Source organism: Leucopleurus acutus (genome assembly GCF_964270905.1).
Source record: "Leucopleurus acutus genome assembly, chromosome: 1".
Classification (NCBI taxonomy): Eukaryota; Metazoa; Chordata; class Mammalia; order Artiodactyla; family Delphinidae; genus Leucopleurus; species Leucopleurus acutus.
This window is the reverse complement of record NC_139142.1, coordinates 73,782,934-73,850,350: the sequence shown is the minus strand read 5'-3', so window position 1 is coordinate 73,850,350 and position 67,417 is coordinate 73,782,934. Positions and strand designations below refer to the sequence as shown.

The 67,417-nt window shown below is 56.1% G+C and overlaps 4 protein-coding genes across 5 annotated transcripts in view; 1 reads left to right on the top strand and 3 right to left on the bottom strand.

The window, feature by feature from the left end:
- The window catches only part of EFS (embryonal Fyn-associated substrate), a gene marked incomplete at both ends in the record, with an annotated part of 8,834 nt that extends 4,932 nt beyond the window's left edge, over positions 1-3,902 (bottom strand). Inside the window, 4 exon segments of the mRNA XM_082850174.1 lie at positions 3,658-3,719; positions 3,722-3,769; positions 3,772-3,856; positions 3,858-3,902. Coding sequence (XP_082706300.1) covers positions 3,658-3,719; positions 3,722-3,769; positions 3,772-3,856; positions 3,858-3,902 — 240 coding nt within the window.
- Positions 3,903-14,759: 10,857 nt separating this feature from the next.
- On the top strand, positions 14,760-19,381 carry CMTM5 (CKLF like MARVEL transmembrane domain containing 5; the record flags this gene model as incomplete). Its single annotated transcript, XM_082850160.1, has 6 exons — positions 14,760-14,885; positions 15,865-16,017; positions 16,449-16,541; positions 16,744-16,828; positions 18,190-18,246; positions 19,341-19,381. 6 exons carry the CDS (start codon positions 14,760-14,762, stop codon positions 19,379-19,381), a joined length of 555 nt encoding a protein of 184 aa, XP_082706286.1.
- Positions 19,382-19,447: 66 nt separating this feature from the next.
- On the bottom strand, positions 19,448-44,139 carry LOC309970377 (myosin-6; the record flags this gene model as incomplete). 2 transcript variants are annotated; one of them, XM_082852751.1, is made up of 37 exons in its annotated part: positions 19,448-19,471; positions 19,832-19,966; positions 20,088-20,183; positions 21,337-21,612; positions 21,825-21,950; positions 23,279-23,482; positions 23,722-24,030; positions 24,940-25,064; positions 25,201-25,366; positions 25,540-25,723; positions 26,269-26,465; positions 26,826-26,944; positions 27,036-27,162; positions 27,514-27,903; positions 30,041-30,131; positions 30,358-30,503; positions 30,789-30,965; positions 31,115-31,357; positions 31,480-31,735; positions 33,014-33,150; positions 33,435-33,558; positions 33,704-33,821; positions 33,912-33,999; positions 34,290-34,360; positions 35,049-35,358; positions 36,573-36,743; positions 37,022-37,290; positions 39,261-39,399; positions 39,484-39,587; positions 40,017-40,115; positions 40,378-40,441; positions 41,389-41,481; positions 41,751-41,862; positions 42,147-42,174; positions 42,272-42,428; positions 42,673-42,816; positions 43,939-44,139. In XM_082852751.1, 37 exons carry the CDS (start codon positions 44,137-44,139, stop codon positions 19,448-19,450), a joined length of 5,820 nt encoding a protein of 1,939 aa, XP_082708877.1. The 2 variants fall into 2 exon arrangements, with proteins under 2 accessions (XP_082708877.1, XP_082708878.1); XM_082852752.1 differs by having other exon boundaries at positions 19,448-19,468.
- A 5,626-nt stretch (positions 44,140-49,765) lies between these two features.
- Positions 49,766-67,417, bottom strand: part of MYH7 (myosin heavy chain 7) — a gene marked incomplete at both ends in the record, with an annotated part of 21,058 nt that continues 3,406 nt past the window's right edge. Inside the window, 29 exons of the mRNA XM_082850148.1 lie at positions 49,766-49,831; positions 50,179-50,313; positions 50,435-50,530; positions 51,425-51,700; positions 51,913-52,038; positions 53,364-53,567; positions 53,807-54,115; positions 54,683-54,807; positions 54,944-55,109; positions 55,283-55,466; positions 56,011-56,207; positions 56,988-57,106; positions 57,265-57,391; positions 57,623-58,012; positions 58,713-58,803; positions 60,149-60,294; positions 61,114-61,290; positions 61,440-61,682; positions 62,311-62,566; positions 62,814-62,950; positions 63,233-63,356; positions 63,502-63,619; positions 64,253-64,340; positions 64,675-64,742; positions 65,013-65,322; positions 65,913-66,083; positions 66,362-66,511; positions 66,620-66,738; positions 66,845-66,983. Coding sequence (XP_082706274.1) covers positions 49,766-49,831; positions 50,179-50,313; positions 50,435-50,530; positions 51,425-51,700; positions 51,913-52,038; positions 53,364-53,567; positions 53,807-54,115; positions 54,683-54,807; positions 54,944-55,109; positions 55,283-55,466; positions 56,011-56,207; positions 56,988-57,106; positions 57,265-57,391; positions 57,623-58,012; positions 58,713-58,803; positions 60,149-60,294; positions 61,114-61,290; positions 61,440-61,682; positions 62,311-62,566; positions 62,814-62,950; positions 63,233-63,356; positions 63,502-63,619; positions 64,253-64,340; positions 64,675-64,742; positions 65,013-65,322; positions 65,913-66,083; positions 66,362-66,511; positions 66,620-66,738; positions 66,845-66,983 — 4,857 coding nt within the window. The remainder of the gene's footprint in view (positions 49,832-50,178; positions 50,314-50,434; positions 50,531-51,424; positions 51,701-51,912; positions 52,039-53,363; positions 53,568-53,806; positions 54,116-54,682; positions 54,808-54,943; positions 55,110-55,282; positions 55,467-56,010; positions 56,208-56,987; positions 57,107-57,264; positions 57,392-57,622; positions 58,013-58,712; positions 58,804-60,148; positions 60,295-61,113; positions 61,291-61,439; positions 61,683-62,310; positions 62,567-62,813; positions 62,951-63,232; positions 63,357-63,501; positions 63,620-64,252; positions 64,341-64,674; positions 64,743-65,012; positions 65,323-65,912; positions 66,084-66,361; positions 66,512-66,619; positions 66,739-66,844; positions 66,984-67,417) is intronic.

Genomic DNA, 67,417 nt, shown 5'->3' with positions numbered 1-67,417 from the left:
AACTCCAGGCTGTGGGATTCCAGAGCCTCTCACTCACTCCTCTGCTGCCTCTTCACAACCATAAGCATAAGGATCTACTTTTTGGGAGTTCCCTGGTGGCCTAGTGGTTAGGATTCCAGGCTTTCACTGCCGTGGCCCAGGTTCAATCCCTGGTCACAGAACTGAGATCCCACAAGCCATGCAGCGCACCCCTCCCCAAAAAAAGGATCCACTTTTTTCTTCTTATATAAGTAACAGTAGTTAAGTCAAGAGGGCCCATGACATATATCCGGACAAAACTATAATTCAGAAAGAAACACACACCCCTAAGTTCACAGCAGCACTATTCACGACAGCCAAGACATGGAAACAACATAAATATCCGTTGACAGATGAATGGATAAAGAAGATGTGGTACATATATACAATGGAATATTACTCACCCATAAAAAAGAATGAAATAATGCCATTTACACCAACATGGATGCAACTAGAGATTATCATACTAAGTGAAGTAAGTCAGAAAGAGAAAGACAAACACCATATGATATCACTTATATGTGGAATCTAAAGTATGGTACAAATGAACCTATCTATGAAACAGAAACAGATTCATGGACATAGAGAACATACCGGTGGTTGCCAAGCGGGAGGGGACTGGGGGAGGGATGGAGTGGGAGGTTGGGGTTAGCAGATGTGAGCTATTATATATAGAAGGGATAAACAACAGGGTCCTACGGTATAGCACAGAGAATTATATTCAATATCCTATGATAAACCATAGTGGAAAAGAATATAAAAAAGGATGTACATATATATGTATAACTGAATCACTTTGCCGTACAGCAGTAACACAACATTGTAAATCAACTATGCTTCAATTAAAAAAAAAAAAAGGGACTTCCCTGGTGGCGCAGTAGTTAAGAATCCACCTGCCAATGCAGGGGACACGGGTGTGAGCCCTGGTCCATGAAGATCCCACATGACGTGGAGCAACTAAGCCCGTGGGCCACAACTACTGCGTGCTGCAACTACTGAAGCCCATACGCCTAGAGCCCACGCTCCGCAACAAGAGAAGCCACTGTAATAAGAAGCCCGCTTACCACAACCAAAAGTAGTCCCCGCTCGCCACAACTAGAGAAAGCCTGTGCGCAGCAACGAAGACCCAAGACGGCCAAAAATAAAACAGAATTAAATAGGGCTTCCCTGGTGGCACAGTGGTTGAGAGTCCGCCTGCCGATGCAGGGGACACGGGTTTGTGCCCCGGTCCGGGAAGATCCCACATGCCGCGGAGCGGCTGGGCCCGTGAGCCATGGCCACTGAGCCTGCGCGTCCAGAGCCTGTGTTCCGCAACGGGAGAGGCCACAACAGTGAGAGGACCGCGTACCGCAAAAAAACAAAACAAAACAGAATTAAATAATAAAAATTAAAAAATAAAATAAAAAGATAACAACAATAAAAAGACTTAAAAAACAAAACAAGAAGAGGACCCATGGCTCAAACATGACTCAAGTTCATAGGAAGTCTTCATGATGCCCAAGTTCCCTTTGCTAGTGTCTCTTCACTGGGCTCTGGTTCCACCAAGTTATTTGGTAGAATCAAGCTTAAGCCACTCACAATGTCAAAATATATTCCGCTTCAGCTATGTTTCCTAAGTGACCCGAGCCTGCTGGCAGGATCCCAGGCAGTGGTAGAAAGCAGGTAGTTAGGCATTACTGAACAGGTAATCCACGTGGGCTGACTAACTCAGTGAAACATCTCAAGCTCAAGATCTCTGGCAGGCTGCATTTGGCCACCAGGCCCTGGGGGAAGGGTGTCTGGCTCAGCCAGCATGAGTGCATGTTCCTCGTGGCCGGTGTTTCCCTCAGGTGGAGAGGTTGTCCAGCCCTTTATGGCTGGGTGATTTTAACAATAAGCTGACTTCTCTTGCCTGATTCCAAATGATCAAACCCTCTTCTGATTATATTTTGGCTTCTAAAGGATGTTGTCCCACAAAAAGCCAATACGCTAGCCAGATGACACAAATTCCTGGTTAGCCTGGCCTTTTTCTTTCTAACTGTAAATTAGAAATTGGCGTTTTGGATCTAGCCAGGGGGTTAAAAAGCACGGTTTCTGAGGCAGACCGACCTGAGTTTGAGTCCTGGCTCTGCCCCTTTCGAGCTGGGTGACTTTGGGCAGTTTGTTTAACCTCTCCAAGCTTCAGTTTCCTCCTTTATAGAATTCCATATCCACAGCTGAATATCCACTTTCAGATAATAACAGTACCAGCCTCACAGGGTTGTTGTGAGGACTGGGTGAGATAATGCATCAGAGAACCAGGACAAACCCAGACAAAGCTCAGGGCCAGCTTAGGGCCAGTAAACACTCAGTAAATATTAGCTGTTGTTAGGATCCTGTGAGTTTCATAAGCATAAATACCAACACCCCTCGCTCCCCCAGGCAAAAGAAAGATCTACCTCCTGGGACTACAAAGTTGACCAGCTGACCAGCTGGCTCCTGAGAAGGCATCTTTATGTCACAGTACCCCACTATGTTCAGGACCTCCCCCTCTTCTGGCTCCGAACTAGGGTCTGCTCACCATCATACAGATTGAGGAGCTAAGAGGAGTTTGGTCTGAGAAGGAATGAAAATCTAACTCATCCTCGGGGGGGTGTGGGAGGATGTCAGAAGCCATGCTTCTCTTCCCAGCCTCACAATCCTCCTTCGCAGGATGCCCATTCAGAGGGGGCCAGAAAGCAGGTGGCAGCCTCGCTTTCCCTGGGAATCCTAAGGCCTAGGGAAGGGTGGAAAGGGGACAGAGTTGCTTGGATTCAGACTACAAGCAGTAGAGGACAGAAAGCAGGGGCGGGGCTGTGAAGAGTTCCTCCCTGTGTCAGGTTTGAATTCTGTCCAATGGGACCAAACCTCTGGGCCTTGCAATTGCGGGAACCCAGGCCAGAGTCCCTGATAGACTGATTGATGATGGGTGTGGCCACCCCAGCTCTACCCCCTCCTCAGGGGCCCAGCTGACTTGTGAGGGAGTGGCTGTCTTAAAGGGGGGTGGCCGTGGGCTACACGCTCACTGGGAGGCCTCCTCCCACTGGCCCATCATGCCAGCTGTCTCCTCCCTTTGTCCCCAGTCCTAGGAAAGTGGCCAGAGGCTGGCTGACATCACCTCCCCTCCTCCCTCTATTTTCTCTTGCTCCCTGCCCGATCTCCCTCTTTTACGTTATTTCCCACCTTTCTGCCATCCCTCCTCTAGAGAAGGGCCCCCTGGGGCCCTTTGCCCTCTCCTATTTCCCTGAAGCCACCTCCGTTCTTTCAGCCCCCTCCCAACCTTTTACTAGCCTCCCAATCACAAGCCCCTGCCAACCTCCAGTGGCCATCTGTTCCCGCCCATAAAGGAGCAGATAGGACTCAGGCTTGCCCCCTCCCCTCCTTCCAGGAGCAGCCTCTGGAAAGAAAAAGGGGAGAATGGGGAGCGGGAGGAGAGAAGGGGGAGGCCAGATCCAGTAGGAGCTAGGGATGAGGAGTGAGAGGGGGAAAGGGAAACAAAAGTGCCAGAAGGGGGACACAGTCTCCCAAAGAAGCAAGGGACCAAGGAGCGAGACAAAGAGAAGGCAGAAATAAAAGTGACAGCAGTGCAGGACAGGCTGTGGACGTCTCTGCCCGGCAGCCTCCTCTCTCTGGTGGACTCACCGACGTGGCTATGGCCATGGCCTTGGCCTTCCGCGCGGCCAGCTCCAGGCCAGGCTCGGTTTCGCTGACTTCAGCAGCGGCTGCCCCGCACCATGGAGGCGGCCCCCTGCTGCGGCGCCTGAGTCGTGGCCTCCGCAGAGGTTGGAGGAGGAGAAAGAAAACCCACGAAACTCCCCAAATGGGAGGCAGCTTGGCCGGGCAGGAGGAGGAGCGGGGCGGGCCGGGGCGTCGCTGCGGGACCTCATCCAAGGGCGCGCGCTCTGCCCCGTCCCCGCGGCCTCCCGGGGGCTGCCGGGTGGACCAGGCCCCCGGAGCTGCCTGTCCTAGGCCGAGGGGGCACCCCGGATCCGCACGGACCCAAAGCTCCCTTCCAGTGCCAGGGCGGGCGAGGAGGCGGGAGCTGGGGCTGCGCTCGACGCCTCTCCGGGCCGCTCAGGACGGCCCCGAGGGCAGGGAGAAGCCGCCGGGGCGGTCGGGCTGGACGAGCGAGTTTAGGGGCCAAGCCTCCCCACCCGGCTGCCGCGCCCGAGAGCGGTGCTCCCGAGGCTGAGGGGCGTCGGGGGCTCTGCGGCAGCCCCGCTGCGAGGGAGGGGTGGGGGGGCAGTGAAAACTGAGACGTTCGTCCCTCTTCAAACTCGCCCGACTTGGCGAACCGAGGCCAGGCTGGCGCCGAATGTCTCGGAGAGCGCGGCGGCTGGGCTGGGCGGCCCGAGTGGTTGCCTTCTGCCCAGACTCTCGCAGCCCCGGCGAGGAAGCGGGTTCCCAAACACGCACACTAGCTCGCAGCGCGCCTGGGGGTCTGGGGGCGCCGCGACGACGCCTCGCTACCCGCACGCGGTCCCGGCTCGAAGGGGCGGGACGGCGTTCCCCACACGCCCCCCTCCAGCCCTCGACGCCGGCGCTCCCGCTCCCACCCTCGGCCCCCGGCCCTCGGCGCTGGCCCCGCCGCCCCGCTTACACGCACCCTTGGCGGGCCCTCTCCGCGCGCCCCAGGGCTCGGGGCAGCCCGGGTGTCTCTGGCAACCGAGAGAAAGGCCACAAAGCAAAAGAAGGAGCAAAGAGAAGGCGAAGGAGGAGCAGAGGCCAGGGTCCTGCGGACTCGCCTGGAGGTGGGGCTGGGGGGGGGGGGACACTGAGAGCGCTGGGAAGGCTCCGGGGGTCGCGCGCGGCCTTCAGGCTCACCCCCCGCTCGCGGCTCCTCTCCCCTCCCCTTCCCGGGCTCCCGGCGCCCTTTCTGTGCAGCTCCTTTCTCCTCCCCTCGGGCCCTCTCCGCTCCGGCGCGGGGCTCAGTCCCGGGGATTAAGAGAAAGGAGGGAGGGGAAAAGGGAGGGGAAGGGAAGGGGCGGAGGAGAAAGAAGGACGATCCCTCCAAAGGCGGGTGTTGAGTTTCAGCTCAGGACCCTCGGGCCAAATTGCACGCCCCCTCCCGGCTCCTCTTCCCCGTCGGCTGCAGCCCGGCGTCGCGGCGAACCTTCAGGTGGTCTGGTTTGCTCCCTCCCGGGAGCTTTCCTCTCCCCGTCACGCCCCCGATCTCCCCCGCCGGCCCCGCGCCTCTCTGCATCCCTTTTATTAGCCCCACATCTGTCTTTCCCTTGGGAGGGAGCACGCTCCTTCCGCCTTTCTGGGGTCCTCCGCGGAGCCTGTCTACTCCCTTGGCAGGGCCTCCGCAGGGGTCTGAGGCTGGACACGGATTCTAGCCCTGGAGAGAAAACGTGATGCCTGAGCATCTGGTCCCGGAGCCGCGGGCGGGCCGGTTGTGCCGCCTCTTAACGCTTCTCTGCCAGTCTAGACCTGTCCCCTGCCCTCACTCTGGCTCGCTCCTGAGGAGCAAAAGTGGGGACTTCGGGCACAAAAGGGCAGGACTCGTTCAGAGGAGCTGGGATTGCCCCCAAGCTTCGGCTGGAAGGACGCGGCTCGTGTCCCCCGCACCTCTCCTGCCCTGTTACTGCTCCTTCGCGTGCGCTGCCTCCCTCCAGTTGCCCGCCCCCTCCCCGCCCACCCCGCGTTCTTCCTTTGGGAAAGAACACATCGAGGCCTCTCGGAGGCTCCAGAGAAGCCTGCCTTCTTCCGTTTTTGAGGTTCCTGGAATTTAAAAAGTTAGATGCCAAACTGGATTGAAAAACTGTAGCATGTTTTCAATATTTACATTTAACACATTAACACTTCAAACACATAGACAATGGCTCTATGTATGTATAGCGTCATTTGGAGATAACATCAGAAGTCTAATTTAAGGCCCTTTGTGAACCTGAGGCCGGGGATACAGAGAGGCTCCCCCTCCCCTCCCATCCCCCTCCACCTTCGCATTCCACAGGCCCACTCTTCCAGGCATTTGCCAGCAGGGGAGGGGGAAGCACCTGACCCAGCTCCTTCCTCTCCCTGTTGCTTGGGCACCTGTGAACAAACTCAGACTCCTTTAGGATGGGAGAGGAACTTTAACATTTCCAGATGCATCTCAAGGGAGAGCTCCCCCATTCCAGTTCCAGCCTGGTCCAACTTCTCCCAGACCCCAGCCCTGGGGGGGGGGCCTGGCTGCCTGGAACACAGATATTCAGCTTCTGGGGAGTGACTTGGTATATGATCTCTGCCCAGGGGACTGCCAAGGCAAATTGGGGCTCAAGATGGAGGTGGGCAGGAAACCCTGTTCCAAAGATGAGTGCCCTGATTGGCACAGGGGAAACAGATGGAGGCCGGAAAAGACTAAGTAGGAAGGAAGTGCTGGGACCCGGCAAAATGGTGGTTTGGGAGGAGGGCAGTGAGGCTCACTGCCCTCATTGTAGCTGAGCGCCTAGCTAGTGCCTGGAGCTAGGTGAGGGGGTTAGAGTGCACACCTGCAGGAACACAAGTCTGTGCTTCTGGAGTGCCCAGGCAGGAAATGGAGCCGGTCAGACTCGGGAGTGAATCCTGGTTTGTCAGCTCTGTGACCTTGGTCAAGTTCTGGAACATCTCTGAAGTTCAGCTCCTCATCTGGAACAGTTGCTTTGGTGAGGAGTAAATATACGTAAAGTGTGTAGCACAATGGCCTTTCCTCTTCACCTTGGCTCCCCACAACTCCCCCTGCACCCCCAGCTTGTACCTTCATGAAAGTTCAAAGTGCTTCTTTCTTGAGAGCAGGAGGAGCCTTCTTCCTGTCCTTATGCCTCATCTCTTATGCCTCATCTCCTTATGCCTCATCTCCTTCGCAAACTGAGGTTTCAGTTGATTCTAACTTGGTCAGGGAGAGTTCTGGGCTCCAGGTTAGGTTGGAGAAAACCCAGGCTGGGTGGTAGGCTGAGACCCTGGGTGGGCGGCAGCCTCAGGCAGGGGGGCCCTCAGCTTCGGGGCTTGCGTTTGCCACTACTCAGGGGGTAGAAAGGCAAGAACCCCTCCATCAGGCTTTCTGGGTCCCAGTCTTCTCTCCCACTCTTGTCCTTTCCCAGCAGGGCCAATCGGCTGATCTCCTCCTCATCCCACCCCGTGACCTGTTCTACTCAGGACTTCTCGGGTGCTCATGGATTCTTCCAGTTCTCCTCTCTTTGGACCCCACCGCATCCAGATTGGCTGCATTCTAATCCTGGCTCCAACACTAGCCAACTCCAACCTTGGCAAGCTATGTGACCTCTGGGAGCCTCTGGTTCCTTGTCTGTCAAATGGGTTAATAATGGAACTGAGGATTAAGAGAATCCTGAGAACTGGAATTCCCTGGTGGCGCAGTGGTTGGGAATCAGCCTGCCAGTGCAGGGGACACGGATTCGAGCCCTGGTTGGGGAAGATCCCACATGCTGCGGAGCAACTAAGCCCGTGCGCCACAACTACTGAAGCCCATGCGCTTAGAGCCCGTGCTCCGCAAGAGAAGCCACCGCAATGCGAAGCCTGCACACAGCAACAAAGAGTAGAAGCCCACGTGCAGCAGCGAAGACCCAATGCAGCCAAAATAAATAAATAAATAAATTTATTTTTTTTAAAAAGATTCATTCATTAAAACAAAAAAAAAAGAAGTCTGAGAACAGTGCCTGGTCCATGATGTGTAAATGTTGGCTCAAAGCAACTGTTACTATTGTTATCTGATGTCAGTTCTGTGGGGCAGCAGAATGTCAAGGACACGGAACTTGCCTTCGAGAAACCCACATCATGTAGATCATGCTTGAATACAGTTGATACCTTCCCACTGAATTTGGCATAAAATCCAAATGCTCCGGACTTCCCTGGTGGCGCAGTGGTTAAGAATCTGCCTGCCAGTGGGTTCGAGCCCTGGTCCAGGAAGATCTCACATGCCGCAGAGCAACTAAGCCCGTGTGCCACAACTACTGAACCTGCACTCTAGAGTCCGCGAGCCACAACTGCTGAGCCCATGCGCCACAATTACTGAAGCCCGTGCGCCTGGAGCCTGTGCTCCGCAACAAGAGAAGCCACTGCAATGAGAAGCCCATGCACCTCAACAAAAAGTAGCCCCTGCTCGCTGCAACCAGAGAAAGCCCGCACGCAGCAACGAAGACCCAACGCAGCCAAAAATAAAAAATATATATAAATTAAAAAACAAAAAACAAATGTTCCACCACAGGCTTTAAGATCCTATGTGAGCTGGTCCCTGCCCACCTCTTCACCTCATTTCATCCCACCCTTTCCCTTAGCCTTTGTTTTCTACCCACACTGTCCGTTCTGTTTCTGAAACATGTCAAGCTCTTTCACCTCTAGGACTCTGCATGTCCTGTTCCCTTTGCCTGGACCACTCTTTCCCAGACCCTTTCCATCATCTTGTCAAATTCCACATCTTCAGAAAGGCCTTCCCTGGCTTTTTTTTTTTTTTTTTTTAAGATTTTTTTTGATGTGGACCACTTTTAAAGTCTTTATTGAATTTGTTACAATATTGCTTTTGTTTTATGTTTTGGTTTTTTGGCTGCGAGGCATGTGGGATCTTAGCTCTGACCAGGGATCACCTGCACCTCCTGCATTGGAAGGCGAAGTCTTAACTGCTGGACCACCAGGGAAGTTGCCTTCCCTGGCTTTTTAAAGTTAAGTTGCCCCTCCCTCCACCCACCCCCCACCTCCCAGTAATTCTCTATTTCTTAACACTGTTTCATTTTCTTCATAGCACTTATTATTATCAGAGATTATCTTGTTTCTTTATTTACCATCTGTCTCCTTCTAAAACGTAAGCTTCTTGAGGCAGGGACCTTATCTGGCTTGTCCTCCTCTGCATTCCTAGCATTTAGAATGGTGCCTGGCATATAATAAGTGCTCAATAAATATTTGGCAAATGGGCGAATGAACAGGGCAGCCATGACTGTAGGACAGAGTTGAGTAAGCCAAAGGCCCACCATGGGGGAGGCACCAGGCCTGGGCTGGGGGAGGGTGTTGCTAGGCTTTTTGTCCTGTTCACTCTGATTCTCTGCGTGTCTCCCAGGCCAGACTGGGTTCTCTTTGAAGGCAGGCACCTTGTAAGTAAAGATGATACTACAAATAATTAGCAACCGGTACCATCATGGCATCCCTATCAGGACACGGGAGCCTGTTCTGGAGGCCTTCGTCTGGGCCAGGCGGTCTCCCTTTAGTTGCAGGATCACAGGGAGGTTGTAGTGTGGACGTGCTCCAGTCCTGAGGACAGTATCTATTTACCAGCCGGGACAGAAGTAATATTTCAGCATTTTAACCACCAGTGCCCCTGCCTCACCTCAGGTGAGTGCAGATGAGCTTCAGTAGGCCCTGCGGAGCGCTGGTTTCAGCACTGTTGCAGGGGCTGCTAGGCTGGTTGGCACTTTCGTGGCCACCCAGGTTACACCCAGCCCACCGCCCAAGCTGCAGCAAACATGCATATTTCTACAAGAGAAGAGAGGCCCCTGGGCGAAGAGCTGATCAGAGGCAGGGGAAGGGTGAGAACTCGGGTGACTTTCTGAGGAAGGGCAGGACAGCCATCGTAGCCTTTTGCAAGCTTTCTTGGCCGAGGTGGGGTGCTTCCTGTCCCATCCTCCCTGCTCTTTCCTGCTAGGGGCTGATCTCTTCCCAGAGGCTCGGGGGTGGGACTCTCAGCTGGTCCCCCGTGGCTGCCAGGTCAGGCCCAGGCAGGTGAGGACACATGGGGAAGCACCCGTGATACTGGGCACTGGGTGAACTTTCCTCTGCTTCTGCCTCTACATTCTCCCCATTGCCACCCCCATCTCTCCACACCCCTAGTGATTCCCTGGAAGCTGAAATGACTCAGGGATTCTTAGTCATCCCAACAGGAGAACCCTCTGGAAAATGTTTCTCATGGCAGGGAGTCATCCTGAGGAGACCCACAGCTGCTCCTGAGATAAGGGTGGAGACTGAGCAAATGGGAAGAGGTGAGTGGGGACATGTGGCTCAGAGCGCACGTTCTGCGTCAGGCCTGGTCAGGCAGGGGAGACTGCCCTTCAGGGGTTTCGTTAGAGGAGGTCCTGGTACAGAGGCAGGGGACACCCCAAAGGCCTCTCCTGGAGGGAATGTCCCACGTAACCCACATGGGTCCTTTGCGGCATCAACAAGTGAAACAAGTAGCTTGGATCACTTCCAGCTCTTTCAAGCACGCTGTCCTGGATAGGGGCCAAGACCAAGAGGTCCGGGCCCGTGTCAGCCTCTGAGGTTCTGATTGGTCTGGGAGAGACCCAAGGGATCCAGCTCTTCTGGAAGGCCCCCTCAAAGCCTTTTCTGCGGTTGGGGGTTGCTCGGGAACACCAAAAGCCACCCTGGGGTCCACGTGCCAGACCTAAGGCTGGACTCTGCACTAAGGTCGGTGATCAGGAGGACATCTGAGAAGAAAGGGAAGAGAAGAGACAAGACCATGGGTGGGAGCAGCAGGGATCGTAGAAACGAGGCCTCTTGGAGAGAGACCAGGATGGTGTTCCCTAATTTGGGGTAACAAGCGAACCAGGGAAATTCCAATAATGCCTGTTCTCAAAGGCATAGAATAGCAGGATACTATTGCTTTGACCCATGCCTGGAAAAGTATAAAGAACAAAGTTTACCCAATAGGTTATCGGGCTTACAATGATGTTAATCACAACTTCCGTGAGTCTAGCATTTAAATCAGCTTTTGAAAACACTTGCAAGTTTGGGGTTTTCAGTTTTTGTTTTTGTTTTTTTTTTGCAGTACGCGGGCCTCTCACTGTTGTGGCCTCTCCCGTTGCGGAGCACAGGCTCAGCGGCTGTGGCTCACAGGCCCAGCCGCTCCGCGGCATGTGGGATCTTCCTGGACCAGGGCACGAACCCATGTACCCTGCATCGGCAGGTGGACTCTCAACCACTGCGCCACCAGGGAAGCCCTTGTTTTGTTTTTTAATCTCAGGTCACACACTCCAAAAGGTAGTGGAAAAAAATTTGAATAAACAAAACAGGTTTGCTGCAGATAAAACCAGGACTCCTAAACTGCTCCAGTCAACCTGCTTCCACAAAGCCCTGCTGTCAGCCAGCGCGGCACCCAGGCTGGGGGAGCAGCATCCAGCATGTCCCAAGTGAGTGCGCAGGGGCCTGGCTGGGACGTGCTGAGCAGGGCAGGAGCAGAGATGTGGCTAGGGTGGAGGAAGCTCTCAGGTTTGGGGCTGGGGACCAGATGCGGCATGAATCCAGGAGCTCAGGGAACAGCTGGGGGAGGGGGCACCCGGACTAAGTGGAAGCAGTTTTCTCACTGGCCTTTTCCTACAGGTGGTTGCATTTTTGGCAATGGTCTTGGGAACCCACACCCTCCATTTGCGGCCCCAGAAGGGCTGTACCCACTGGCCCAGCTGCTGCCCCAGCAAAGGACAGAACCCCACTGAGGAGTGGCTGAAGTGCAACACTGTGCTCATGCCTCCCCCAGAGACCACCAGCCTTGCCCACCACCCGGAATCCTGCAAGGCCAGTGAAGACGGACCCCTCAACAGCCGGTCCATCGCCCCCTGGAGATACGAATGAGTTTGCTGGCCCCTGTCCCCTCCCGAACACCTGCTCATGTGCTGGTCAGCGTGTGTGCGAGGGACCAGGGGGGTTCCAGACAATTCCAGCCTACCTGCCCCCTTTTACCTCAGGGAGGTTATCAAGTTTGGGTGTTAGACAAGGCCTAGCTCTGACTCTTCTTGGGTGACCTTGGGCCAATCATTCAAGTGTTCAAAGCTTAGTTTTTTTCATCTGTAAAATGAAATAATAGTCCATAGGCTAATGGCGCAGATCATAGGAAATAAGATATGAAAAATCTGTACTTAGTACAGAAAATGTTGGTTTCTTCCTTTCTTCTTCTTCCTCTACTTCTTCCCCGCCTCCTCTTGCTTCTTCTCCTTCTTCTTCCCCTACAATGGCTGTCTTTTTCTAACTAAAATATCAGAGAATAATGTACAATACAGGCACGAAGAAGCCCGATACCAAATGCTACTGCCCTGAGCCAAGAATGGGTTATAATTATACTCTCCCTCAGCTCTGGGGGGCGCAGCTGGGTGGTTGGAGCCCCAGCCTGGTTATCTCTGATCACGAGCAGTCTTATTCTTTTGCTGTGTGCCACACACATAATCCTGTATTTGTGTCATGATGTAAAATAAAATATGAGGAAGCCCTGAAATTGGGACAATTAATAAAAATATTAAAAATTAGTGCCTTAGGGATCCCAAACATATTTCTCTTGCAGTCTTGAGTCCTCACGGGGTGTCTGTGTTCCCACTCTCTGTAAGTCTAGTTCTGGCTTAGCCTCGGCTTTGAGGATGGATGGAGTAGGTCAGTGGGTAAGGAAGGGTCAGCTTTGATTGAGACTAGATCCAGGGTGGAGACTGTAGGTCACTTTGCTTTGAAGTGGTCTCAGAAGGCTGGCTGGGTTCTGGGCAAAATCTAAAGAGGTGGGAGCCCCTTTGGGGAGGCTGGGTACCAGATGGCTGACTCGGCTGGGATCTAGACCCCTGGTTGGGAGGCCGTGAACCCCCGATAACCACTCTGCTGTCCTTCCCCAAAAGCGTGTTCTTTGCAACTCTTGTCCCACAAGCTGTTCCTCAGAAAAAAAAAAATGATGACGTCAAGTAAGTGGGGGAAAAACTGCTGCAGGCCCCACTCCTTGGAGGTTCCCAGTGTGCCCAGCACCTTCATGGCAAGAAGTCCACAGAGAAGAAATCATTAAACTCAGTGCTTCCCAGACTCATTTGGCCACAGACCCCTCCTGCTGCAGCGTGTTTATTGGGGAATGCCACTCCGGGAAATGCCGCACTAGCTGAGCCCCAGTTTGCGAAGTCCTGTCTGTTTGGAGGACGGTTTTACAACCTAGGGGCTGTTTCCCTCTGGGCTTCTGGGGTCCCGGACCTTTGGAGCACCTACTTTTCATGCCTTTTAGGGACATGAAATCCTTTTAGAATAAGTCACTAAGCCTTACCACACACTCTTATGTGTGTTTATAATACAGGCACAGCCTGCGTCTGGAGGACGGGCAGGATATGGCAGATGGTGGCTTCCTCTGGGGAGGGGGACGGGGAGACAGACTGTCAGCCTTCACTTGATATTTTCTTATACTTGGATATAAGAGCAGTTTTTACTTTAAAATTTTAAAAAAACTCTAAAAAATAATAACAATTACAAAAAGGAACCTCAGGCTAGAGCCCAGTGTATGTATCAGACGGAACCAGGGCTGGTCTGGTGGAGGCTCTGGTGGAGCTGCTCACCTGCCCCGCCTCCCTTAGGGCTCTGGGACCACTTGGAAAGTCACTCTTCTATGCCCGGCCCTCACTGACAGTTGGGGGAAATAAATCCCAGGGAAGAGGGGGTGACTTGTTCAAAGCCACCTGACACGCGGGTACCAGAGCTCGAATAAGAAGCCAAGCCCCCGACAGTCCTGGCATTTCCACCCTGGGCCCTCGCTGCTCCTGGCCGGTCCCCTGTTTGCCAGCCAGCCTTACCCCCAGGACCTGACGCTTGCTGCCCCTGCAGGTTGGACAGAGACTTAAACTGGCTGTAAGTGGCCTGTAAGACGGGAATAAAGACACAGACCTACTAGAGCATGGACTTGAGAATATGGGGAGGGGGAAGGGTAAGCTGTGACAAAGTGAGAGAGTGGCATGGACATATATACACTACCAAACGTAAAATAGCTAGCAGTGGGAAGCAGCCGCATAGCACAGGGAGATCAGCTCGGTGCTTTGTGACCACCTAGAGGGGTGGGTTAGGGAGGGTGGGAGGGAGATGCAAGAGGGAAGAAATGTGGGATACATATGTATATGTATAGCTGATTCACTTTGTTATAAGGCAGAAACTAACACACCATTGTAAAGCAATTATACTCCAATAAAGATGTTAAAAGATAGATAAATAAATAAATAAAGTGGCCTAATTTGTCTTTGGCATCCCTGGTGCCTGAGCATCTTGTGGTCCCCAGCCTGGTCCCTCTTCCTCCCTACTGTCAGCCCTCACCTACTGCCTTCTCCCTCTGCCGTCCAGAGTTTCCGCTGTGGCCCCCCATCCCTCCCCTTCCCTGGCTCCCTGGCTCAGCCCTAAACACTGGGGGGGGGGGGGGGGGGCGGGTCAGGCCGCCCTCCTGGCATGCTGGAGAGACAGAGGCCCATTGAGGTACTGCAGCAGGCACACAGCGCCCCCTTGTCCCCCAACAATCTGCCTTTGTCCTCAGTTCTGGCTGCTACTGCTTGGTTCTGGGGGGTGTTGCCTGGGCTGGGCTCCAGCTCCCACCCTCCCTAAAAGGAAAAGGGAGAAAGGATGGTGAGGAAGAGGGTTAAGGTTAGGGAAGAGGGCCACAAACTTCCTCAGGCTTGGGTCCTTGGGGGCTCCTAGGCCGGCCCATTTCTCAGCTCACCTCCCAGCTCATCCTGGTTTCTCCGCGGACCTCCTCCTCCCCCGGCTTCTCCCCTCTGCGGGAGGCGGGGTTGGGCTCCAAGTAAGGGGAGGGTTGACCACGCCCCCCTTGCCCCCGCCTCCCCTCCCGTGTGCTGCCTGGGGGGCAGTGCACGCACCAGCCGAGCACTCTGGGCAGCTGGGTGCAGGCCCTTCTGGGCAGCCGCCTTCCCCGGGGTCCCACAGCAGCCCTGCCCGCTTCACGTTCAGGTTTCTCGCAGTGCCTTCCTGCTCCTCTCTCTGCTTCCCCATCCTGTCAGTTTTCCATTTTCCTTCCTGGCTGGTGGCAGTGGGGGCTGTGCCCGGTGGGCCCCGTGGAGATGCTCAGTGCTTGGAATCGCCGGGACCGACCCCCTGAAGAGGGGGCAGCTGCGGGGCTCCAGGGCTTCACCGTGGACAAGACGTTCCTCTCGTCCCTCAAAGGCATCCTGCTGGAAACTGAGCTGGTAACAGCTGCCTCCCTGACCTGCAGCCTCCATCTCCCAGCCCGGGGCCCCCCACCAGGGCTCAGCCCTCAGCAGCCTCCCTCCCCAGGCTCTCAGGACACCCCTCCGGCCCCAGCTGCCCCACCCCCCCACCCAGCCCCTCATCTCCCATATGGAGGCAGTCACAGCAGGTTTCAGTTGCTGCAGGAAGGATTGAAGTTAAACAGAGGACAGCTCTCTGGGACATTGAGGGGGTGTGAGGCACAGGGATGGGACAGCGGTAACACCAGCTGGTCTTTCCCCGGGCTTTAAGATGGCCACATCTTGGCAGATCCGAGAAGTTCAACTACCAAAAAGGGCAGACTTCCTGCAGCCCCGCTTTATCTGCTGCCTGCTCCCCATGAATATCTGTCCTCAGGAAAGGAGCTTCCCTTAGTCACTTAGCAAGACCTACTAGTAAACTTAAGTCTTCTGCATATACGCCATCCTACATCGCCAGAGCTGAGGGGACCCCAGAGTCCACCCTGGAGCATCTGCCTTCTAAACCTTGCCTCTTGGCATGGAACCAGAGGCTCTGGTCCTTGTCAGAAGAGTTTTAGGCATCCAGGAGTGGGAGAAGCATTATGGGGCATGGGGTGCCTCCTGGGGGCACAGGCTGGTGTGGGTGCCACTCCAGGGGCTGGCGTTCCCATTGTACTTGGGGCTAAAGGGGGACACACAATCTTGTGGATTTCACAGAATGGCGGCCCCTGGAGCCGTGCAGCTTGGCCAAACTGCTGGGGCTGCTGGGATCCCGAGGCAGGGGGAGCATGGGTGGGCAGAGGTGGGGGGCCAGAGTCGGGCCTCAATAGGCAAAGGCCCTGGATGTGGCTCCAGGGATGGCGAGATCTCCAAGGACAGGTGGTGGGGCCGGCTGGGGGAGCTCCGGGGAGGGAGAGGGCAAAGGCCTGGCTGTGCCTGTGTCCCCTTCCTGGCAAGCTTCCCACCCTCGGTCCCGCAGGCCCTGACCTTCATCATCTTCATCTGTTTCACGGCCTCCATCTCCGCCTACATGGCTGCTGCGCTACTGGAGTTCTTCATCACGCTAGCCTTCCTCTTCCTCTACGCCACCCAGTACTACCAGCGCTTCGATCGGCTGAACTGGCCCTGTCTGGTGAGGGACCCTGCCTCCCCCACCCCGTTTTGGTCCCTTTCTTCTCTGCACGTTGAATTTTCCTTTCCTCTCCCAGCCTCTCTCCTTTTCCTGGTTTAACAAGGAGTCCGGCTCCCATACCCAACACTCAAACACTCCTTTGACCCACATCCCTCAGATCTGCTCCCTTGTCCAGGTCCCGCCCCAGCCCAGGCCCCTGGCTTCTGGTCCTGGTCCTGGTTGCTCTGCATTTATCTTCATCCCTCCCCTGGGGAGCTGTGTGAACACTCTCTCTCTCTCTTTGTCTCTCAAGCACTTTATGTTGTGTCCAAGGGTGTCTCCATGTAGGGATTCACAGTGCCTGAGGGTCAAGCTGCTGACTAGCCTGGAAAACCTCGGGGCGATGCCCCCTGCCCTCTGCTTCCCTTTGACCCTGTCCCCCCAACCCCCAGGACTTCCTCCGCTGTGTCAGCGCCAGCATCATCTTCCTGGTGGTCTCCTTTGCAGCTGTGACCTCCCGGGATGGAGCTGCCATTGCTGCTTTTGTGAGTCCAGCCCCACAGAGCTCTCTGGCTCCCCAAGGACCTTTGGCTGGTGGTTGCACACTTTGTGTGCCTCTCTCCACCCCAAGCTCAACCCAGTGCCCAGGGCCTGCCTCACACCTTGCCCCATATCACCCACCTCCCTCTCCCCAGTATCAACGGCCCGATGACCTTTGTTGTGCCATCCCTGCTCCTACGCCCACAGGTTTTTGGCATCATCCTGGTTTCTGTCTTTGCCTACGATGCCTTCAAGATCTACCGGACTGAGTTGGCGTCCAGGGCCACCCAGGGTGAGTGCCTGTGCTCTGGGGAGAGGAGATGTCCCCTCCACCCCCTGCCCCAGCTACCCCACCCTGCCATGCCCTACCCCACCTGGCTCCATCTTCACAGGGGACCAGTAGTGATACTGGGGCTACCTGGCTCCTGAGCCCAGCCAGAAAAGGGGAACAGCAGAGCCCAGACACGTCTCCTTTGGATTCACTAGCTCCCCAGCCTACTGTCCACCACCCCAGCCTACAGCGATGGAGCCAGGCCTGAGAAGTCACCGGGGATTTGTCTGTGGGGCCTGGTGTTCTAAGATCTGACTTCTGATGACGCTCGGCCAGGGAGGGGGTGTTATGGACGAAAGGGAGGGTATAGGAGGAAGCTGGTCATTCCCAAATTAAAAGACTTGAATCCTACTGGTGAATCTTTTTCTTCCCCCCAAATTAGGCAGACTAGGAATGCCAAAGAGTATTCATGGGAATGTTGCCTGGAGCAGGTCATGGTCCCTTCTCTGGGACCAGGTGTGAACAATGAGGAAGGGGGGGGCTTAGACCTCCTTCAACATAAAGCTTCCATGCCACACCTCTTGTGTGCAAGGCCACCTTGCGGTGTGCCTGGTGGCCGGGCACCCAGGCTTCTGTGTCTCAGAAGGCGCAAGCCTTCCGTCTGTGAATGAGCGCCCACTTGCCAAGCTTTTCACACACCGGTCTTAGTGGGTTTGAGGTGAGGTGCTTGCCTGGGGCGTGTGTAGAGCTCCCCCTAGTGGTGAGGGGAGGACTTGGCCCGCAAGCTGCCAGGGAGAGGTCAGCGTCAGATGAGGGCAGAGATTCCCACATTGCTGGAGCTGCATGAGCCCCCAGATAACAGCTGGTTCAATGCCCTCAATTCACATACGAGAGGACACGCCTAATTAGGGGAAGTGACCTCTTTGTCTGTGACAGAGTTAGGGCTGGAGCCCAGCTCTCCTAACACCTGAACAGGTGTTCTGGATATGGTACTGAGCCCCTGTAACTCATAAAAAATGGCCCAGCCTCATTTCCAGCTCCCTCCACCAGCAGGTCCACCTTCCCAGCTTGCCAGTGCCTCAGCAGGACATTTCCTGAGCATCCCATGTGCAGACCCGGTGCTGGGTCCCAGGGATTCAGAGATGCCCAGCAGGCCCATCCTTGAACGCTCACAGATGGGGAAGAAGACCAGCTAGCGAAGGGCAGTCATGGCTCAGGGGAACTTTGGAGTCAGCCCTGCCTGGCCCGTGACAGCTCAATGTGGCCGGGACATCCTTGCCCAGCCCCGCAGAGCCCAGCGTGGCCTAGCTCGTCCAAGCTGACTTGCTAGCCCCGCTCCAGTGCTTCTGTGTCCCTGCCCTGAAATGCCTTCCTTCTTCTAGGGTGCTCCTTCCAGATGCAGGCCCCAGCACCCAAGCCCTGCCTGAACCTGAACTCTGGTAGAGTTGCTCTGCTCCCCTCGGTGCTAACCACCAGCCACTCTGGGTCTGGCTTTTCCTGTCTCTGGGTTCCTGTTCTCCTGACCTCATGTCCTGGCTCCTCACCGGAACTGGTAGCCTCTCCAGGGCTAGAACCGACTGGCTTTTGTGTTTCTCTGGTCTCTGCTCACAGTTCTCAGGACTTTACCGACAGGCCATTCTCAACACTGGTGACCAACCTTGGGCAGGGGCGGTCAAGGCCTCAGAAGAGGGAGAGGGAGGGCTTAGCCAGGGGAGTCCAGGAGATGGTGGGGGGCAATGAAGGGATAAGAAGGTGGTCAGGAGGACCTGGCCATAGTAAATTCCAGCAGGGGGCAGGGATTTGCTAGGAGCAGAGTGGGGTAAGGACCCGCCTTGTCCCCTGAGCAGCCGTGTGACACGGGCCAGCCTGTCCCTGGAGGGAGCTCAAAGGGAGGGAGCAGAAGTGTGCTCTGTGGTGTGCACCTGCGCGTGCCCTGCTCGTCTGTGTCTGTGTGAGAGGTCAAGATGAGACAAGCGGGACCTAGGTTTGGTCCACACTTTGGTTCAGTTTGGTGTCAGCTGGCTGCAGAGTCTCAGGATGCCCTCACGATGGGGTGTGGCCCACAGACCCGGGCCCCAGCTGACTGTACCGGGGGGTTAAGGGGAGCGGGACTCCCTGTGGGTTACTTCCAAGGGGCTGACCAGAAAGGGACCTGCATCACCCTCTTTATCCACATCTCCATCCCCAGCCAGCTCTGAGCCTCTCCTGGCATCGGTGGGGAATTCATTTTGGAGGAAACAGGTGTCCCAGGACAACTTTAACTCCTGTGGCGTCAGGGGTGGTGTAGGTGGAGGGTGGCTTCAGCTTCCGCAGTGCAATTCTGTCTCCTAGTGTCTGGAATTGGCTCACCCTCTGGTGCCTTTGTTTTCTCCCTCTCGTCCCTTGTCTGGTTGGCTGAGCAGTAGGGGGACTCACGGCTCTGCCACCTCAGGGAAGCCGCCTCACCTCCACGGGCCTCGGTTCCTCTTCGGTAGATGTGGGGTGTCTTGGCTCCCCCAGCTCTGACACAGGGGCAGGGTCCCCCCTCCCCCAGGAGTCCAGGACGGCTCCTGGATGGTCGGCGGGGAAGGATAGGGGCTCAGGCAGAGTCTGGCACTCATGTTTATTGCAGGTCAGCAAGAGCGAGGCTCAGAGGCAGTGTCACTCCTCATCGTGCATTTTTTGCTGAGAAAGAATAAAAGGTGTGAGGGGGCAGCTGGCGGGAGGGAGGAAGGGTGTGGGGAGGAATCTCTAGGGCTTTGAGGGGCCTAAGGGAGATGCCCTTAGTGGGGAGAGGTTCAGGCCTCAGGGATCTTGGGGTCCCATTTAGGGGTCCCTGTGGTTCGGGGGGGTGGGACTGGGCTTTCTAAGGAGGTTCCAGTCTGTGGGGGGCTTCTCTGAGCAGGAGGGGGGATGCTCAGGTGTGAGTGCTGTGGGACCCTCAGGGCTATCCAAATACAGGGGGAGGAGTGCCCACTAAAAGGGCACTGACATTGGGGCTGCGCTGCTAGAGGGGTGAGTAGTGGGGTCTGAGGAGGGACCCACCTTGGCGCCGATGTCGCGGCTCTTGGCCCGCAGCTTGTTGACCTGGGACTCGGCGATGTCCGCCCGCTCCTCTGCCTCATCCAGCTCGTGCTGCACCTTGCGGAACTTGGACAGGTTGGTGTTGGCCTGTTCCTCCTGCGGGGGTTCGGGGGGGCGGGGGGATGAGGCGAGAGGAGCCAGGGATTATTAGACTCCCAGCCTGGGGGCCGGCTCCTTGCCCCCTCCTCCAGGCCTGGGCCCCATCAGGGTCACTCACCGCCTCCTCGGCCTGGCGCTTGTAGGCCTTGACCTTCAGCTGCAGCTTGTCCACCAGGTCCTGCAGTCGCAGCAGGTTCTTCTTGTCCTCCTCTGTCTGGGGGCATATGCACGGGAGAAGCCAGTTTTTTTTTGTGGGGGCAAGAGCGATTATCTCTCCCTCCCTCACCACCCCATCTTCTCCTCACGCCTTAGCTGCTCTTCCCTCCAACAGGCCAGGTCAAAGAGGTGGTGGGGAAACTTCATCTCTGACACTACTTATAGGTCAAAGGGCACGGCAAGGTCCTCAGTCCAGGATCTAAAAAGCAAGGAGGGCTGTGGCCCTAAGGTGAGAAATGGGAGGAGGGGCTCGGAACCACACGGGATTTCTTCATCTGATAATATGGAGACATCAGGGCTGTTCCAGCTCTCATCTGGAGCACCAGAGGTGCTCTTGGCCAGTGGTTCTGGAGTGACCAGAGAGGACTAATGAGGAAAGCAGAAAGAAGGGATTATCAAAATCCAGATCATTCTAATCTATCATAACCCAATATACATTGTACTGGGTCAGGTATCGGGCACCAGGATCAGTGGCTCCAATGTCGCGTGATCATTCCTGATCATTGCACGTGCTAGGATGCTATTGCCACTTATGCCCACAATACACCCGAAGTTCTACATCTGTATCTCTTTCCTGTGTCTCTCATATCCAGCTGTCAAACGGACCAATACCCCCTTTCTCTGTCTCTCCTGCCCAGGCACACTGTGAAAATAACAGGTCAAAGGCATAAGCTCTGAGCTATACAGATGGAGGGCTTAGAACATTTTGGGATTTCTTTCTCTAAGGCCTTCTGTTTGTGGTCCCAGAAGTTCCATGGAAGATCTGAGCCTTTTCCCATCCCTGACTTTTATCACTAAAATGCCACACAATGCCCCTGCCTCTGAGACTGGTGGAAAGATTGCTTGGACTGTTCTGAAGCCTTCATGGTAGCGCTTCAGGTTATTAAAAAACTGGGGAAATGCTGGTTCAAAGAGCTTTCAAGAAGTAGAAGTAGATTTTCCCTTCGCTAGAAAAATTCATGGACTCAAGCCAAACTATCTGCAGAGATTGTGAAAGAAAATTAATCTCAAGACAGCTTCTCAAGGAGCAGGTGGCAAGAGGGCTGGGTGGCTCTGTGTGGGGCCTGTGTGGGTCAGGAGGGGGGGGCGAGGGATGCGCTTTCACGTCCACTCCTAAGGGCCTGGCCCCAGAGCAGCCGCTGCGCCCGCACCTGGTAGGTGAGCTCCTTGATGCGACGCTCACTCTTCCTCATGCCCTTGATCGACTCTGCGTTGCGCTTCTGCTCGGCTTCCAGCTCATTCTCCAGCTCCCGCACCCGGGCCTCCAGCTTCTGCAGCTGCTTCTTGCCGCCCTTGAGGGCGATCTGCTCGGCCTCGTCCAGCCGGTGCTGCAGGTCCTTGATGGTCTGCTCCATGTTCTTCTTCATGCGTTCCAGGTGCGCACTGGTGTCCTGCTCCTTCTTCAGCTCCTCCGCCATCATGGCGGCCTGTGCACGGCAGAGAGCGTAAAAGAACAGGACCCCGGGGCCTCTTCTTTCCCATTAAGGATCACCTCTTTCCCATCCTGCCGTTTGCTCCCTGAGGCCCTCAAACCCACAGAGTGGCAGAGTCACTGCTGTTACAGCACAGTGGCCTGGCCTGGATCCACAGGCCTGGTTCGAGTCTTTTGGGGAGGGCAAGAAGGGGAGCGGTCACTCACGTCCGTGATGGCCTTCTTGGCCTTCTCCTCGGCGTTCCTGCACTCCTGCACTGCCTCCTCCACTTCGCCCTGAAGCTGGGACAGGTCTGCCTCCATCTTCTTCTTCTGGTTGATGAGGCTGGTGTTCTAGATAAAGGCAAAGAAAACTATTGAATGTATGCTTTGCTGCCTGATTCTATACTTTTTTTTTTTTTTTGCGGTACGTGGGCCCCTCACTGTTGTGGCCTCTCCCGTTGCGGAGTATAGGCTCCGGATGCGCAGGCTCAGTGGCCATGGCTCACGGGCCCAGCCGCTCCGCGGCATGTGGGATCTTCCCGGACCGGGGCACGAACCTGCGTCCCCTGCATTGGCAGGCAGACTCTCAACCACTTCACCACCTGGGAAGCCCCCTGATTCTACACTTCTATCCAGAGAAAATTAGAACTGGTCATTTTTAAAAAACATGTGTTGCTTTTAGTATTTTCCTTGTTTTGCACCTGCTTTCTCTTTTCCTATGAAAATAGATATATTCTAGACAATATATCTAAAGGGACTCGGCTCTGAAGAAAGACTTCAAGCAGGAAAGGGTCTGTAGTTCTACTCCTGAGCTCTGTAGTAACATGTCTGTGCAGGAGTATGAAAATATTCCAAGGAAAATGGGAAAAACTTGGTTAAAGGGACTGTATCCTGGAAGCGATTATAGTTATAGAAAGAGTGGGGTAAGGAAGAGAGGACCACATCCGTGGGTGATGTCATTCCCATATGTACTAGATTACAGAACAAAACTCCACAGGGCAGTGCAGTGAGATGGACGTAAAAACTCATTACCGAGTATAGCTGAAAACAGTGTGTATGGGATTGCAGAAAAATGGTGTTCTGTGGAGAATTTGGTTTGCAAGTAGATGCAGTTGTGCTTCTTTCAACTCCAAAAGTCCCACTTTATTTATTTATTTATTTATTTTCAGTACGCGGGCCTCTCACTGTTGTGGCCTCTCCCGTTGCGGAACACAGGCTCCGGACGCGCAGGCTCAGCGGCCATGGCTCACGGGCCCAGCCGCTCCGCGGCATGTGGGATCTTCCCGGACCGGGGCACGAGCCCGTGTCCCCTGCATCGGCAGGCGGACTCTCAACCACTGCGCCACCAGGGAAGCCCAAAAGTCCCATTTTAATACAGCAAGCTGAGGCTGGCTGTCTTCTAGATGTAGGATATCACATAACAGCGTGCATTCCACGACTCCCAGATATGTGATTTTGCCAGGCACCACCAATCCACCATGACACACTTAGCTTTTAAGTGTAGACCCCTTTCTCAAGGTTGTGGTTCCGCAGCCATGACTAACAGAGGCGAGCTGGTCCCAGAGATGAAATAATTTATGATCCATGTGCTTGGACATACGCTTTCTCAGGCCATCTGATTCAGAGCATCGCTAGGTGTCCTGGCCCTGCTGCTCGGCAGGTTTCTCCTGGCCTCTCACCTGGGAGTGCAGCAGCTGCACCCGCTCGCTGGTCTCGATCAGCTCCTGCTCGGCCAGCTTCCGGGACCGCTCCGTCTGCTCCACCACGGCCCGCAGCTCCTCCAGCTCGGCCTGCAGCAGGTTGTTGCGCCGCTCCACGATGGCGATGTTCTCCTTCAGGTCATCGTTGGCACGGACCGCGTCATCCAGCTGGATCTGGGTGTCCTGCGCATCACGAGAGTGGGCGTGAGAGAGGCAGCTGGGCTCTGGCCCATCAGAAGGCCATCAGCTGAACTGGATGCTGCGGAGAGCCCCTGGCGGTGGCTCAGGTGGGACCTGGGGGAGGTGCCTGCGACGGCCCGGGGGCAGGAGGGATCTGGTGCTGTGATGGGACGCCACCCCCAACTCGGCCACCACCCCTCTCTGGGTGAGGTGACTTCCTGCTTCCAAGAGTCACCAGGTACCTTCAGCAAGCTCTGGAGGCTCTTCACTTGCTTCTGGGCCTCGGCAGCCACGCGGTTGGCGTGGCTGAGCTGGATCTCCATCTCGTTGAGGTCGCCCTCCATCTTCTTCTTCACCCGCAGGGCCTCGTTGCGGCTGCGCGTCTCCGCGTCCAGGGAGGTCTGCAGGGAGTCCACCACCCGCAGGTGGTTGCGCTTCGCCTGCTCCATCTCCTCGTCCTTCTCTGCCAGCTTCCGCTCCATCTCTGCCTTGATCTGGTTGAACTCCAGCTGGGCCCGCAGGATCTTGCCCTCCTCGTGCTCCAGGGAGGCCTGGAGCGGGGTGGGGAGAGAGGATCCGAGGAAGTCAGGGCACAGGGTGCATTGGGGAGGGAGGCTGGGAGGATGCAAAGTGTCAGCCAAGAGGAGAAGAGGTGAGAAGAGATGGGGAGGGGGGACCTGCATCCCAGGCCATCCTGGTGCTCTGGGGGAGGAAGTGCTGGATACCCCCAGTTTCCTCTGTCAAGGAAAGTGTTCTGAGCTCACAACTGTCAAGACCCTCCAGCACCAACACTGCATGATCCCGACCCATCTAAAATAGCACAGAAAAGGGAAGGATTTTTACAACCAGAAATTCGAACATTTCTCCTTGTTTCCCAGGTCCCTCACCCTGTAGTGAAAAAAATTCGAAGCCCCAAATCTCAGGGCTATCGCTAGGTTCTTACAAATGACCAGTAACAATAGCTAACATATATTAAGCGCTTAAGCACGATACCTCGTTTAATCTTCATAATAGTCATGCATAAAATCTCATGAGGTATGTACAACTGATGCCATTTTACAGACGAGAAAACCGAGGTACAGATAGCTTAAGGAACTTGCCCAATGACAAAGTGGTGGTCCTGAAGCCAAGTTTCAAACTCAAGTCTGTTTGAGTCCGGAGCCCATGCTCCCACCCCGTCTGAGGGGTTTTTATGATGGCCAGGTTTCAACTTTATAAACCCAGTGGGAAACAAACCTATGATCAAGCTGTGTGTGGCATTTTCCTTTGCACAGATCTTGGCTTTGGAGGTAGTCATGGGTAGTGGGTATATGACCTTGGACTAAGAATAAGGAGCTGATAGATTTTGTCTTGGGTCAGCGTCACCCCCAGGTGAGGGAGAGTGCGGAGTCAGAGACAGGAGGGCAGGGGTGGGTAGGAGAGGGTCGGAGGCAGGGGTGCAGGCAGAGCCAGGCCCTCACCTCGGCCTCCTCCAGGGCCGACTGCAGCTCCAGCTTCTCGGCCTCCAGCTGCTTGCGGACCTTCTCCAGCTCGTGGATGGTCTTTCCACTGGAGCCCAGCTGCTCAGTCAGGTCGGAGATCTCCTCTGTGGGAGGGGCGGGCCGCTCAGCTGGGGGCAGCCGGGCTCCAACGGGGGGCGCGCCTCTAGGAGCCGCTGGGTGGCGCCACGTGCGGACCCTCCCTGCCCCGCCCCCGCCCCCGCCCCCGGCCTGGGCCCGCACCCTGCAGGTTCTTGTTCTCCCGTTTGAAGGTCTCCAGGTGCTCCAGGGACTCCTCGTAGGCGTTCTTGAGCTTGAAGAGCTCGGTGCTGAGGGAGCGCGCCTCCTTCTGCGAGGACTCCAGCTCCGACTGCGACTCTTCGTATTTCTGCTTCCACTCGGCCAGGATCTGCGGGGACGGGACGCGGCTCACCCGGCAGCCCCAGCCCCACGTCCAGGGGCGCCCAGGCCCCTCTCCTGGGCTCAGCCTCCTCCCAGCCTCTGCCTCCTGGGAGGACGTTCCTGACTCCCGCCTGCCCGCCTGCTCTGGCCCCCGGCTGCGAGTCCCCAGCCTGGGCCCACCTTGTCGAAGTTCCTCTGCTTCTTGTCCAGGGCCGCGGCGGCCGCGTTGGAGCGCTCCACGTCCACCATCAGGTCTTCGATCTCATTCTGCAGCCGGTGCTTGGTCTTCTCCAGCGAGGAGCACTTGGCGTTGACGGCCTCGACGGCCTCCTCTGCGTCCTGCAGCCTCTGGGCCAGCTTCTTCCTGCCCGGCGCGGTTGGGTGTATGTGTGTCACTCTACCTGGGAACAGTGGGGCCTTGGGACGACCCCTCCCTGAACTGCCAGATGAGGAGGGCCCGGCCGTCCCACAGAGCTCCTTGGGACACTGAGTAGCCCTTCAGACCCTGGAACCCCAGCCTCCAGGGAGCCAGGGCTTCGGGTGCCTAGAACAGAGGCTCTTCCCTACGGGGGGCAGCATCAGGGTGGCAGCCCTCACTTCTCCCCACCCAGGCTGATCGGCGGCAGCTCCTCTGACCAACAAGCTTTTTGCTCGTCTTATACGTGAGCATCAGGTATAACCCGGGCCAAAAGCTCGCCCGTCACAGGAAGTGAGTCAGGGCCAGCCAGGGTTCACTCAGAGTGCAGGATCCCAGCTCCCTCGCGAGCACCTGTATTGCCCACCACGTTTCTCCCCACCTCCTCTCTTCCACCTCAAATCTGCCTCCCGTGCCCACTCTGCCTGTCTCTACCCATGTCCTCTTGAGCCTTCCTCTCTTAGAAGCAGGGTTGGGGGCTGCCCAGGACTCACTTGGCCTCCTCCAGCTCCTCGGTCCTCTGGATGGCGTCCGTCTCATACTTGGTCCTCCACTGGGCCACCTCCGAGTTGGCCTTGGACAGGACGCGCTGCAGCTCGGCCTTGGCCTCTGTCTCCTCCTCGTATTGCTCCCGCAGCAGGTCACAGTCGTGCCGGGCTGACTGCAGCGCGTGGGCCAGGGCATTCTTCGCCTGGGAGGGGCAGCACCGGGAGGTGGGTTCAGCATCTGGGAAGGTGGGAGGGAAGGCCCTGTCCCCATTCTCCAGATCCTTTTCATGTCTATGAACTTCAACCAAGCCCCAGCCTCCTTCAGGGTGAGGGCTGGTGTGGAATCTCAACATCTTAAGGTCCCTTCCCAGTTTGCCCATCCCTTCCAAATAAGAAAGGAGGCACTCAGTGACGTTCGGGTGTGGCTTAGCTGAAGAGTGGAAGAACCTGGCCTGGAGGTTTTTTCATTAGCGGCCTCTCTGCAGCTTCCAGGCTCCATTTCTGAGGTTGGTTGCCCCAGGGCTGCCATCAATCCTGTCTGCTGCCCCGCAGCCGGGCCTCACCTTGCCCTCCTCCTCCAGCTGCCTCTTGAGGTCCTCCAGCTGCTGGGTGTAGGAGAGCTTCCCTCGGGTCAGCTGCAAGATCAGTGCCTCCTTTTCCTCCAGTTGCCGGGACAGCTCACCTGCAGGTGGGAACAAGGGTTTGTGGGCCATGGAAGGGGGCAACTGATGCTCTTCCGTGAGGCAGGCACAGGGCTGGTTAGGGGCACCCACCGTTCTCCGTCTGCAGCTTGGCTCGCTGGGTGGAGAAGTCATTGAGGGAGCGCTGGGCCTCTTCTAGCTTCGCCCGGTACTCGTTGGCCTGGTCCTCCAGTGTCCGGGACACCTTCTCCAGGTTTGCCTTCAGGCGGTAAGGGACAAGAGAAAGGTGAATGTGGGAGGGGCTGGATTGACTGGAGGAAGGAAGGGAGGGCCAAGGTTGGGGAGCGCACAGAGGCAGGGGGTGGGGGGTGAAATGGGGCGGGGCTGGAGGGGCACAATCTGGAGAGGATGCATGAATTAAAGAAGGGAGAGATGGTGAGGAGATGGAGACACAGGTGGAGGGCAAGGCAGGTGCAAGGGAGAGAGGGAGAGAGACCAGAGGGTGACAAAGGGAGTGAGAATAAGAGCGATGGCAGAGAGGAAGTGGAAGGAAGGCACACTGCGAGGCTGTGAGAGAGGAGAGGGCGAGGAGAGGAGAGCAGAGGCCCACCTTGGCCTTGATGATCTGCTCCATGTTGGAGGTGACGTCGTCCAGCTCCAGCTTGAACTCGCTCTTCTCCTTCTCCAGTTTCTGCTTCACACGCTGCAGGTTGTCGATCTGCTCGCCCAGCTCGGCCACGCTGTCGGCGTGCTTCTTGCGCAGGGCGGCCGCCGTGGCCTCGTGCTGCAGCGTGGCCTCCTCCAGGTCCCGCCTCATCTTCTGAAACTCAGCCTCGCGCTTCTTGTTCATCTCGATCTGCACGGACGTGGCCCCGCCGGCCTCCTCCAGCCGCTCACTGATCTCCTCCAGCTCCCGGGACAGGTCTGAGCGCAGCTTCTCCACCTTGGCCCGGGCAGTGCGCTCGGCCTCCAGCTCTTCCTCCAGCTCCTCGATGCGCGCCTGGGCAGGGTATAGGGGGCTCAGACCCACCGCCTGACCCCTCCATCACAGCCCCCTCCCCAGGGCTCTAGAAGGCTCCTGGCCAAAGCACCCAGGTCCTGCAGAGCAGTGGTTCTCACCAGGGGACATTCTGTACCCCAGGGGACAGTCAACAAGGTCTGTAGACATTTTTGATTGTCGTGACTTGGGGAGGGGGTGGGTGTTGCTACTGGCATCTAGTGGGCAGGGGCCAGGCAGGCTGCCAAACATCCTATAATGCACAGACCGTCGGTGGGAATTTGGTTGAAGCCAAACTCTCAAGGCATTTCCCGGAGGGGCATCTCAGACCCAGTCTGCGCATCGGCAGCCCTGAATCCTGAGAATCTGTCTTCAGAGAGGGATCTTGAGATCCCGTGAGGTCCTGGGTCTCAAAGATTCCACAGATTCACTAGGCTCTGCTCTGCTAATGATAAGGCAGGAAAGCTGGTGCTTGTAGTTTACAAATATTTGCAACAGTATGCCTCCAAATAATCAAAAGCTTTTGTAATCTTCCGAATTAACCACAAACTCCAATCAACCACATTCCTCCTCTCCAGGGCTTACTTTATTTAGGCCCAGGGCTCGGTTCCAGCTTAATTGTTCCCTTCCAGGCCCGGTGAGTGCTAGCAGGGTGCCCTCCTCTGTATCATGTCCCTACCTCATTATTTTCCGGCCTTAGCCTTGGCCTGACTAAATTGCCAGAATGTCCCATTTACAATTTTGATCTGTTGTCTGACTAGCAAGGAGCAAAGGGGAGGATTGGTGGGATCCCTTCACCTGTGGTTATGGATGGTGGTGATGGAATGTGTGTGAGGGGGTCCTGGGAGCAGGAGAGAGAGAACCACCAGACCCTTGCTCCCAGGATGGAGAATGGGGACTGAGCGCAAGAGCTTGGGCAGGAAGAAGGAGGAGCCACAGCCCACTGCCAAGACCTGGTGAGGATAACAGCACAGTTGTTCTGGGTTCAACAGTCAAAGAGGTTGCCCAGACCAGGGTAGGAGAACCTGGGGATGTCCTACTATTCGGGCTAAAACCCAGAAGGGGCACCCAAGAAGATGGGAGGGAAGAGTATCACTGAAGGCAGACCAGCCCCTGAGCAGCCCCCAGAGGAGGGGAATTGTGTTCATGTGTCACGTGCACCCTGGGCCATCGACCCTGAATGCTGAGGGGAGATTAGCTCTCTCCACTAGTGGTCTCATAAGAAAATGAGAGGATAAATAGCTGAGTCCCTGTGGCCTTGGGATCACTATGTCCAGATGTGGCCGTATAGCTTCTGCAGCTATGAAATGGGAACGAGAGTACCTGCCTTCCTTGCTTCCAGGGCTCTTCTGACAAACATGGGACTAAAAGCACATTAAAATTCAGGGTTCATTAAAGGCAAGGGAGACTCTGGCTGTTAATTCAATCTCCTCCTGCAGAGGGATGAGAAAGCCATGCGAAAGACAAAAGAACATCTTCTTGCAAGTGGCTGGCTCACTTCTCTAGCCTGAGCTATATTAAAATAACATATATATGTTGCCTCCTGGTTGACAAAGTGGCTTCCTGTACAATGTCTCTTCTGGTCCTCTGCAAGGCAGGGGTCATTAGTCCCATTTTACAGATGAGAGGAGAATCTGAGGCTCAGGACGGGGAGTGACTTGCTTAAGTTTGCAGGAGTTGACTCCATATCACGGTGCTCTGTGGGGATCCAGCCTGAGTTAGTGGCTAGGGTAAATACCCTGGAAGAATAAGAACAGAGCTTCCCATGGCAAGGTGCTCCATGAAGGCCCTTCTCACCCCCGTGAAGTGGGGAGAAGCACCAAAAGTAAGGGTTAGAGGAGAACGGAGCCCTACCAATTGTCCCAGAGCAGAAAACCCATGAGGTGGAGCATAGCTCAGCAAGAGAAGCCCTTTTAGTAAGTATGATCCCCACCCTCTCCCCCAAATAGTCCTGCTGAAATAAGACACTGTTGCTCTAATGGGGGAAGGCTGATGTTCCCAAGTGCCTGTAAGTCAGGGCTGTTGGGGCCTCCGGGCGGCTTGGAGTTCTAGATACTGTCTAGAACCCTAAGCAGCTCCTACAGCCTCAGCTGCCTCAGCGCCATTGAGCTCCCGGTGGCTACACCCAGAAGAACTTCACCTGGTTTTCCTTCAGTTTCTTCTGCAGCTGAAGGGCCAGTGCCTGCTCATCCTCAATCTTACTGTTCAGCTGATTAACGTCAAACTCCTTCCTGGAGGAGAAGAGGGTGACAGGTGGTTTTCCTTTCTCTGTGCCCATCCTCTCCTTCTGCCTCGGTATTCGAGGACCAATCCCCTCCCCCTGGCCCCGAGGGTGAAGGTGGGGGGTGGGGGCTGTGTGCCCAGAGCAGCCTTGGCCAGAGGTGCTGCAGCACCTTGCACTCTAACCCTCAGGCCAGACACCCTCAGTAGCCCTTCCTGGCCGCTGCAGGCTCCTACTTCTTGAGCTTTTCTTCCAGCTGCAGCTTGTCGTTCTCTAGGTCCATGTTGCTCTCCTGGGTCAGCTTCAGGTCACCCTCCAGCTTCCGCTTGGCTCGCTCCAGGTCCATGCGCACCTTCTTCTCCTGCTCCAGGGATCCCTCCAGCTGGTGGAGAAAAGAAAATGAACAGGATGTAGGAAACCTGAGATCCACAGTGCATCCTCTTCTGCTCCCTTCTAAACCCAAAGTCCGGTGGGATTGGAAGTCAAACCAGCAGAGTTAGCCCTGCAAGCATGAAGGATTAGAGACCCAGCCTAGTGAGGAACTGTAGAAAGAAAAGGGCCCCAGGGGTCATGGAAGTTAGTTCTAGGGATTGGGAACCCCTTGGCCATTGGTGTTGCCTGAAAAATCCCAACCTGAGAGGGATGGAGCATGGCTGTTACTACTCACATCATCCACCTGCTGCTCCAACTTGACCTTGGCCTTGGTCAGGGTGTTGACCTTGTCCTCCTCAGCCTGAAGGTCATCCAGGGCCTGTTGGTGGGCCTCTTGCAGAGCTTTCTTCTCCTTGGTCAGCTTGGCAATGATCTCGTCCAGCCCAGCCATCTCCTCTGTCAGGTTCTTCACCTGTTGACCAAGAACCCCATCCCCTTTAGGGTCAAAGGTCACCAACCTGGAGACATCTGTGGAGACCTCCAATGCCAAGGACCTGGGCCACACTCAGGTCTGGGAATCCTGAGGAGACTTGGGCTGGAGCCAGAGGGAGCTGCCCTCACCTTGTTCTCTGTGGCGTGCTTCTCCTTCTCCACCTTGGCCAGCGTCAGCTCCAGGTCATCAATGTCCCTCTTGAGCTCAGAGCACTCGTCTTCCAGCTTGCGCTTCTTGGCCGTGAGCTCGGCGTTCATCTCCTCCTCGTCCTCCAGCCTCTCGGTCATCTCCTTCACCTTGGCCTCCAGCTGGATCTTGTTCTTGATCAGCTGGTCGCAGCGCTCTTCCGCATCAGCCAGGTTGTCTTGTTCCTGGGAGAAGAGGACAGAGAGAAGAGATCCAGGGTCTTAAAGAGAGCTAGAGCTCTGAGACTCAGTCCCTGGTGATGAGACGGGCTATAATCCAGGGGAGGGGAGAGGAGAAATGGTCTCACCGCCTGCACTTGGAGCTGCAGGTCGTTCTTCTCCTGCAGCAGGGACACCATCTTCTCCTCCAGCTCCTTGCGTCGAGCCTCCGACTTCTCCAGCGTCTCTTTGAGGCGCCCAAACTCCTCCTTCATGGTGGCCATCTCCTTCTCTGTCTCTGCGCTCTTCAGCAGCGGTTTGATCTTGAAGTAGAGCTTCATCCAGGGCCAATTCTTGACCCCCATGAAGGCCCGAATGTTCCACTGGATTACCAGCAGGGCATCCCTGGCAAAGAAACATGGAGGCAGGGAAGGGCACTGTAAAAGAGTGCTTCGCAATCATGGGGCCAGCAGCACTCGGCTCCCAGCACATCTAAGCAAGTTTGTAGGCACCTGACGGCAGGAACCCTGTCTTGTAGCCTTGATAGGCAACCCCACCTCAGCATAACCACACTGAACGTGGAGTTGCTCCATAAATAGTTATTAATTGATCAATTCAACAAAAGGGCAGTTTATATCTTCCTTACTGGAGTATTAGTAGCTATGGAAGCTACCACTTCCACAGTAGAATGTCTACCACAGTAGAATGTCTACCGTGTTCGGTGTTTCTAATCTCATAAGAACCTCAAGCATGTTAAAAATATGATATTTTCCATTTAGGAATATCTATAATATATGTGTAAGTTATGAAGCATGAAACAAAATGACTGTCCATGAACTCATCACCCAAACAAGAACTAGAGCATTGCCATCGCTGATTCTGCCTGTGGGCTCCACCCCATCCCCTTTCCTGGTCCTTCCACCAGAAGCAGCCACTACCTCGAATCTTGTGTTTTTTGTTTCCTAACTTTTTCAAAAAATATTTTAACCATGTGTGTATGCATCTTTGAACAATATGCTATTTTAAAAATTATTTCTGAGATTTATAAAAATTGCATCACACAATAAGTATCCTGCTGTGACTTGCTTTTGTTTACTCAGCAATATGCTCTTAAGGTGCAAACGTATTGTACCATGTAGTTTTAGTTCCCTCCTTTTTCATTGCTTTATAATATTCCCCTGAATGAGTATACTACTATTCAGCCATTCTCCTGTGGATGAAAATTCAAGTTGTTTCCAGATCTTTGCTATTTTGACCAATGCTACTATAAAGATTCATTTTTTGGTCTCATGTTGAACACGTGCAGGAGTTTCTCTGTGGGAATGCACTCAGGAGTGGAAAGGTATGTAACTGTTCAACTTTAAAAGAAAATGATACCTTGTTTTCCAAAGAGATTGCACACATTTACACATCCATAAGCAGTGGGTCAGACTTCTTGATTTTTGTCAATCTAGTGTTTTAAAACGGTATCTCATTGGAGTCTTAATTTGTATTTCCCTAAGGGGAATTTTCTTTTTTAAAGAATTCAAAATGAGACCCAGAGTGGCAAAGTCACTTGCTCAGGCTAGCTAGTAAGTGGTGCAGCCAGGATTTGAATTTAGGTCTCCTGACTCACGCCACTTCGCTCTGCTTGTCTGCCTCTTACATCTCTGGGAGTGCCTCTCTCTTTCCCTCCAGCCTCACCTGCGCTCCAGGATCTTCTTGAACTCAATGCGCATGAGCTGACCCCGGGCTTGTGCCTGGATTCGGGTGATGATGCGGCTCAGCCTCTCGTCCCGCATCTCCTCCAGCAGCCCCAGCAGCCCCGCCTTGAAGAACACCTGGGGGTGAGGGGTAGAGCCAAGGGGGCCACAGCCTCAGAGAAGGGTAGTCAGGGTGGAGGGAGAGTGTGGGAGACCCTGGCTCAGCTTCCCAGGGCCCTGTTACCCACACATCCTAGACCTGGGAGTGAAATGTGAAAAACAAGACAGAAAGGAAGCCTGGGTTCCAGCCCTTGGTTGATACGGGTAGCCAGGAATCAGGGGTCTGCCTTCCAAACTCCCAGCTGGTCCACTCAGCATGGTCGCACATCCTGCAACGCCACCCTAAGGGGCTCTAGACTCACCTTGGTGTGGCCAAACTTGTACTGGTTGTGATCAATGTCCAGGGAGCCCAGCAGCTTCTCTGACCCTTTCCTGCTGTCAATGAACTGGCCCTCGGGGATGGCTGCCGGGTTCAGGATGCGGTACCTGGGAGGGAGGTGCCCGTAGTTACCCACGTTCTGCACTGATCTGCTCTGCCCACAGAATCTGAGGCCACCTGAAGACTCCCCTCCCATCCGAGGCTGCCCATGCTCCCCCTGTTCCCTGAGCCCTGGGGGGCCCTGGTACCCACCTCTGCCGGAAGTCCCCGTAGAGGATGCGGTTGGGGAAGCCCTTCCTGCAGATGCGGATGCCCTCCAGCACGCCATTGCAGCGCAGCTGGTGCATGACCAGGGGGTTGTCCATCACCCCTGTGGCAGGAAGGGAGAGGGAGGGGGTCAGCCTTAGGGCAAGTGGATGCCAAGTGCCCTCTCCAGACTAGATGCTTGTGCATCGCTCACCGGGAGCCTTCCGTTCATTGGGGATGAGGCAGCGCACAAAGTGAGGGTGGGTGGTCCTCAGGTTGGTCATCAGCTTGTTCAGATTCTCCTGGGGGTGGATGAGAGTTGGAGGTCAGGAGCCACAGGGACCATCCCTTTGGTCCCGGAGCCCTGGGACCCAGACAACCTGTCACCAGAACCCTCAAACGGATAGGGAGCTGATACATAATTTATGATGTGAGTTCAGGCTTGTATAGAATTTACATGCCAAAAATGACCACGTAACTCTAGCTTCTTTCCTCTCCAAACTCAGAGCATCAGGTTAGGGTGGTGCAGACAAAATGCTCTGGGCTGGGCCTGCCCACCACAAGTCTCTTGGCATCCCTGGGCCCTTCTTACCCGGTGGAGGGCCGATACTGTCTGAAATGATGAGCCCTTTTTCTTGCCTCCTTTGCCTTTACTGCTGTCCCCTAATAACAAGAGAAGGAATGATGAACAAGGGCTTGAAAACGGAGGAGCCCTCGGGTAGGGACAAGGCTCTGCTTCTCACTAGATGTGTGACTTTGGGCAAGTTATTCTCTAAGTCTCAGTTTTCTCATGAGGAGGAGAAGATTAGAAAAGATCAAGCATGGGGCGTGCCTTTCCAGTGCTTGGCACAAAGCAGGCATTGAAATAACATCTGTGCTTTCTCTTCCCGTTCCCTTCTAACCCCTACCCATGCTTACATCTTTCCACTTTCTACTTTTCTTCTTGTACTTTACCCTCATCGTTTCAGTTCACACCCTTTCTCTTCCTTCTCTGAACTGGAGGCTCGTTTGTTCTACTGTATGTTCAGTGATCCTCTCAACATTTACTGTGACCTCCTGCAGGCACGGCTCCATGCCAGGCCTGCTGCAGTGATGTGCGTGCCACCCTCACTGATCTTCAGTTGCTCAGAGTCTTGAAGAGATGGACAGCATGTACAATAACGTCCATAACCCAAAGGGCAAAATGGTACTTCCACAGAAGGGGTAGAGATGGGCCGCTGTGGGATCTCCTGACCCCCTCCCGTGGCTCACGGGCTCCCTCCTGCCTTTAGAGTTGTGTGCTTTGAAGCAGCGGGATCCTGGCCCCTTGCACCTCCGGAACTGCTCTGGCAGTGCAGGGCTGCCCTCTTACCGACATCAGTGGAGGCATACGAGGAGAAGAGTGTGGCCATGAGCTTGAGGGAGGACTTCTGGTACAAGCCCACTACTGTCTCGTTGAGCGGGTCTTTGTTCTTCTCCAGCCAGCCTATGATGTTGTAATCCACCGTGCCGGCGTAGTGGATCAGGGAGAAGTGGGCTTCCGGCTTCCCCTTGATATTACGCGGCTTCTGGAAGTTGTTGGACTTGCCCAGGTGGTTGTCGTACAGCTTGGCCTTGAAGGTCATGTCAGTGGCCTTGGGGAACATGCACTCCTCCTCCAGGATGGACATGATGCCCATGGGCTGATGGCAGGGTGGGGAGGGGGAGAGCATCACTGAGTGCACTCCCAGGCTTGCAGAGTCCCATACCCCGACAGAGGAGAGACTGCAGCCCAGTGTAGCAGGCAGGCCACAGAGAGCCTGAGCTGGTACCTCGTGTCCCCATACAGGAAGCCAATATTCCTGGAGTTAACCTAAATCCGAATACGTTCAGATCTGGGCAATGTAACCTCTTTCTGCCCCAGTGGACCCAGAGAAGAACCCTGTACTCCCAATCCCCAGCCCCTGGCCCCCCAGGGCTCAAGAACAGCGCCTTCTTCCTGAATGGCTCCCTGCCCCAGCACGGGGTGAAGGCTGGGACAGAAATGCGTCAGAGGCACCAGACTACAGGGCAGGCCAGACTCCTGCCTATATGACGGGTAACAATCGTTCAAGGAACGGTTAGCGGGATCCAGGTTCTGCACAATGTCCTGCACTTCAGAAAGTGTAGCAGCTCTTGACTTTTCTTGGGACAGGGATCCTACTGAGAATTTGGCGAATCCAAAGACTCCCTCCCCAGAGAAATGCACACACACACACACACACACACACACACACACACACACACACTTGCATATACACCTTGCCCACGACCAGTCCACACACACTTTTACATACAATTTCAGGGAAATCTGAGGCCTCTGGAAGAGCAGCACCCTGGATAACTATGCAGAGCTTGTGGGGAAGGCCCTGTTTTCTGACTGGCCGCGGCTGGGCTGGGGGAGGGGCAGTTGCTGCGGCCTCTGGCCTCCATCAGCAATGGAGCCCCGGGAGCAAGTGAGCACTGGGAGCCTCCCACCAGCTCCGTCCTGTCTCCTCTGAGGAACCTCCATAGATAAGAGGAGCTGAACACAGCCTTATCCTCAGCCAACAGGGAGAGGATGGGAAGCCGACATGTCTAGTTTCAGCCTAGTTTCTTTCCACGAATGACACTTCTCATGGGGTGTCAGAGGGGCCAGGAGCCCTCTCCTTCACTACATCCCCCTCTTAAGACCCTGGGAGGTGTCCACCAGACAGGACAAGGTCTTAGGTGTTGGGGAGAGAAGGAAGGGCTGGACCTGTGTATGCTTGTGATGTCACAGTGTGTGAAAGCAGGGCTTGGGATTCTGGGACTAGTTTCCTGGGTGTAGAGGGACAGGGCTGCCACTTTGTCTGGGATGGCGGGTGAAGGGGACCGGGCGGAGGGGCCGAAGCGGCACCTTCTCGATGAGGTCGATGCAGGCCTGCAGGTCCATGCCGAAGTCGATGAACTCCCACTCGATGCCCTCCTTCTTGTATTCCTCCTGCTCCAGCACGAACATGTGGTGGTTGAAGAACTGCTGCAGCTTCTCGTTGGTGAAGTTGATGCAGAGCTGCTCAAAGCTGTTGAACTACAGAGCGGGGGGTGGGGGAGGGGAGCAGGTCAGGCGGGCAGCTGTCCGTGGCCCATGCGGTGCGCCCAGGGCCGCGTCCAGCCTGGCAAAGGGTGCAGCTGGCCCCTCCCCTCCCCTGTCAGGGCGGGGAGGGAGGGCGCCCTGAAGACACATGACCGCCTCCACCAGAGCACACCGCCGTCCCCGCGCCTGGCCTGCAGCCGGCTCAGCCCGCGGTGGCTGCCTGTGCGAACCAGTGAGTTACTGTTCTCCCGGCCCTGGGGCTCCCCGCTCACGTCGAAGATCTCGAAGCCGGCAATGTCCAGGACGCCTATGAAGTACTGGCGCGGCTGCCTGGTCTCCAGGGTGGCGTTGATCCGCGTCACCATCCAGTTGAACATCTTCTCGTACACGGCCTTGGCCAGCGCCCCAATGGAGTAGTACACCTGCTGGACATTCTGCCCCTTGGTGACGTACTCATTGCCCACCTTCACTCGAGGGTGGCACAGCCCCTTGAGCAGGTCAGCTGAGTTCAGCCCCATGAGGTAGGCGGACTTATCAGCATCTGGTGGAGAAGGAAAGGGATAAGCAAGCACTTTCAGCAGACCCTCTTTCCCTGCCCAGGACCATCAGGTCCTGCCTCTCTTGTTAAAGAGTTGCAAATAGGGACTTCCCTGGTGGTGCAGTGGTTAAGAATCCGCCTGCCAATGCAGGGGACACGGGTTTGAGCCCTGGTCTGGAAAGATCCCACATGCCGCGGAGCAACTAAGCCCGTGCGCCACAACTACTGAAGCCTGCACGCCTAGAGCCCGTGCTTCGCAACAAGAGACGCCACCGCAATGAGAAGCTCGCGCACCGCAACGAAGGGTAGCCCCCGCTCGCCCCAACTAGAGAAAGCCCGCGCACAGCAACGAAGACCCAACGCAGCCAAAAGTAAATAATAAATTAAAAAAAAAAAAAAGAGTTGCAAATAGAGGCCTGAAGGGCACAAGGCTTGCAATGGTGACACAGCCAGTGTGTGCCCGAGTCAGGCTGGAGCCCAGGCCCCTCCCTCACCCCAGGACCTCCTACCACACTGCATCCCTTCATCTCTCCAGGGCAGGCACTGTGGCTGTTGCTGTCCTCTGCTTCTTTCCTCCTTTGTCCCCAATCCCAGGATCTAGCCCAGGACTGGGCCTGCTCTACCCTGAATCTATCTGTTGGCCAACATGGCCGGCTGGGAAATCAAGGTTCCTAACAGCATGTTGGTCACCCTCCCCCAATCCCCAGCTCTCCAAATGTGCCATCCAACATATATCTATTTAGAAGGAATTTATTTGGTTTATTTCAAGAGTTTTGTGATAACTGTCAACATGCCATTGTGAAACTGAGACTTGGCTTTTGATCTGGACAGACATAGAGAAGGGGTCCTTGAAGGTGGGCCAAGAGGAACGTTCTTGGGCGTTTGTCCAGCCCTGTTCACACCCCTTCACATCTCCTTCTCAAAGGATTCTCGAGATAGCCTTAGAGGGAGCTGGGAAGGGCTTTCGCTCCATTCCACTGAGGGGGAAACTGAGGCCCAGCGATGTGGGTGATGTGCCAATGTCCTGAGCTGTGTCCTGACCCTTGGCTTCCTGCCTCCCAAACAGAACATGGCACAGAGGCTGCGAGGGGCTCACCCAAGGCCTGGGCATCCCTCACATACACGCTGCATTAGTGATGGGGGTGTGCAGAGATCAGTTCTCTGCTTTCCTGGGCTTGGGGGTGTCTTGGGTGCAGAAGGAAATCTCCCCAATTCACTTCTGCTCTGGCAGTTGGGTTGAGAAGCTAGCGGGATTGAGAGGTGCCTCCCTGTCTGCCCACTTCTCCCATGTCCCTGCCTTCATCCACCCACAAGCCTCAGGTCCTCTGGGAGCCAGCCTGTCTGGGGTGCAGGGTGGCATCTGGCTAGGTTCTAATGGAGAAGAAAGCCTGGAGCCTGGGCCAGGTGGACTTGGGGTGGGGCTGAGCCCGCCCTGGGAGAAAGCACAGCCTTTCAACCACCTGCTTCTCCTATTCCTGGTTTCTTTCCACTTTCTCTATCGAGGTCCTAACATCGCTACTGTGAACATAACTCCTTAAAAATCATTGAAAGGGGCACATCCCTGGTGGCGCAGTGGTTAAGAATCCACCTGTCAATGCAGGGGACACGGGTTCAATTCCTGGTCTGCAAAGATCCCACATGTCGCGGAGCAGCTAAGCCTGCGAGCCACAACTACCAAGCCCACGTGCCGCAACTACTGAGGCCCACGCTCTTAGAGCCCGTGCTCTGCAACAAGAGAAGCCGCCGCAATGAGAAGCCCGCGCACTGCAACGAAGAGTAGCCCCCGCTCGCCCCAACTAGAGAAACCTCACGCGCAGCAACAAAGACCCAACGCAGCCAAAAAAAAAAATCGTTGAAAGGCACCCCTTTGGGACACAGAATGGGAGACCGTGCTCCCAGAGGACCGTCTCTGCATGACGGGCAGACGCCCATCTCCTCAGGCCTTCTCAGCGCCTGCTCTCCTGTCCTCGAACCTTCAGTGCCGTCGGGCTCGGCCTGCTCCTCCCGCTGCTTCTGCTTGAACTTCATGTTTCCGTAGTGCATGATGGCGCCCGTCAGCTTGTAGACGCCGGCCTTCTCCTCAGGAGTGAAGCCCAGCACGTCGAAGGCGCTCTGGGGCAGGGCAAGAGAGGCAGAGTGGGTGGCGGGGCGGCCGGCCCAGGAGCCCCGGGACCCGCCCACTGCCTCCTAGCTCACATCCGTGGCCGCCAGCTCCTCGGAGTCGTCGATGGAGGCCACGGACACCTCCCCCTGAGACACGAAGGCGTAGTCGTAGGGGTTGTTGGTGACCAGCAGCATGTCTGTCCAGGCGGGGGCCAGGGCAGGGGACAAGGGGGTGGGAGGGGGCACGGTGGGGGGCAGGGGTGGGATGAAGGAAAGAGCGGGAGCAGGTAGAGAGGAGGACCGTCAGCAAGGACCAAGGGGAGGACCCAGAAGAAAAGGAAAAGTGGGCGGCGAGGACCCAGGGTGGGAGGATGGTGGGCGAATGACAGGTGGGAGAAGGGGAGGCAAATGCAGAGGAGAAGGAGTAAAGCAGCAAGGAAGGGTGGAAAGGGAGGTAAGAGTTGACACAGGGGAGTCCAAGGTGAGGGAGGAAGAGAAAGGCAATGGGCAGATGGAAGGAGTGGGGGTGAGAAGTCTGGCGGGACGGGTGAGGAGGAGGGATCTGCCCTGCACAGGCGGGCTTGCGGAGGGCGCTGGGGGCAGCAGGGCCATCGGGCTGGGCTCACCCAGCAGCTCTGGCTTCTTGTTGGACAGGATCTGGTAGAAGATGTGGTAGTTCCTCTCAGCCTTCAGCTGGAAGATCACCCGGGACTTCTCCAGGAGATCTGAAGTGAGGAAAGGCGGGGAGGCAGGTAAGGAGGGAAAAAGCCAAGCCAGCAACAGGGTGGAGGTCAGGGGAGAAGGGCTCTCACGGCAAGTGGAGAGAGCCCGGGGAAAGATACGGTTTAAAGGAAGAATTCTAAAGCCAAGAGGCAAATGTAGACAGAGACAGAAGATGGAGGGGAAATGTTGAGGTGGGGCATCCGGCGGGAATGAAGGCAGAGGTGGAGGACCCAGAGGTGTGGGCAGGGCTCCCCACGTACTCACAGGTTTCTATGTCTGCAGAAGCCAACTTTCCAGTGGCTCCAAAGTGGATCCTGATGAATTTCCCCTGGGGGCAGATGGGACAAAGAGTGAGAGAACTGGCCAGAAGAGACGCATGGAGATCCTGGACCTCATCGCAACCCAGAATGCCCTGGACGGTTCTGGAAATGTAAATGACTTCTTTGGAATCCCAGTTTAGTATCAGTAAAACAGGGAAGAGGATGCCCATCCCCACATGCCATCCAGGGATCTCTGAGCAGAAACAACACAGGAGGGGACTTCCCTAGTGGTCCAGCTGTTAGGACTCTGCTCTCCCAATGCAGGGAGCCCATGCTCAATCACTGGTCAGGGAACTATTAATAGATGCTGCACACCACAACTAGAGATCCCGCATGCCACAATGAAGATCCCACGTGCCACAACTAAAGACCCAGCTCAGCCAAATAAATAAATAAATAAATATTTTTTAAAAAAAGAAAGAAATGACACAGGAATGAGCACTGATAGAGTGTGTCCTGTTTGTGCCTCTGATATGATCTCTTGTAATCCTCCCAATAACCAGCAAGGTAGATACTACTACCTCTGTCTCACTGATGAAGGAACTGGGGCTCAGAGAGGTGTGGGGACTTACTGGGCAGATGGAATGCTGGGGAATTGGCTCCAACGCCCATGCTCTCTTTCCACTTCCAGTGTGGAAGAGCTTTGGAAACAGTCATAAGGAAAATCTAGAATGTGACCCAAATCAGCCCTGTTACTCGGCTCTGGAACAGCTGTGGTAGCTCTGGGTCTCTTTTCTTGAGTTCCCAGCACTCGGGGGCCAGGTTGAGTGGGGAGGGTTTGGAGTGTGTGTGTGTGTGTGTGTGTGTGTGTGTGTGTGTGTGTGTGTGTGTTATTTGATATCCCAAAACCAAATGCAGGACAATCAACCAGGTGGGGTGACTGTTGGCAAAACTGCACCCCCTTTTTTTTGTTGAGGCCGCATGAGGCCAGTTGGCAGTGGTCAGGTGCACTCACGAAGCGGGAGGAGTTGTCGTTCCGGACCGTCTTGGCGTTGCCGAAGGCCTCCAGGGCGGGGTTGGCCTGGATGATCTGGTCCTCCAGGGTGCCCTGCAGAGGGAGCAGAGCGTGGGGCTGCATCTCCAGTCCACCTCCAGGTGGTGGTGGGGAGGCCGGGGGTGTGGCCGGATGGACTGCTGGGGGGTCTGCAGCTCCAACGGGTCATATTCAGACCCTCAGAGTGTGTGTCTCCTGCCAGGTAGGTCTCGAGCACTGGGCTCAGGGGTGCAGTCCACACTGTTTCCCAGGGCAGGGCTAAGGGTCACCTGGTCAGCCCACCCCCCAGTCCCCCTCTGCCGAGCCCGTGGCCCACCCGGCACCTTGGTTGCATTGATGTTGTCCTTCTTGCCACGGTCACCTATGGCTGCGATGCTGGCAAAGTACTGGATGACACGTTTCGTGTTCACAGTCTTCCCTGCCCCAGATTCTCCGCTGGGGGCAACAGGGACCCATCAGAACCCAGATTCCCACCGTCCTCCATTCAAAGTTCAGCACTGCACCCTCCTCTCTCAGAGTCCCAGCCATCTAATCTCCTCCCCCGGGGCCCAGCTCCCTGCAGAGTCGCCCAGCACTGTAGGTCACTCCGGCACTGCTCGGAGAGCCCAGTTCCTTGCAGTCTCCGCCTTAAACCTTTCCTCCCCACCCCATCACCCCCAGGAATCAGCCTGGGTCCCCCCCAGCCCACGCCCCTCTGTGGGTGGATGGTGTTTGCTCACGTGATGAGGATTGACTGGTTCTCCCGATCTGGAAGAGAAAAGAGCAGAGGCAATGGGGTCAGGGCTGAGGGCCCAGGTCCACGGGTGTGGGGCTGAGGGGCCACAGGTCAGAGCAGCCAGCCCACCTGTCAGCATGTACTGGTAGGCGTTGTCGGAGATGGAGAAGATATGGGGCGGCGCCTCGCTCCTCTTCTTGCCCCGGTAGGCGGCCACCACCTCGGCGTTGTACACCGGCAGCCACTTGTAGGGGTTGACGGTGACGCAGAAGAGGCCCGAGTAGGTCTGAAATGGGAGATAGGGCAGTCATGAGAAGTTGGAAGGGAGAGCCTGGGATGGGCAGTGGTGACAGGCAGAAGAGTCCCTGGTCAGCCCAGCTGGCTCCTCTCTTCCTGCAGCTGACCAGGGATGGGATAGGGGCAGAGAGCCCTTTGGGAGCGTTCCAACCCCCTCCCCGTGAGAGAATTGCCCCGGCCTACTTTGGACTCTGTGCAGGACAGGCTGCCCGCCGTGTGCAGGACACACTCACGTAGATCATCCAGGCTGCGTAGCGCTCCTTGAGGTTGAAAAGCACTGCGGGCTCGTGCAGGAAGGTCAGCATGGCCATGTCCTCAATCTTGTCGAACTTGGGCGGGTTCTGCTGCAACACCTGGTCCTCCTTCACGGTCACCGTCTGGGGAGGGGGTGGGGCAGTAGGACAGGGGTGACCACACTCCCACCAGGACCCTTACCAGCCTTGCCCACTTACCTCCTCCCAGAGTACAGGCTGTGACCTGGCCTCGTTCCCCTAGCTCTTCTCTCACTAGTGCCTGGGCCCTAGCCCATAGCTTCCCATGACACCAGATAATTTACCTGCCCACTGTCTCGCCCTTTCTAGAGACTGTCCTAGAGTCCCTGTGTCTTGCCAGTTCCCCAGACCCTGTGCCCATGAGCATCACCTTTCAGTCCCTGCTTAATTGTCTAGGGATGGCCACTCTCTGACCTGTGCACACACACCTTACCCTGACTCCTGGGGGCAGTACTTCAGGGAATCAATTGCTCAGGGCAAACCTTGCCACTAATGGAAAAACATCTCACCCGTCTACCCTACACTCTTCATTGGTCACTGTCAAATGGTTCGATCTCCACTGGTCAGTTTGCCGTGCCCTGATGTCATGAGATCCTGCAAGTAGGTATTCCAGCATTTTTTACAGTGGAGAAAGCTGTGGATCGAATAACTAAATGATTTGCCAGCATGGTGGCTGCTAGTGGCAGAGCTGGGTTCAGGGTCAAAGTCCCCAGAGGTTCTGAGCCACTGCTGCTGACCAGTGGCAGTTCTCGTGGCCGGCATGAGGGACCAGGACTGTGGATTTCTGAGTGCCAGTCGTCAGCTCTGGACTGAACTCAAGAGTTCCTGCTCTTTGCGTTCATCGGTAAAAGTTTGCTCTTGGTATGGCTGGGGAGGACTGGGGAGACTCGGTTCATGGAGGAAACTGAGGCAGAGTGGAGGGACGCAGGTTTGAGAAGGGAGCTTCATTTGATGCTGTGTCTATGCCCTCTTTATCTACAAGTCCCCTCTGAAGAGGAAACCAGCTGAGGTTTTCGGCCGCCAGCATCCTCTCTGGCAACGGGCTGGCGTGGGGCCTCGTTACCCCTGCTCAGACCTAACAAGAAAGGTCAGTTCTTACTCAGATGCTGGGCTTCTCGAGGGGCTCACCCAGCACCCCGCTGGCTTTGGCTCTTCTCCAGAGCCCCTCAGCTCCCACTGCATGTGGCTCCACCCCGCACCCACCACCCCGTGCTGTGCCCCACGCACCTTGCCGTTCTCCGTCTCGGCAGTGACCTTGCCTCCCTCCCGGGACAAGATCTTGGCCTTGACAAACTCTTCCTTGTCATCCGGCACGAAGCACTCAGTGCGGATGTCGAAAGGCCGGGTCTGGGCCTCCAGACGCTCCTTCTCTGACTTGCGGAGGTACTGGGCCGCCGCCCCGAAATCGGCCATCTGGGCATCGGTCATCCTGTCCCTCCTCTGCGGCTGAGACAGGAGGGCCCAGGCCTCAGTGGGCGGCATTGCCCTCTGCCCCTGACTCTCTGCCCCACCCCCTCACCACCTGGGTCCTATCAGTCTCACCTCCCTACCTGGCCTGGGTCCAGCCCTCCCCAACTCGGGTTCTGCTTCCCTTGCCCTCTGACGTGAAGCTGAGGGAGAATCTGTGAGGGGTCTGCGTGGGGTGGAATTGGCTAGAGTTTGCTAAGGCGAGGTGCTGAGCTGCTCAGAGGAGAGCAGCAACCTGGCTTCCAGGAGAACATTGGGGTGGTTCTCACCCGGCGATCTCTTCACAGAGAATCCTGGAGACTCTGGACCATGGGCGGAGCCACAGGGGTACAGCCAGGCAGAGAGAAGAACAGACAAGGAGAATGAGGAACAACGGAGGCAGGCCCGTGGGGAGGAGCAAGCCGGGAAGCTAAACCCAGAGCCAGCCGAGTGGGACAGACCGACGTGGGCAGTCGGGCAGATGAGAGGCAGGGAGACGGGAAAGAAAGGATGCAGAGCTAGTAAAAGTGAGAGGAGTGGGATGTGGAATCCGAGTTGGCAACAGAGAGGCAAGGAGATTAGAACACGCAGCTGTGAAGGGCAGGAGGAGAGACAGACAAAGAAGTATGATAGTGACAAGTACTGACAAAGACCAAGAGGCAAAATAAAATTGGACAAAGAGAGGGAAGCCGCCCAAGGAGGGACAAACATGGAGAAAGCACACGCAGGACACAGAAAGCAGGAGAGGACAGATGCAGGGAAAGACATGCAGATGGGAGAAGAAAAGAGGTTTCTGGTTTTCCCCTTGGAACCTCCCCTCTGTCAGTGGAAACTTCCCAGGGCTGGAGAAAGTCAGTTTTAGCAGAACCCTTGGGCCTCCGACTGACCTGCACCCCCGTTCCCCTCAAGTTGGGGGCTCTGAGGGCTAGCTACGGAGCTCCCACCCAAACCCCACCTTACCTGGTTCAGAGGAGTGTCAGTGTGTCCCTAGAGCATGATCCTTTATATCCTGCTGCACCCACCCACTGCCTAAATTTGGAGTCCTTCCCTAGGGACCCTCCCTCCCACCTCTCTCCCCTCCCGGCCCCTCCTCCCTTGATCCCTTGGCTCTGGAGGTGACAAGAGGACAAGAGGGCCTCCAGATTTGCCCATGAAAGGTCTGTCGCCCTAGCCCCTCTGGCTCCAGGGCCTTTTTTTAGTCCTTGGGCACATTCCTCCCCTCCAAAGGACTGATGGGCAGATAGTGGGAAGACAGGACTTCTCACACCACTACCGCCCCCACCCCTCCCCGGCACCACCAGGCCCTTACCTTGGTTATTTTTAACCTGAAGGGTGAGTTGAGCACTCTTGGTGAGGGCCACCTTCTCCTGCAGGCCAGATGCTTGTCCCCTGCCCCCAACCACGGGCTCCCCTCCCTCCTTTCCTCCCCAGCCTGTCCTCACACAGCCCAGGCTGGGAGCAACTCCCCACTCTCTCTGGACCTGGAGTCCCATGGTGCTGGGGACTGGCAGCCGGAGCCAGGATGCTCAGGGAGGGGCTCTACTTCCCAGATCCTTGACTCAGTTTCCTTTTGTCAGGAAAAGAATTGCCAGGCTGTCCTCTCTGCGCGGTCCCGGTTTCCTTCTGATCCCCAAGTCTGCAGGCAGGTGTCCTCCTGGGAACGTGAGGCTGCATTACTCGGGGGACACATCTGGAGCCCCCAGCCCCTCCCCTGCTGCTCCTGATACAGTGACCACCGTCACCGCTCAAACAGGGGAAGGGATTTCCCCACGCCACCAAAGTGGATTCGCACCCAGATCCACAGTCCAGCACCCTCACACATGGCCTTGGCCACCACGGGTCCGTGCCCATTCTTAAACACACGCGTACAGATATTTCACACTTACACACTTAAGTCTGCAGATTTTCCTTCCCGCTTTTATGCACACTGAGACACACATTTGCACACATAAGCTTCTGCCCCTCCTCTGCCCCCCTCTGCTCCCGGTGAGGGGCGGGGTAGGGTGGGGAGGGGCAAGAGGCGTTAATCCCAGGGCCTGAGGCGGGAGGGGGTGGGGGCTGCTCCCTTCCGCCTCTCTGGGCTGCCAGAGGGTGCCGGTGCTGCTGAGGCTGGCTGGGGTCCTGGCCGCCCCAGAGATTTACAGGAGCTGGGCCCCAAGCTCTGCGTTCAGCAGGGCGGGGGCGGGGATCTGCCATCTGCTCCCCCTCCCCAGCTAGAACCCCAGCGCTCCCTCCCGACCGTCGTGGGGCTTATACTCACACATCCATCTTCATGGGTGTCCCCCAGCGCCCCAGGCCCTCAGGGCCCCCCTCCCCAGCCTCCAGTGATGCTGCCTCTCAGAGGCGGTAGGTGTCAGGTCTTCAACAGGCCATGCCTGTTATGACTAAGTGGACATTGTGTGCAGGAAACAAAGCCAGACTCCCCTGCGCTGGCTTGCCCTACACCCTCACACCCAGGAACGCTCTCCCAGCTGCCCCTCCCAAACCATCTCCTGTCACCTCTCAATATAGCTCTAGAGTGGGGAGGTGGGTAGGACGGACAGGGGTCAACTTCTCTGCTTTCCACCCAATATGTGGTCTCTCCCCCAACTCCTTAGGACCCTCCACCGCCCCATTAATGGACTCAGGGATACATCTGTCTGCAGGGAACCTGTACTCCATATCCAGTGTCCTTGGGGGGACCTGAATCAACCCCACATTCCCGTCTCCGGCAGGTACATATGCCAAATTGTTCCCCCAGGGGATGCAAGTTACTTGTCCCCAGCTCTAGGTCACTGGAGGACCTAGCGTGCAAGCTGGGGGTCAGCCTGTGGCCCAGTGCGCCACTGCCTGGTTCCCATTGCCACGGGGACGTGATAAGGGGCTGAGAACACCAGGTCAGGCTGGGTCAGGCCCAGATGACAAAGACTAGGCTTTGTCCTCAGGGAACCCTATGTCCTGAGCAGGCCAGACTGGGTACAGGTGGAGTGGGGGTGAGGGGTAGGCAGGCAGTTCCCACTGTCTCCTGTGGAAGGAGGAGGAGGGGAGGGGTTAAATTGGTCCCAGGGCTCTGCTTCCCATCTGGTCTGGTTTGCCCTTCTCTCCCTTTCCTAGGCCCCCTTCTCTCCCCAGCTCTCACATCCATCCCTGCTCTCCGTCCTCCCTCAACTGCCTCCTAGAGCAACTCCTCATTCTGCTAGAAGTCCTGGCCAGTGAGGGCACGGGATGGAGTCTCCTGCCACAGGAAAGGGGACGCGGAGGCAGGGCTAGCCGTGGCACCGGGTTGCCCCTCTTTTGCCTGGCTCCCTGTATGTCTGCCTCCCTTTCCCTCTTCCTGGTTCCCTGTCTCAAAGTTGGTTCCCTGTCTCAAAGTTCCCTGGCCTCTGATTCTCCCTCGCACCACGTTTCTGCCCATCGCGGGGTCTGACATGCCTGCATTTCCATAAGTCTCTGCCTTCTCTAAGGCCACTGTCGGCTTGCTCTCTGCCTGTCTCATCTCTGCCTCCACACCCTGCTCCAGGGTCTTCATCCGCTTCTCTCTAACCTGTTCTCCACTTTCCTGATTTTGCTTGCATCTGAAGGTGACCCAGGATTCTCTCCTTTGCCCGGTACCGCCCCACCTCGCTCTCCCAGCTTCTCGATCCAAGGCTCACCCTCCCTGTCTCCTCTCCAATCCTCTCTCGGCACCCTCCTTCTGTGGCTCGGCTGCCAGCCCTGTCAACCGCCCCCCAACCCCCGGTCTGCTGCCCAGTCTCTGGCTGTTCCTCAGCCTCTCTCCTCTGCTCTGGGAGCTTGGATTCTCTGGGCATCCCCTGCGTCTCCCATTTCAAGTGTGTCCCTCTCTTTCCTTCACTTATCTCCTCATTGCTCTCCAGGTCCTTCCTAGGAAGAGGAGCAGTGCTAGGCGAGGAGAGTGGAGGAGGATGTGAGGAGAGGACACAGCACTTCCTCTATCTTTTCTCTCTGTCGGTTTCCCTGGTCACCGTCCTCCAGGTTTTTGAGCCCTCTCCCTCTCTCTCTACCGCCCCGCTCCTCAGGTCTTGCCTTTGGTTTTTTTGTTTGTTTGTTTTTTTGCGGTACACGGGCCTCTCACTGCTGAGGCCTCTCCCACCGCGGAGCACAGGCCCCGGACGCGCAGGCCCAGCGGCCACGGCTCACGGGCCCAGCCGCTCTGCGGCACGTGGGATCCTCCCGGACTGGGGCACGAACCCGTGTCCCCTGCATCGGCAGGCGGACTCTCAACCACTGCGCCACCAGGGAAGCCCAGTCTTGCCTTTTTCCTTCCCTACTCCCCTTCTCCCCTCTCCCTCTCCTCCCGTTCTCTAATACTGGCATTCCCTTCTTCCTGGCTGCTGCATTGGGAGCTCAGAGCCCAGAATGGCTGTGTGTGGTGCATGGGGGAGATTCAGGCCAGGGCCTCCCAAGCCCCTGCCCTCTGTGGCCCATAGTCCCAGGCCTTCCCTGAGCAGCCCAGGTGTGGCAGCGACTCCAGGGGAGCTAGGTTTGTTTAGTTGGAGGGGAGCCTGCTCCTTCCTCCATTTTCCAGCCCTCCGGCAACCCATTCCCTCCCCTCCCTTCCCCAGGGTCCTGCTCACCGTGACTCTCCCCAATCCCTCCTCTGCCTGCCTCCCCTCCAGATGGCCTGCTCTAAATGGGCCAAAGGACCCCCGTCTTCCAGCAAGACAGACGAGGAGGGTCTCGGGAACGGAAGCTACCGTGGGAAGTAACGAGGGAGAAGAATGGAGTGCCTTGGACCAAGGGCCAGGCCCCGGGAGGAGGTGAGGAGGAGAGGAAGGTGGGCTAGGGTACAGTTCTCCTGGTCGTGGTGGGGAGGTGGTTGGAGACCATGGAGGCCGTGTCTGGAAGGGGGTGGGCTATGGATGCAAGTCCTTGTGCCCCTCAGACACCTGCCTCGGACGGGGGCCGGGGGCCCACCTGCTCCAGTGGGTCACGCCTCAGGGGGCACCCTTACACACCAAACCTCCTCCCCACAGCCCAGCTTCAGTATTGTCAGAGGTGAGGGTAGCGTTGATCAGATCTGGGGTGTAGGTCCACGCAGGTGGGCTCACTTGCTCTACGAGAGCCTTAAGGGCTTCCCTAAATCTCCTTTACCTCCCAGGGTCTCTGGGCCAGGGAGAGGGCTGGCAGGAGAGGTGTCGCCTGCTGAGGAGGAAGTGAAGGGGAGCACCTGGCAGGGCTGCACCAGGATGCTCAGAGCCTCACAGGCTCCCTAGGGAGGCCTCTTGGGTCTGGACTCCTCCTCCGGAGCACCCACCCCCACCCCGTGTCCATGTCCCTGTGTTCCTGTGGCTGGCAGACTGCGAAGAAAAGTCTAGAGGCAGGATCTCACTTCAAGGAAAATTGCTTTATTCTGCTTCCTCCAAAGGGGCTGCTCTCCAGGCTCCAGGACTGGGAGCTTCGTTGCACCCTCAGGATGGGGCAGATCAAGGAGATGTGGCACAGCTACTCCTCGTTCAAGCCCTTTGGAAAGGAAACAAAGTCCAAACTAGCTCCGGAGAGGTGGGTGTTGGGCAGGGATGGGCACAGGCAACAAAGGGGAGATGGGCACCGATGGGGGCAGGACCACCGTGTGGCCTGAGGGAGGCCCCCTGGTGGTGGGAGATGGGTCCTAGGGGTCCGTGTGGAGGGCAAGTTCTGGAGGGTAGGGCTCTGGGGTCAGCTGGAGGGATGCTTCCTGGGTGAGGACAAGGGGTCCTCTGGGAGGTGCATCTTAGGTTGGAATTACAAGGTTGAAGGCCTAAACTAGGTGGAAGAGAAGTAGAAATAGCAGTTGCGGGAAATTGGGACACACTTGGTGTCTATCAGTTGGGGTCTTTGCTGACCACCCTAGGGCTGGGATTCACAAAATCATTGGTAGTCAGAATGAGAAGAAGCCTAGAAATCATGGAGGACTGAGCTACCCCACCTCTGGGGTCGTGGAGTTCAGCTGTGGGGGTGAATGAAGGGGAGGGATGCTGGGGCGAGGGGCTCTGTCTGAGGGGGACCGATGTGTGTGTGGGCGCTGCCGTGCGGGAAACCCACCTTGGCGCCGATGTCGCGGCTCTTGGCCCGCAGCTTGTTGACCTGGGACTCGGCGATGTCCGCCCGCTCCTCTGCCTCATCCAGCTCGTGCTGCACCTTGCGGAACTTGGACAGGTTGGTGTTGGCCTGTTCCTCCTGCGGGGGTTCGGGGGGGCGGGGGGATGAGGGGAGAGGAGCCAGGGGTTATTAGACTCCCAGCCTGGGGGCCGGCTCCTTGTCCCCTCCTCCAGGCCTGGGCTCCATCGGGGTCACTCACCGCCTCCTCGGCCTGGCGCTTGTAGGCCTTGACCTTCAGCTGCAGCTTGTCCACCAGGTCCTGCAGCCGCAGCAGGTTCTTCCTGTCCTCCTCCGTCTGGGGGTCGGGCAGAAGTGAGTATGGCATGGTCATGGGAAGCACTGCAGCCCCTTCCCCACTCATCAGCTTTACCCTGAATGCAATATCCTGACCCATTTCAACTCCTGGATCCTCACCAAACACTTGAGTTCTCCTCACAATTTCTTACCCAAAAAGGTATGAATGCTTTTAATGGTTTGTACCAAGCAAGAGTCTAGGGAGCGGATGGGCTCCCTGAGATTGCACACAAAACTGTGTGTGTGCACAGGCCCTGGGGGGTCCTGGGGGCCCATGGAGAGTAAGCCCCCTGTTTCTAGAACCCAGCGTGTGCTGGCAGGAACTCTGGGACTGCAGGCCTGACGGGGTTTCCTGGGCTGCTGGGAAATGACATTGACTTGATCTAGGTTAAGGACAAGTATGCATAGAGGGATGGCGAATCTCTGGATTGGAATGTAAAGAAAATCGAATTGACAGTCTGATTCTAGAAAACATCATAAGAGCTAAAGTCTACACTTCCCTGAGTAACCGAAAAGTTCTGAGATTCGTTTAAATGGTTTTGTGTTTTTTGGTGGTGATGACGCCAGGCTAAGGTTTGGCTACATATTTGCTTTCTGGTAATCTGTGCAGGGTGAGCTCTAGCTCGAGCTCTGGTGTCTGCAGGGGAAAGGCTGAGGGGGAATGCTGAGGTGGAACTTGAAGGCCAGGGGCTCAGAGACTGCCCTCTGAGCCAGGGGCCACTCAGGGTAGAACAGGGTCAGGCAGAGTAGAAACAGGGCAGCCAGGGGCTATACTCTCACTCCTTGACCTGTAAGAGGCTAAGAGAGACCACTTCATCCCTCTGGGGTGGCTGTCACCCTGGCTTCATGCCATAATGCAGGGGCCCTGGCCCCAGAGCAGCCGCTGCGCCCGCACCTGGTAGGTGAGCTCCTTGATGCGACGCTCACTCTTCCTCATGCCCTTTATCGACTCTGCGTTGCGCTTCTGCTCGGCTTCCAGCTCATTCTCCAGCTCCCGCACCCGGGCCTCCAGCTTCTGCAGCTGCTTCTTGCCGCCCTTGAGGGCGATCTGCTCGGCCTCGTCCAGCCGGTGCTGCAGGTCCTTGATGGTCTGCTCCATGTTCTTCTTCATGCGTTCCAGGTGCGCGCTGGTGTCCTGCTCCTTCTTCAGCTCCTCCGCCATCATGGCGGCCTGTGCACGGCAGAGAGCGTAAAAGAACAGGACCCCGGGGCCTCTTCTTTCCCATTAAGGATCACCTCTTTCCCATCCTGCCGTTTGCTCCCTGAGGCCCTCAAACCCACAGAGTGGCAGAGTCACCGCTGTTACAGCACAGTGACCTGGCCTGGATCCACAGGCCTGGTTCGAGTCTTTTGGGGAGGGCAAGAAGGGGAGCGGTCACTCACGTCCGTGATGGCCTTCTTGGCCTTCTCCTCGGCGTTCCTGCACTCCTGCACTGCCTCCTCCACTTCGCCCTGAAGCTGGGACAGGTCTGCCTCCATCTTCTTCTTCTGGTTGATGAGGCTGGTGTTCTAGATAAAGGCAAAGAAAACTATTGAATGTCTGCTTTGCTGCCTGATTCTACACTTTTACCCAGAGAAAATTAGAACTGGTCTTTTTTTTTTTTTTTTTTTTTGCGGTACGCGGGCCTCCCACTGCTGCGGCCTCTCCCGTTGCGGAGCACAGGCTCCGGACGCGCAGGCTCAGTGGCCATGGCTCACGGGCCCAGCCGCTCCGCGGCATGTGGGATCTTCCCGGACCGGGGCACGAACCCACGTCCCCTGCATCGGCAGGCGGACTCTCAACCACTGCGCCACCAGGGAAGCCCAGAACTGGTCATTTTTAAAAAACATGTCTTGTTTTTAGTATTTTCCTTGTTTTGCACCTGCTTTCTCTTTTCCTATGAAAATAGATATATTCTAGACAATATATCTAAAGGGACTCGGCTCTGAAGAAGGACTTCAAGCAGGAAAGGGTCTGTAGTTCTACTCCTGAGCTCTGTAGTAACATGTCTGTGCAGGAGTATGAAAATATTCCAAGGAAAATGGGAAAAACTTGGTTAAAGGGACTGTATCCTGGAAGCGATTATAGTTATAGAAAGAGTGGGGTAAGGAAGAGAGGACCACATCCGTGGGTGATGTCATTCCCATATGTACTAGATTACAGAACAAAACTCCACAGGGCAGTGCAGTGAGATGGACGTAAAAACTCATTACCGAGTATAGCTGAAAACAGTGTGTATGGGATTGCAGAAAAATGGTGTTCTGTGGAGAATTTGGTTTGCAAGTAGATGCAGTTGTGCTTCTTTCAACTCCAAAAGTCCCATTTTAATACAGCAAGCTGAGGCTGGCTGTCTTCTAGATGTAGGATATCACATAACAGCGTGCATTCCACGACTCCCAGATTTGTGATTTTGCCAGGCACCACCAATCCACCATGACACACTTTTTTTTTCTTTTTTTTTTGCAGTACGTGGGCCTCTCACTGTTGTGGCCTCTCCCGTTGCGGAGCACAGGCTCCGGACGCGCAGGCTCAGCGGCCATGGCTCACGGGCACAGCCGCTCTGCAGCATGTGGGATCTTCCCGGACCGGGGCACGAACCCATGTCCCCTGCATCGGCAGGTGGACTCTCAACCACTGCGCCACCAGGGAAGCCCCACCATGACACTCTTTTAAGTGTAGACCCCTTTCTCAAGGTTGTGGTTCCGCAGCCATGACTAACAGAGGCGAGCTGGCCCCAGAGATGAAATAATTTATGATCCATGTGCTGGGACATATGCTTTCTCAGGCCATCTGATTCAGAGCATCGCTAGGTGTCCTGGCCCTGCTGCTCGGCAGGTTTCTCCTGGCCTCTCACCTGGGAGTGCAGCAGCTGCACCCGCTCGCTGGTCTCGATCAGCTCCTGCTCGGCCAGCTTCCGGGACCGCTCCGTCTGCTCCACCACGGCCCGCAGCTCCTCCAGCTCGGCCTGCAGCAGGTTGTTGCGCCGCTCCACGATGGCGATGTTCTCCTTCAGGTCATCGTTGGCACGGACCGCGTCATCCAGCTGGATCTGGGTGTCCTGTGCATCACGAGAGTGGGCGTGAGAGAGGCAGCTGGGCTCTGGCCCATCAGAAGGCCATCAGCTGAACTGGATGCTGCGGAGAGCCCCTGGCGGTGGCTCAGGTGGGACCTGGGGGAGGTGCCTGCGACGGCCCGGGGGCAGGAGGGATCTGGTGCTGTGATGGGACGCCACCCCCAACTCGGCCACCACCCCTCTCTGGGTGAGGTGACTTCCTGCTTCCAAGAGTCACCAGGTACCTTCAGCAAGCTCTGGAGGCTCTTCACTTGCTTCTGGGCCTCGGCAGCCACGCGGTTGGCGTGGCTGAGCTGGATCTCCATCTCGTTGAGGTCGCCCTCCATCTTCTTCTTCACCCGCAGGGCCTCGTTGCGGCTGCGCGTCTCCGCGTCCAGGGAGGTCTGCAGGGAGTCCACCACCCGCAGGTGGTTGCGCTTCGCCTGCTCCATCTCCTCGTCCTTCTCTGCCAGCTTCCGCTCCATCTCTGCCTTGATCTGGTTGAACTCCAGCTGGGCCCGCAGGATCTTGCCCTCCTCGTGCTCCAGGGAGGCCTGGAGCGGGGTGGGGAGAGAGGATCCGAGGAAGTCAGGGCACAGGGTGGGGGCAGGGGTCTGTCCATGAATCGTGGATACAAAGTGAGTTCAAGAGTGGTGTAAGTGGTTCAGTCAAAGAAGCAGAAGGAGGAAGAAGAAAAGAGAATTTGAAAGAAAGAAAAAAAAAGGCCTAAGAGAAGGTGATTCAGGCTCTCACAGAGGAGAGCAAGCTATGAAGACAAAGAGGAAAATGAAGAGAGTGGTGTTGCCAAGGAAACCGAGGCAATCAGGCACAGAATGTAAAAACCCGAAGAGGGAGGCAGAGATGGAAGGGGGGTGGGGGAGTGAAACGGAAATCTTGTCTAAGATGTAATAGGTAAAATGTTTGTGTGAAGGGAACTGAGTGACCGGGTTCATTCATTCATTCCACAATATTTGTTGAGTGCCTACTATGTGCCAGGCACTGTTCTAGGCTCTGAGAATTAAGCAGTGAACAAAAACAAAGGGAGATGAGAACAGGGACCATAGCCTAGAGCTCAGCTTCTTCTCCTACCCCCTGCGCACCCCCTACCCCTGTGTGCGCACCTCGGCCTCCTCCAGGGCCGACTGCAGCTCCAGCTTCTCGGCCTCCAGCTGCTTGCGGACCTTCTCCAGCTCGTGGATGGTCTTTCCACTGGAGCCCAGCTGCTCAGTCAGGTCGGAGATCTCCTCTGTGGGAGGGGCGGGCCGCTCAGCTGGGGGCAGCCGGGCTCCAACGGGGGGCGCGCCTCTAGGAGCCGCTGGGTGGCGCCACGTGCGGACCCTCCCTGCCCCGCCCCCGCCCCCGCCCCCGGCCTGGGCCCGCACCCTGCAGGTTCTTGTTCTCCCGTTTGAAGGTCTCCAGGTGCTCCAGGGACTCCTCGTAGGCGTTCTTGAGCTTGAAGAGCTCGGTGCTGAGGGAGCGCGCCTCCTTCTGCGAGGACTCCAGCTCCGACTGCGACTCCTCGTACTTCTGCTTCCACTCGGCCAGGATCTGCGGGGACGGGACGCGGCTCACCGGACAGCCCCGGCCCCACGTCCAGGGGCGCCCAGGCCCCTCTCCTGGGCTCAGCCTCCTCCCAGCCTCTGCCTCCTGGGAGGACGTTCCTGACTCCCGCCTGCCCGCCTGCTCTGGCCCCCGGCTGCGAGTCCCCAGCCTGGGCCCACCTTGTCGAAGTTCCTCTGCTTCTTGTCCAGGGCCGCGGCGGCCGCGTTGGAGCGCTCCACGTCCACCATCAGGTCTTCGATCTCATTCTGCAGCCGGTGCTTGGTCTTCTCCAGAGAGGAGCACTTGGCGTTGACGGCCTCGACGGCCTCCTCGGCGTCCTGCAGCCTCTGGGCCAGCTTCTTCCTGCCCGTGTTGGGGGAAGGGGGGTAGTGGTGGGAGAGGGTGGGGAGGATGGAGGGTGTGGATTTGGACAAGGGTACACATTGTGAGGCTTGTAGAAAACAGTCTTTGAAAACTCAGAAGCATTGTTGGAGAAACCTGAGGACAGGCCCAGGGGCTGAGAACGGGGCAGGCAGAGGTTCTGGGAGGTGTGAAGACCCACAGCACCCGGAGGGCCCTTTGCGAGGCATCCCTAGGCTCTAGGCTGCAGACACGGAGGACACATGGGCTCTGAGCGCCCCCATCTCCCCTGCCATGGCACCCTGCCCCAGGTGGGAGCACTCTGCCCTCAGACAAACCTTTTGTTCGTCTTATATTCGGATGAGAAACATAACGCGAGCAAAAAGCTTCCCTGAGAGGAGAAGGAGGTGGGGCCAGGGCAGGGTCCTCTGTGTGGTCAAAACACAGCTAAGCATCTATCCCCTGGGCCGGACCCACTAAGGAGTGGGCTGGGCTGCATCCTACCCTCACAGGGGCCTCAGCCAGAGGCAGGCCGCCCGGGACTCACTTGGCCTCCTCCAGCTCCTCGGTCCTCTGGATGGCGTCCGTCTCATACTTGGTCCTCCACTGGGCCACCTCCGAGTTGGCCTTGGACAGGACGCGCTGCAGCTCGGCCTTGGCCTCCGTCTCCTCCTCGTATTGCTCCCGCAGCAGGTCACAGTCGTGCCGGGCTGACTGCAGCGCGTGGGCCAGGGCGTTCTTCGCCTGGGAGGGGCGGCACCGGGAGGCGGGCTCAGCTTTCCCTGTGATGCGACTCCAGTTCCTGCCCGTCTCCTCACCCTAAATTTCAGCACTAACACCCTAGTGGCCTCACCTATCTCTAAATCCCTAGTGGACCTGGAACGGTTTACTAAGTACTATAAGCAAAGAAAGTCCGTACAGCACTGCGCTATTTACAAAATGCTTCCTGCCCGTCCCCCCCGTGCTCCTCACGGCAGCAGGCGTTATCATCCTCACCCCTGTTTTACAGGGAAGGAGACGGAGGCTCACAGAGGTTTGTTGATTTCCCCAAGGTCACCAAGCTCTAAGAGGCAGGTTAGGATTTGAGACCTGGCCTTTTTTAAAAGTCATAGTCGTTTCCCTTTTTCATGAGCCCAGCAAAGTGCTAAGAATTTCAGGAACCAGTGGAGTTTCTTTCTGCAGTTTTCAGCTTGCTCTGCTAATCCCAGGACCACTTGTACAGTTTCTGCATCCCATACCTATACCCAGTGAAGGCCATCACATCTCCCTAGTTTATTTCCTCACCTCGCTTCCCCCCGACCTGGGCACCCTTACTTCATGCCCTCCAGAGACAGCAGCAGAAAGACAGAGGGCCTCCGCATGGGGAATAGATTAAGGAGGCGCGTGGTAGAGTCTGGGCTATTATCCCTTTTGGAAAATGGGAAAATACTGGGTAGATGGCAAGCCTCATTCTTAGGAAAGAAAGTGATGTGGATGCGAGGCCAGCCAGTATGCTGGACCAAGTGCCCTGAGTCCAGGCCTCACCTTAACCTCCTCCTCCAGCTGCCTCTTGAGGTCCTCCAGCTGCTGGGTATAGGTGAGCTTGCCCCGGGTCAGCTGGGAGATCAGCGCCTCCTTCTCATCCAGCTGCCGGGACAGCTCACCTGGAGAGGCACCGAGGCGCGCTCAACTCTCAAAGGTCAGTCAGTCCTCTCTCCCCCAACCCCTCCCCTAACCCTCAGGTCCCATTCTCTGGAGAGATATGTGTGTGCACCCAAGCCTGTGGTGGCTCAGGAAGTTGGGAGACTAGGGTGGGGCTCACCATTCTCGGTCTGCAGCTTCGCCCGCTGGCTGGTGAGGTCGTTGAGAGAACGCTGGGTCTCCTCGGCCTTGCTTCGGTGCTCGTTCATCTGGTCCTCCAGGGTCCGGCACATCTTCTCCAGGTTAGCCTGAGACAGGAAGGGGAGTCATACGATCTATGTAGGGGGTGCTGAAGGGGTGTGAGTGATGCAATTAAAGGAGAAGGGAAGAGAAAGGCATGGAGGAACAAAAGGGTCCAAGAACTGGGTCGAAGAAGGGAAGCAGGAAGCTGAACCATCAAAGAAGAGAGAGGAGGCACGGACAGAAAGTGGAGGCAGGTGGAGGGAATGGGAGGAGGGGAGAGGAGAGCAGAGGCCCACCTTGGCCTTGATGACCTGCTCCATGTTGGAGGTGACGTCGTCCAGCTCCAGCTTGAACTCGCTCTTCTCCTTCTCCAGCTTCTGCTTCACGCGCTGCAGGTTGTCGATCTGCTCGCCCAGCTCGGCCACGCTGTCGGCGTGTTTCTTGCGCAGGGCGGCCGCCGTGGCCTCGTGCTGCAGCGTGGCCTCCTCCAGGTCCCGCCTCATCTTCTGAAACTCAGCCTCGCGCTTCTTGTTCATCTCGATCTGCACGGACGTGGCCCCGCCGGCCTCCTCCAGCCGCTCACTGATCTCCTCCAGCTCCCGGGACAGGTCTGAGCGCAGCTTCTCCACCTTGGCCCGGGCAGTGCGCTCGGCCTCCAGCTCTTCCTCCAGCTCCTCGATGCGCGCCTGGGCAGGGTACAGGGGGCTCAGACCCACCGCCTGAACCCTCTATCACAACCCCCTCAGGGCTCTAGAAGGCTCCTGGCCTGTCTGGAACAGCAGGCAGCTTAGTTCCACCAGTGGACAGGTAGAAATAACAGGATTTTGGTGAGATGGTTTGGACAGCTGAGTTTGGGCCGGAACATTGTACATTGTCTTTATTGGAAGGAAAGCGGTTGAAGCTTGCTCTTGAAGAAGGACAAAGAGACCTGTGTTCCAGGGATAGTTTAAGCAGTTTTGTGGCAAAAATAATAGAAGTTGGAATGAGAGAGCCACGTTCGTCTGACCAGACAACTAAAGACCCGACACAGCGTTCACTCTAGAGGTAAGAACTGAAGTCACAGACCATCAGGGCTGAAGGGACCTTAAAAGCCACAGGGAACAAGGGAGGACATATAGACCCAGAGATTGGCAGTGGACTACCCACAGTCACCAGCTGAACCACAGCTGATATAGGAAGCTGGGATTTCTGTCCCCAGACCCGTGAGTGTTTCAAGATCTCTTCCTATGTCATCCTTGGATCAGCCAGCCCTCCTCGAGGTGCTCCACAGGGGAACTGTGATGGCCCAGCACCTCCCTTCACAGACACAGAGCCAGTGCCTGTGATGCTGGGAGAGAACGGCCTGGAGGAGGGTTGGGGGGCTGAGCACCAGCCCAGGGACCTTACCTGAAGCTCTTTGAGCTTCTTCTGCAGCTGGCTGCCCAGGGCCTGCTCATCCTCAATCCTTGCATTGAGGGCGTTCAGCTCAAAGTCCTTCCTGCGGGGAAGGAGGGAGGGTGAGGCAAGGGAGGCTGGTTGGGCTCCAGGAGGGCCTGCCCGTGGTTGGAGATGGTAATGAAACAAACGAGGAGCAAAATTTCATCAAAAAAACCCCAGCTTCCAGGGCTGTTGTAAGGTCCCTGAAAGTGTAACACCTGCTGAAGGATTGAAGTTCAATAGGAAATATAACAGGAAGAGCACTGTAGGTGGAGTGACAGGACCTGGGCTCCGAGATGCTCCCTTCTTTGGTCTATAAAATGAAGGCGTTGGACTAGGTCGACTCAAAGGCCTCTTTTAGCTCTGATGGTCTCTAATTCTGTCACTGTTACTTTGGGCAACTTGGTAACCTTTCTGAGCCTTCCTTTCCTCTTTGGTAAGTGGGGTTCAAGTACCATTCTTTTTTTTTTTTTTTTTTTTTGCGGTATGCGGGCCTCTCACTGCTGTGGCCTCTCCCGTTGCGAAGCACAGGCTCCGGACGCGCAGGCTCAGCGGCCATGGCTCACGGGCGCAGCCGCTCTGCGGCATGTGGGATCTTCCCGGACCGGGGCACGAACCCTTGTCCCCTGCATCGGCAGGCGGACTCTCAACCACTGCGCCACCAGGGAAGCCCCAAGTACCATTCTTAAAAGGTAGTTTGAGGATCACTGGGATCATATATTTATTCATTCATTCAGCAAGTACTGTGCCTGGGGAAGTGTGAAGATTTCCTGGTGAGACTGTAGACCAGGATGAGTTTCACAGCCTTTCATAGTCCTGACCCTAAAGCACCGTAAGATCTTTGATCATCCAGAAATGCCCCACAGACTCACTGTTCGCCAGGTGTGAAAAGTGGATCTACACATTTTTGAATATCTTGCAATACGAATTGGAACCACAAGATCACTGAACAAAGAAGTAGCCAGACCGTGCCCTGCTCACACGTGGTGGCTGAGCCGTTTCTCTGCGGTCCTCTGGGCTCTCTGTGAAGGACCTGAAAGGATTTACCTGAGAGGCTTTTGTGTGGAGCTTTCCTCCGTGTTAAGCAACTGGTCTCCAAAGAGACTTGTGTATAAAGGGGGTGAGCTGTTATTTTCCATCCCTTTTGAGTGCCCAGCAGGAAGAGAGGGCTTGAGGGATCCGGGTTAGACTTTTGCCAGGGAGGCCTGCTGGGCCCTGATGTGCGTGTCTGGGGGAGGAAAGCCCTCTTCCTGGAGGCTTTGCCCACAGTTTTTCACCTACTTATGGAGGCTGCATGAGGCTGTTGCCTCTGAGGTTGGATGTCTTGGCTCAGCTAATATTGCCATGGGCGGAACAGTCTGCTGGGCGGGGGAGGAGGAAGGGCGATGGGGCGGGGAACACGCTACTTTTTTAGCCGCTCATCCAGCTGCTGCTTGTCGTTCTCCAGATCCATGATGCTCTCCTGGGTCAGCTTCAGGTCTCCCTCAAGCTTCCGCTTGGCTCGTTCCAGGTCCATACGCACCTTCTTCTCCTGCTCCAGGGATCCCTCCAGCTGATGGAGAAAAGGACCAATGTGCCCTGTTAGGCCAAGCATCCTTATTTGGTGATTTGGGAGCTAAGTCCCTCTGTGGTTGAGGAATCCTGAGAGGTGTCAAGACTTGGGAAAGCTTCCCCAGAATGGGCCGGTTGTTGCCAGGGGACTGTGAGAGCACCTAGCATGGAGGGATGCTCAGTAACTATTTGATAAATGATTGAATGAATGACTGTGGGATGAAATCCCAAAGCTATGTTCATTCATTCTGCATCCTATAAGCACCTACTGGATACCAGGCCCCCTATTAGGCGCTATAGACACAAAATTGAATAAATCCAAGTTCCCACCTAAAGGCAGCTTCCAGTCTATGGCTGGGACGAATACTTCAGTAATGATAACACAGAGTGATAAAGAGTGATTCAGTAGAGATATGCTCAAAGGACTACGTGTGAGAACAATGATCACTAAGGATCAGATCCTGGCTAAAATATTAGAAGTCCAAAGATCATCCTTGAGGAGCTTCACAAAATTCCCAAGAAAATGTTTCATGTTCTTACAAGTTAACCCTCTAAATCCCGTGGTTGAAGGGAGAGACATATAGGCTTGAACATCAAGTGAAATAAGGAAGCCCATCTCTACTGTGGATCACATCAGCAAGATAAGATATATAAATCAAAATTGATCACCCCTCCCCTTTTCTATTCCCTAGCTCCCTTCTAGAAAGGTGTCAGGAGAGGGAGCACTGTCCAGCCCCACCCCCCCAAACACACACACACACACACACACACAAGCACAGATGGACATGGTATATCTAGGCCCTTGTGACAATCTACTTACATCGTCCACATGCTGTTCCAGCTTGACCTTGGCCTTGGTCAGGGTGTTGACCTTGTCCTCCTCAGCCTGAAGGTCATCCAGGGCCTGTTGGTGGGCCTCTTGCAGAGCTTTCTTCTCCTTGGTCAGCTTGGCAATGATCTCGTCCAGCCCAGCCATCTCCTCTGTCAGGTTCTTCACCTGTTGACCAAGAACCCCATCCCCTTTAGGGTCAAAGGTCACCAACCTGGAGACATCTGTGGAGACCTCCAATGCCAAGGACCTGGGCCACAATCAGGTCTGGGAATCCTGAGGAGCCTTGGGCTGGAGCCAGAGGGAGCTGCCCTCACCTTGTTCTCTGTGGCGTGCTTCTCCTTCTCCACCTTGGCCAGCGTCAGCTCCAGGTCATCAATGTCCCTCTTGAGCTCAGAGCACTCGTCTTCCAGCTTGCGCTTCTTGGCCGTGAGCTCGGCGTTCATCTCTTCCTCGTCCTCCAGCCTCTCGGTCATCTCCTTCACCTTGGCCTCCAGCTGGATCTTGTTCTTGATCAGCTGGTCGCAGCGCTCTTCCGCATCAGCCAGGTTGTCTTGTTCCTGAGCGCAAGGTACAGAGGGGAGGCTGTTTGGTGGGTGGGGTCCTCGCCCTGGCAAGTGCATGGAGGGACAGGCTCCACCCTCACTATAGGAGGGGAGCTCTAGGATCTCCCCAGCTGAGAAGAACCTCAGAAGGATGGGGAGAGGAAGAGTTTTAGGGCAATGTGATGGGAGCACTGGGGGATGAGAGCCGAGAGGAAGGGAACCAGAAGTCTCTTTATCTGGCCCTCTTCCTCTGGTTCTTCCATCAACGGGAGGGAACTGTGTTTGTTGATGCCAGCACTTTACATATTTACAACCTAGTGAGATGGGTGGCTTTATTTCCCATCTAGAGATGAGGACATTGAGACTCAAAGATAATGCATGGTTTGCCCAAGGTTGCAAAATTATTAAGCTGTGGATCCAGGTTGAACCCTGGTGGAAAGCCCATGTTTTTAAGTTAGTTCTTTCTCCCTTTCCCTTTCTTTCCCTCAAGAGACCTCTTTGGAGGTCTTTGGAAGTATTGATTCCAGAATCCTCTGCCTATGAGGGCACAAGATGGTGAGCCCCTGGGTGGGGAAGTGCAGGGTGTGTGGGGGATGTGGGCAGGTGTAGGGCAGAAGAGCCAGCAGAGGCCCGGGAGCCTCACCGTCTGCACTTGGAGCTGCAGGTCGTTCTTCTCCTGCAGCAGGGACACCATCTTCTCCTCCAGCTCCTTGCGTCGAGCCTCCGACTTCTCCAGAGCCTCTTTGAGGCGCCCAAACTCCTCCTTCATGAGGGCTATTTCCTTCTCTGTCTCTGCGCTCTTCAGCAGCGGTTTGATCTTGAAGTAGAGCTTCATCCAGGGCCAGTTCTTGACCCCCATGAAGGCCCGAATGTTCCACTGGATTACCAGCAGGGAGTCTCTGCAGGGACACAGCAAGAAGGTGGGTGAGAGAGCTTCCTCCCTCCTCCCCGTCCTGAGGCCTTGGCTCCTGGGTCATGGCCCTGTCCTCCATCCATCCCACACTCCGACAGCAAGGCCCACCCTGTGTCTGTATGTGTGTCGTGCCCCCTTTGTCATTTGAAGACCTGGTGTGCTCTTTCTCCTTATACTGCCCTGAACCAACCTGGGCCTTAGAGACCTGAGAACCTCCTTTTGAGATCTCTCACCTGCGTTCCAACAGCTTCTTGAACTCCATTCTGGAGAGCACACCCCGGGACTGAGCCTGGATGCGGGTGATGATGCGGCTCAGCCTCTCGTCCCGCATCTCCTCCAGCAGCCCCAGCAGCCCCGCCTTGAAGAACACCTGTGGAGAAGGTGTGTGTGGACATGACTAGGACAGGCAGGATGGAAAAGAGGGGGTGCTTATCTTAGAGAGGCTAACAATGCAGGAAAGAACTGGAGGAAGGAGGTCAATGGCAGCTGGAGCTGGCATGGGGGAGCAGTGCTGTCTGGTCCATGGGGAGGGCTAGCACGTGGTTCAGTAATGTTCCTGAGATGGTTGGTAAAAGGAAAGGAGCCATGAGGTGAGGAGTCAAAGGACAAGACAGGTCTTCCTGTAATCAGTTTGTTTCTTCCCTTTCCTCACCTTGGTGTGGCCGAACTTGTACTGGTTGTGGTCAATGTCCAGGGAGCCCAGCAGCTTCTCTGACCCTTTCCTGCTGTCAATGAACTGGCCCTCGGGGATGGCTGCCGGGTTCAGGATGCGGTACCTGGGAGGGAGGTGCCCGTAGTTACCCACGTTCTGCACTGATCTGCTCTGCCCAGAGAATCTGAGGCCACCTGAAGACTCCCCTCCCACCTGAGGCTGCCTATGCTCCCCCTGTTCCCTGAGCCCTGGGGGGCCCTGGTACCCACCTCTGCCGGAAGTCCCCGTAGAGGATGCGGTTGGGGAAGCCCTTCCTGCAGATGCGGATGCCCTCCAGCACACCATTGCAGCGCAGCTGGTGCATGACCAGGGGGTTGTCCATCACCCCTGTGGCAGGAGGGGAAGAGAGAGGAGTGTGTTGAGAGAGCACGGGACTAACAGCCAAGGGTTCTGGGTTCTGATCCTGGCTCTGCCACGTACTGGCCTATAACCTTAACAAGTCAGTATTTTTTCCTAGCCGTGTTTTGAGAATAACCGAAAGGCTTTCACGGTCCTTATTTTAGATGGTTTATGCCTATTATCATAGGTGATAGCCAGGGCAAATATAGCCCATTTTTTAGAGAATAAAATAAGCCCGGACAGGTTAAGGGACTTGACCGAGGTCACTGAACTGATCAGAAGAGAGCCAGGCCTTGAACCTAGGCACCTGAACTCCTCCATCTCCTTATGATTCATTCAGAAAGGGATAAACAATCCTTACACGTGTCACCAGCGGTTGTAAGGCACTAGTGAGGTAATGTCCATCAGAGTGCCTTGCACATTACTCTGAGCTACACATTCCAAATGTAAGGCAGCACTGTGGCCGAGTTGGGAGGTAGTGTGTGAGACTCCATGGGCAGTGGGAGGAGAAGAGTGTGATTTGGAAAGCTCCATGGTGGGAGCTCAGGAGGTGACCTAGAAGGCCCCGACCCCGGGGCAACGCATCTCAACCTGGGGCTGGGCCCGACCTCTTGGGCTTACCTGGAGACTTTGTCTCATTGGGGATGATGCACCGCACGAAGTGGGGGTGTGTGGAGCGCAAGTTGGCCATCAGCTTGTTCAGATTCTCCTGTGGCCCAAAACCCAAGAGGGAAAAGTAAAGAAAGGGAAAGAAAGAGAAGTGAGCGGAGAGGAAGGAAGGGAAAGAGAGACAGAGAGAACTCGAGGAGCTAAAGGATAAAGGAGGGCTAGGGGAGACGTGGAGAGGGAGAGGATGGGAGGCAGAAGCGACAGTGAAACGAGGTGAGATGAGAAAGGAGTGGGAGACGAGGCCAGCAGATGAAGGGGAGAGAAGACAGGGTGGACAGGATCAGGAAGGGCCTGAAGAGACTGAGGGGCAGGAGCTGGGGATGAACCAGGCAGGGGGCAAGCGGGACTGGAGTGGCGCTGGGCCACACGCTCACCCTGTGCAGAGCTGACACGGTCTGAAAAGATGAGCCTTTCTTGGCCTTGCCTTTGCCCTTTTCGATAGCTGTGGGAAGGAGAGTCGAGAAAATGGGACGAGTGTGCACGTGGGGAGTCTGGACAGGGGGTGAGGAATCACAACCTCTCTTCACATTTAGCCTGCAGGCCAGGGTCTTCATTGTGGGTGCCTCAGCTTCTCCACCCAATTCTATCTCACTGAACCTGTAAAGCTTGGGGCCCAGCCTGACATGGAAGTGGTGGGGTGTAGCACATGACCTGCCTCAGAACCACGGCAGAAGTCCTTCTCCCAGTCCCCTGGGTACCAGTCTCCACTCACGTGTGTCAAACCCAGCATAGTTGGCAAACAGGGTGCTGAGTAGCTTGAGCGAGGACTTCTTGTACAACTCCACCACCGTCTCGTTGAGGGGGTCTTTGTTTTTCTGTAGCCAGCCTATGATGTTGTAGTCCACCGTGCCGGCGTAGTGGATCAGGGAGAAGTGGGCTTCCGGCTTCCCCTTGATGTTGCGTGGCTTCTGGAAGTTGCTGGACTTGCCCAGGTGGTTGTCAAACAGCTTAGCCTTGAAGGTCATGTCAGTGGCCTTGGGGAACATGCACTCCTCCTCCAGGATGGACATGATGCCCATGGGCTGAGGGTGGAGGGGAGAGCATCACTGAGCCTGCTTTAAGCAGATGGAGATGGACCCTGCTCTAGGGTCAGTATTTGCAAATGGAGATGCTCCTTTGGGTATTAGGTATCAGTGTCAGCTCTGAGTACAGTTATCTATTGACTGACACCTGTTCAAGCCTTCCCAAGGTGGGACTTTGTTTGATTTCGGAGGGACCTTTGTGAAAGTCTGGGAATGTGGATGCTACAGGTGCTTTACACACCATTCCATTGCCCAGATCCCTGAGATGATGGGGTTGAAAATAGGTGTTCTCTTATGCGCCCCTGTGCCACCCTCAAACTTCCTGCTCCTTGATGGGTAAACCAGGGCCGCAAGCACACTGGTATGGGAGGCCATCCTTGAGGTGCCCGTCCTCCGTGTGTCCACTCTCAAGCCTCTGGAAACTCAGCTCTCCCAGGCACCACCCTCTCCTGCAAGGTTCTGGGAACTAGGGCTCGGGCTTCTTCTGCTGTCTGGATCTCCCAGAAGGGAGAGGGGTCTGCCACTTTTCTGGGCCGTTCATGCATGTGGGGTGTGAGTGGAGAGTTCAGGCGGAGGGGCCGAAGCGGCACCTTCTCGATGAGGTCGATGCAGGCCTGCAGGTCCATGCCGAAGTCGATGAACTCCCACTCGATGCCCTCCTTCTTGTATTCCTCCTGCTCCAGCACGAACATGTGGTGGTTGAAGAACTGCTGCAGCTTCTCGTTGGTGAAGTTGATGCAGAGCTGCTCAAAGCTGTTGAACTACAGAGCGGGGGGTGGGGGAGGGGAGCGGGTCAGGCGGGCAGCTGTCCGTGGCCCATGCGGTGCGCCCAGGGCCGCGTCCAGCCTGGCAAAGGGTGCAGCTGGCCCCTCCCCTCCCCTGTCAGGGCGGGGAGGGAGGGCGCCCTGAAGACACATGACCGTCTCCACCAGAGCACACCACCGTCCCCGCGCCTGGCCTGCAGCCGGCTCAGCCAGCAGTGGCTGCCTGTGCGAACCAGTGAGTTACTGTTCTCCCAGCCCCGGGGCTCCCCACTCACGTCGAAGATCTCGAAGCCGGCAATGTCCAGGACGCCTATGAAGTACTGGCGCGGCTGCTTGGTCTCCAGGGTGGCGTTGATCCGCGTCACCATCCAGTTGAACATCTTCTCGTACACGGCCTTGGCCAGCGCCCCCCTGGCGTACACCACCTGGAAGGTGGAGGAGAGGCCCCGATGAGAGAGTGGTAGGAAAGAGTGAGTTGCAAAGCTCCCACTGCACCATGCTAACCCCCCATTTAACTTCTGAAGGTGACCCACCTGCTGGACATTCTGCCCCTTGGTGACGTACTCGTTGCCCACCTTCACCCGAGGGTGGCACAGCCCCTTGAGCAGGTCAGCTGAGTTCAGCCCCATGAGGTAGGCAGACTTGTCGGCCTCTGGAAGGAAAGGGCAGGTAGCAAAGCTGGTAAAGGATGCGATGACTCCTCTGCAGAGGTAGGCTTCAGGGGCTCCACAGCTGCTCCCCGCATCCCTGACTCCCACCTTCGGTGCCATCTGGCTCAGCCTGCTCCTCTCGCTGCTTGAGTTTGAACTTCATGTTTCCAAAGTGCATGATAGCTCCCGTCAGCTTGTACATGGAGTTCTTCTCCTCTGATGTGAAGCCCAGCACATCAAAGGCACTCTGTAGGCCGGCCCGTATTGGTGGAAGCCAGAAATGGGAGTATGGCAGGTAAGTGAGACCCCTCTTGAACTGGAGAGAGATCTTGTCTCCCGAATCCCTGTGAGCTCTGAGACTCCCGTCCCCAGTGGGGAACTCCAAAACTGAGACGGGAGGTACAAGAGCTGGGTGGGGTGTGGACTGCCTCAGCCCCAGCGTCAGTGGTCAGGCTGTGCGCTGGAGGTGCTGAGGGTTGCCCACTCATGTTTCCTACTGTTACCCCTCTTCTAGGCCCTCCCCTTGCTTCCCCGCCTGGACCTTTCATATGTGTCTATACCCGTTCTTTACCTGACAGCCTGCCCCAGGCCCACGGCATCTGCGTGACCACCACTACCCCGTTTCCCTTGGTAATGCCTTGCTTTTTCGCTTGTCTGCTTCTCTGTCCCATGGCTTTCAAC